This window comes from Manacus candei, unplaced genomic scaffold (genome assembly GCF_025592945.1).
Source record: "Manacus candei isolate 608988 ecotype Guabito, Panama unplaced genomic scaffold, ASM2559294v1 h1tg000013l, whole genome shotgun sequence".
Taxonomy (NCBI): domain Eukaryota; kingdom Metazoa; phylum Chordata; class Aves; order Passeriformes; family Pipridae; genus Manacus; species Manacus candei.
The window spans coordinates 1,080,186-1,152,274 of NW_026138061.1; the positions used below are offsets into that span (position 1 = coordinate 1,080,186).

General features: G+C 40.6%; 1 protein-coding gene across 1 annotated transcript; it reads left to right on the top strand.

Moving 5' to 3' along the window:
* Positions 1–12,384: 12,384 nt before the first annotated feature.
* SLC30A8 (solute carrier family 30 member 8) lies at positions 12,385–33,353 on the top strand. The gene is made up of 8 exons (XM_051778501.1): positions 12,385–12,464; positions 20,662–20,870; positions 24,776–24,922; positions 28,579–28,732; positions 29,197–29,386; positions 29,780–29,885; positions 32,094–32,228; positions 33,208–33,353. The coding sequence occupies exons 1-8, from the start codon at positions 12,385–12,387 to the stop codon at positions 33,351–33,353; spliced, it is 1,167 nt and encodes a 388-aa protein (XP_051634461.1).
* The last annotated feature ends 38,736 nt before the right edge of the window (positions 33,354–72,089 follow it).

Genomic DNA, 72,089 nt, shown 5'->3' on the forward strand with positions numbered 1-72,089 from the left:
AAGCCTCATGTCTGTGGTGTTCTTCAGGATTCCCGCTCTGGGGTCTGGATTCATCCGTATCTCCTCATGTATTTACCACTGTGCTCCCTGCCCAGCCTGGGCACCCTGGGCTCTCTCACTATCCAAAGCAGGGTCTTGAGCTCCTCCAGAGATGCCTGTCTAGGGAGGGGCTGTCTCATACCATTGGTTTCACCAGGGGAAACTCTGAACTTGGACTCTTTCCTGTGTGGGGAATAGATGTCTGATACTCCTGACCTGAAGTTCCAGGCTCTGTAGAGGGATTCCCACTTCATTTTGTAGCAGCATAGACTTTTACTGTTGGAGGTACAGATGTACACCACAAAATAGTGCCACACTGTGCTCCTGCTAGATCCCCACTCCCAATGCAAACTTGAATTTCTTTGACAAGTGGCTGAAAAGTCTTTTTCATCCCAATGACTTTGTGCAATTTCAAATCCCATCTAAAACATTGCAGATGACTTCTACCTCTCAGTTCAGTTACTATCAAAAGTTTCCATTCTTTTGAAATGCTGGCAGCAAACCCAAGATAAATATATTGAAGTTTAAAAATTTATTATTTTAAAATATTTAACATTAACAAGTTTTTAATGATTTTTAAATTGGATCTAAATCAGGGTAGATATTTTCCTTTTGACACTCACTTATAAAAGGTTACTCTATTCATAGGTTCACAAGAAGAGGAATGTGGTTTTTCTTTCAATTTGTCTTGCCTCCAGCCTTGGATCACAAAATGACAGATAGCTGGAAGGCACTGGAGCTTCACTAGGTGAAAAAGCATATTCTCACTATGAATGTAAAAACTGTATAACCAAGCCCCAGAAATCACAAATGCCAGGATCCCTGAGTTACAGGCAATACAGTATAGAGCTAGAGCTGATGCCAGAGAAAGGTAGAGAGGAACTTTGCAGATGATCTCTAAGATGTCTCATGGCTCATAAAAATGATCGACTTCACTGGCATTTTCAATTAATAGATGCACCAACTTTTCCTCTGTACATTTAAGCTGTCAGTATCTACTCCCATAATGACAAGATAGAGGGGATGGGGTTTTTTTCCCCATATTTAAAGTGCTGCTGATTAAAGTTAAAATGGGATCAAGGATATGCTTTTTTTAACTAATGGAGATTTTGGATAATAATGATGAGAAGCTTTCATTTGCAAAAGCCAGTGTGATGCCTTACATGTCTGTATTGGATGTAAATCTTGAGAAATGTCCTTGACTAGGGTTATTAGAACTGGTATGATTGGATATGTGACATTTTTAATGTAGACTCAGAAACAAACTGCTTTATTATTGAAAGGCTAAGATGAATTTATTGAGATGGTCTGAATAATTTTTCTGAAACAGAAATTCCACAGACAGCTGCTGTCTCTCTCTTAATGAGTTTCAGAGGCTGTATAAAGAGGAAACCCAAGTCTTTGTGGAAAGCTCTGAAGAGATTTCTTTCTATCCTGCCTCACAGCCTGTCTCCTGAGAAGCACAACCATCAGCACTGACAATAATAAACACAAAACAGAAGTCTAGATTAAATGCTGTGAATGATCTATGGCTTTGTTTTGCTGGTATGCACCTGAGGCTCAAGACCCTTTTACAAAATGATGGAAACTCATCTCACTAACGAAAGTTACATGGTTACAGTGATTTGAAACAGAAAATGGCTTTATCTGTAACCTTCTGAGGTGGATTTTAAATTTTCCTTAAATTGAGGGTGTTGCAAAGCAGTTTAAATTTAGTAGTAGAATGGCTAAGGCTTAAGTAAAAGGGGAGGCCTAGAAAGCAACACATTACAGTAGTGAGTTAAGCAGCAGCCTTGTTCGTGGGAATAGAATGTACTGAAGAAGTAGAAACAATAATCAAAAGATGTAGTCAAGCATGTACGTAACGATTTGTACCTTAGATGTGGTAAGGGTCTGTTAAACAGTTCTAGGGGGGTAGGACAACTTAAGCAGATTTATGATTAAAGTAGATGATTGTTAATTGTTATAAACTACTGCACCTGGGTTGCTATAGAAACTGTAATTGTTTTAGCCGTGAGAATACATGTGAACTTGTTTGTGTATAAAAGTTGAACTGAGAACGAGGGTCGTCGGAATCCTGACTTGGGGCGTTAGCCCGCAGGTTCCCGGGGCCCCGAATAAAGCACCCATAAACCGGCACTCTGTTGGTTTGTGTCTCTGTTTACGGGCAACAGTTTTGGCGACCCAGATGGGACTCCGGGGGTAGCTGGGCGGCTCACGAGCTGATCTACTCCATGCCGGCAACCAGGTGATTTCTGGGGAGACATCGACCCGTGCCCGACCCGCGCCCGCCGGACAACCCTCTAGGTAAGCCCGAAGGTGCTTTATTCTTTTAGGTTTGTTGGTTGGGAGCCTGCCTATAAGACGGGATAGTGAGTGTCCCGCTGGGTTGGGCTAAAGGTACCTTGGTTGGGAAGCCTAGGCGCTGGTCGTAAGACGCGGCGAAAGCTGCGCAGTACCAGCACTCGCCTCTCAGAGGGAGAATCGGCGAGTTGGTTTTGGTTTTGGTTTTGTTCTGGTTTATATTGTTGTGTTATCGTGCTGGTCGTTAAAAGTATTGTTTTGTGTTGTTGTGTTATTGTGAATTTGATGAATTTAGATTGTGGTGTGTGTGTGAGCAAGTAGCAAGCATGATGTCATTTAAAACCTTTAGAGCACTATCCTGCACAGAAAAAGATATCCCTAGCGATTCTCCGCTTGGTTGCTTGTTAAAACATTGGAAGGAAGGAAATTTTGGACAAGAGTTAAGCAAGAAACAGTTGATTGATTATTGTAATAATGTATGGCCTCAATATGAAACAGGAGGAATGCTGTGGCCCAGAAATGGATCACTGACTCTGGAAATTATAACCCCTTTGATGCGATATTTACGAGAGAATGAGAAGTGGGATGAAATACCATATCTGGATTTGTTTTATTATTTAGAACAAAACACTGAATGGCAAAAGGAATGTGGTATCTTAGTGTTGAAAGAACTGGAACTGGAGGATGATAAATGTAAGAAATGTCAAGAGCGGAGTATAAAGATATTGAAAGGATTGGATGATAAACATGAGCAGAAAATACGGTTTTCAGAACCAGAGGAGGATGTGTCTTTGTTAGTCTCCCCCGGAGTAACTCCAAGTGCGCCCCCGAGAAATAGTCTCCCTTCACGTGCAAGGGCACAATCACACATCATGCCCCCGTTAGAATCATCCTCGGATGAGGAAGAAACAGGGGGGCGGGAATGTGACAGAACTCCTCTAGCAGAACGGACTCGGAGAGGGCGAAGGGAGAGGGAAAGAAGACGGGGAGGGGGGAGGGAGACAGACGTTTCGCTCTCACCCCCTAGATTGATGGCTCCCTTGCGAGAAGCGGTTGGAGCAGGCAGGGGAAAAATCATGATAAAAGTTCCTTTTTCGCCTAATGATTTACTAATTTGGAAACAGTCAGCTGGGACATATAGAGAAAATCCTGAGCGGGTGGCTCGTGTTATAAAAATGGTTATAAAAACACAAGACCCGGACTGGAATGATTTACAGGTATTAATAGATACAATTTTAGATTCAACAGAAAAAGAAATGGTATTAAAGGTGATGGTGGAGAGAGCAAAGGAAAGGATTCGTACCCTGCCTCGGGCAGCGCGGGGGACGGTAAATGATTTTGTACCGCGGGAGGATCCCGATTGGGACGCTAATAACCCCGCAGATTATAAAAAGTTAAAAATTTACCAGGAATTATTGGTAGAGGGAATACGATGTGGCATTCCAAAAACGTTGAATTGGTCTAAGTTATATTCAGTAATGCAAGATAAGACTGAGTCCCCTTCTGCCTTTTTAGAAAGGCTAAAGGAAACAGCTAGGAGGTATACAGATTTAGACGTGGAAGACGAGTCTGGAAAATTACAATTAGCATTGATCTTTATGGGACAATCACAAGAATATATTAGAAAGAAATTTCAAAAACTGGAAGGGAGAGAAACAAGAGATTTAGAGAAATTGTTAGAAGTGGCTTGGAAAGCATATAACAATCGGGAAAAGGAAAGTACTAAGAAACAACAAGCGAGCTTGTTGGCGCTTTTACAAGCTTCAGGAGAGAACAATGGGGCCGGTGGCCATAGAGGAAGAAGTCGTGGTAATAGGGGAAGGGGAGGAATGGGTAGAGGATTTAACAATCAGTCGGGATTTGGAAATCAATACGGGGGAGGACGTGGTAGAATAGGACCAAATCAGTGTGCTCTTTGTAAAGGACAAGGACATTGGAAAAACGAATGCCCATTAAATGCTGGAAATGGAATGAATCCTTGGAATCCTCAAAGCTTTGTGAATCCACAAAACCTTGTTGGTATGGGCACGCCACAGGGTGTCGCCCAAGCATTTATGTTAGGGAGTTGTGGAAGACAGAGTCGGCTAGATTCAGACTTAAAGGTTGTTTTGGAAGTAGAGGGGGAGCCGACGGAATTTAGAATAGATACTGGAGCTAGTTTTTCGGCAATGAATGAATTGATGGGGCCATTAAGTGATTCAACCGTACAAGTAGTGGGAGTTTCAGGACAGATAGAGGAAAGAACATTTCTACGACCTCTAGATATCAAATTTAAGGGAAGAGAATTAGACCATCAGTTTTTGTATATGCCTAACAGTCCTGAATGTTTATTAGGAAGGGATTTGCTTTCAGCCTTGCAAGCTAAAATTATATTTGAAAAAGGGAGAGTCAAGATAGAAATTCCAGAAGAAAATTTAGCAAAAATTTTTGTTGTGAAAGAAGTGGAAAAGGAAGAAATACCCCAAGAGATTGAACAGGCTGTTGTACCCTGGGTGTGGGAGACCGGGGTTCCTGGGAAATCTAAAGCAGCCACCCCAGTTAGAATAGAATTAAAAGAAGGAGCACAACCTGTCAGAGTTAGGCAATACCCAATTAGTTTAGAAGCAAGAAAGGGAATAGCCCCTATGATTTCACAGTTCCTAACTCTAGGAATATTACAAGAATGTGAATCAGAATTTAACACCCCCATATTTCCGATAAAAAAACCAAATGGAAAATATAGATTAGTACAAGATTTGAGAGCAGTAAATCTTATTACAAAAGATATTCACCCGGTTGTAGCAAATCCTTATACCTTGCTAACATCTGTGTCTGAGAAGTTTCAGTGGTTTACTGTGGTTGATTTGAAAGATGCTTTCTTCTGCATACCACTGGCACGAGAAAGTTGGAAAATCTTTGCCTTTGAATGGGAAAGTCCGGAGACAGGACGAAAGAGACAGCTCGCTTGGACTCGATTACCACAAGGATTCAAATGCTCACCCACGATATTTGGTAATCAGTTAGCAAAGGAACTAGAGGAATGGAAGACTACTCAGGTAAAAGAATCTCCTTTTTCATATATAATACTGCAATATGTAGATGACATTTTCTTAGGAGCTACAGAACAGGGACTTTGTCGTCAGTTAACTATTGAACTGTTAAACATGCTGGGCCAAGCAGGCTACCGAGTCTCAAAAGAAAAAGCACAATTAGTAAAACGGAAAGTTATCTATCTGGGATGTGAAATTTCCCAAGGAGTCCGGCGCCTGGGAACAAATAGAATCCAAGCAATATGTGCTATACCTGTGCCTAGAAATAATCAAGAACTGAGATCTTTTCTAGGAATGGTCGGATGGTGCAGGCTGTGGATTCCTAACTTCGGACTGACTGCTCGACCACTGTATGAAGCAGCAAAGGAGTCCAAGCTAACCTGGGGGACAGAGCAAGAAAAAGCATTCCAGGAACTGAAGAAAGCCCTCCAGGAAGCACCTGCCCTGGGACTACCGGACCCAACCAAGGAATTTCAGCTCTATGTTTGTGAGAGACAGCGAATGGCCTTAGGAGTCCTCACTCAGCGTCTAGGATCCTGGAAGAGACCGGTTGGGTACTTCTCCAAACGGCTAGACGCAGTAAGTGGGGGATGGCCGGGGTGTCTCAGAGCTGTGGCAGCGACGGTCATTTTAACACAGGAAGCACGCAAATTGACTCTGGGAAAACACATGATAGTGTATGTGCCTCACATGGTCATAGCAGTTCTAGAGCAAAAAGGGGGGCATTGGCTCTCCTCCAGCCGCATGTTGCAATACCAGGCTTTGTTGAGAGAACAAGATGATGTTGAACTGAAAATTACTAACCATCTCAACCCAGCAGAATTCCTTAGGTCTACACAGGAAGAAGGCACCCTGGAGCATGACTGTGTAGAGACCATTGAACAAGTCTACGCGAGCAGAAGAGACTTGAAGGACGAACCACTGACAGATCCTGACTGGGAGCTGTACACCGACGGATCTAGTTTTGTGGAAAACGGCACCAGGTACGCTGGGTATGCAGTAGTCACTTTACAACAAGTGATAGAAGCGACTGCACTACCCCAGGTACGTCTGCACAAAAAGCCGAAATATGGGCATTGGTGAGAGCTTTAATATTAAGCCAAGGAAGGAGAGTTAACATATGGACTGACTCCAAATATGCTTTTGGGGTAGTTCATGTTCACGGAGCACTCTGGAAGGAGAGAGGACTTCTTACTTCTCAGGGGACAACGATTAAACATCGGGAAGAAATTTTACAATTGCTAGAGGCAATACATAAGCCCTCAGCAGTGGCAATAATGCATGTCAGAGGACACCAGGCTGATCCAGGACGAGAGTTTCAGGGAAATCGATACGCTGACCAAGCAGCCAGGAGGGCTGCGAGAGAGGTATGGACTCAAATGGTTCTTTTACCAACCCGGAATAATCCAGCAATAGCATTCATGGAAGAGAAACCGCATTATTCACCTGAAGATGAGAAATTAGCTGTGATGATGGAAGCAAAGAAAAATATCAGGGGGTGGTATATCACTCCTACGAGACAGGTAATTTTACCAGTCAGAATAATGAAAGCAGTGCTTGAAATGGAACACAACAAGTGCCACTGGGGTGCAGAAGCACTAGTGAAATTCTTGAAAAACGAAATTTTCTCAAACCAGATGTTAACACTAGCTAAAAGGGTGAATGCAATGTGTCCTATGTGTATAAAGAATAATCCAGTAGTCAGGAAGCAAGTACAAATGGGAAAACTACAAGTAGGACAGTTACCAGGAGACTATTGGCAAGTAGATTTTTCTGAGTTGCCTAAGGCCCAAACTTTTAAATATCTGCTAGTGTATGTTTGTACCTTCTCAGGGTGGCCAGAAGCTTTTCCATGTAGGACCAATCAGGCAAAAGAAGTAGTGAAAACCCTTCTGAAGGAAATCATCCCAAGATTTAGAGTTCCCCTAGGGTTGTCCTCTGATCGAGGACCGCACTTTACAGCAGGGATAGTCCAAGATGTGTCAGCTGTATTAGGGATAACATGGAATCTCCATACACCATGGAGACCGCAGTCTAGTGGACAAGTAGAAAGAATGAATCAGACATTAAAAGGTCAATTGAAGAAGATCTGTCAGGAAGCCAAAATCCAGTGGCCCCAAGCAGTACCCCTCGCTCTGCTGAGAGTTAGGATTAAACCAAGGGAAAGAATAGGAGTAAGTCCATACGAAATATTGTATGGCAAGCCCTATCATGCGGCTACTTACCAAGGGGATCCTCATGTAGTGGGTGATCAGGCAGTATTTAACTATGTGTTATCTTTGAATAAGACCCTCACAGCCCTCAGAGGAGCGCTGCAGTGGAATCGGCCTCTGCCCCTGGAGAATCCGGTTCATGACATTTCTCCAGGAGACCAAGTCTACGTGAAAAACTGGTCAGTGGAACCATTAAAGGGAACATGGGACGGTCCTCGCCAGGTGATAATGACCACTTATACGGCGGTGAAAGTCGAGGGAATCGACAATTGGATCCATTACACCCGAGTCAAGAAGGTTCCAGTCTCATGGTCGGTAGAACCTCTCTCACCTACAAAGATGGTATTTCGAGCCAACAATTGAAGATTGTGGTATTCCTGGGGTTGATAAGTTTAGCAGAGACCACCGTGAGAATTGAAACCCCAGATCCTTATTTGTTTGTACCAGAACACACTGATGTAAACTTAACTTGTCTGTTTTCAGATGACCAGGGAGCTGAATTAAGAGATGTCCACGTCAAGTGGAGACGGAGGGATCAAGATCGAATCATAACAGAAGGAGTGACAACAGTTTGGGATGCGACACAACAAAAGGGTTATACCGTCCTGCAGGTACCTGAGGTGTCTAAAACCGTAGAAGGGACATACATGTGTGTAGTTTGGATTCAAAGGAGTTTTGATTATGGGTATGTAGAAATACACATGATAAACACAACTCGGGAAATAATGACTAAGGTACAAGTTATCCCCCCAGGAAAACTCGACATGTGAGAGATCTGCAGATTCCGAATAGAGAAATAGAACAGGAAAATTTAATTGTGGGCCTAATTCGAGATTTTGGGAAAGTACAAAACGTTACTAAAATTACTGCATGTCTCCCTATGCCTCATGCAGCAGGAGACCCAATTCCATGGGGAATAATTCCAGTGCCAGAAATACCCAAAATGTTTAAGAATATTACAAGGAATTGCAAATTTGTAACCATCACATGGAGCGAAACGGTAGATGTATGTTTATTAAGTGACAAAATGATGAAGAAGCAATGTGAACAGATGCCGGGATATTTCCGATGGGTAGTAATTGGGACATGGGTAACAAGTGAAACAATTAATGAATTAAAAGGATACTGTTTAGTTACAAATTCAACACACCCATGCTCTAAAGTTCCGGCTTCAGTAAAACGAGAAAAACAAGAAGAGGTCTGTCAAAATATTACCAGTTCTACAACCATGGAAGAATGGCAAACAATTTGGGGACCCAGCCTGCTAGAGACATATAGTTATATTGGAAAGGTACAGTGGTGCATTCACTGGAAGGGGAAAAAGAATCAAACTTATTCTACAGGAAATAGAGGGAATCATAATTGGAGGACAGAAACACATACAAAAGAGGATTGGAATTGTACCCGAATATATACATGTGATACCCCAGACGATGAAATAGGCTTAATGCCAGTCAAAGCCCTCCTGCAGTTAGGATGTGAGTGTCGAGGATATAACCATACTATTAAAGGACATGTGAGAAACATTGATTGTCACACTACTACAGTTAGAAGTCCCGGAAACCTAGTATGGGTTATGGGACATGGTCAATGGACCACCCACATGCCACTAGACGGTCCGGTTGTACCTGTCACACTAGGGATACCTACTCTTTGTCCACTCTGGAGAAAAGAGAAGTTAACACCAGCAGAGATGCGACCACGGGAGAAAAGAGAAGTTAGTAATGACATTATTGATCTGGAACTAACAGATTGGCATGAGCCATCAGCAGGAGTTAAATTCGGATGGGCACTAGAATCTTTGTTTGCCCCAATTTCAACATATCGAAATAGAGAAATGTTGTTCAAATTGATGAGCCAGACCGAAAGGTTAGCAGCAGTCACTAAGAAAGGATTTAAAGATCTAAATTTACAATTACAAGCCACCTCTAGAATGACCATACAAAACCGCATGGCATTAGACCTGATATTACTCAAAGAACATGGAGTTTGCGGTTACCTGCATGCAAAGGATGAGCATTGTTGTGTACACATCCCAAATGTCACTCAAGAAGTAGAGAAAGATATTAATCAATTAGAACAAATTGACGAGAATGTTCATAAACTGCAGAGAGAAGCGGAACACAATTGGATAGGACAATTATTCAGCTCCCTAGGTCTCCATGTGTCAGGATGGATATCTTCTGTTATCCAGTACGGAATATTGATTGTAATAATTGTTGTCATAGCCATAACTGTTTACAAGTGTCTTTTAGGAATGATTGTAAAAGAAGGTCAACATACGAGACGAATCATGAAAGCTATAACAAGAAAAGAAGTAATCTCACCGCAAAATGGATCACTTCCTATCCATCAAGTAACTGCAACCTGAAGATTGCTGTATTTGAGCATCCTTGCAAGCAAAGCCTGAAGAATGCTCAAAAGGGGGGACTGTTGCAAAGCAGTTTAAATTTAGTAGTAGAATGGCTAAGGCTTAAGTAAAAGGGGAGGCCTAGAAAGCAACACATTACAGTAGTGAGTTAAGCAGCAGCCTTGTTCGTGGGAATAGAATGTACTGAAGAAGTAGAAACAATAATCAAAAGATGTAGTCAAGCATGTACGTAACGATTTGTACCTTAGATGTGGTAAGGGTCTGTTAAACAGTTCTAGGGGGGTAGGACAACTTAAGCAGATTTATGATTAAAGTAGATGATTGTTAATTGTTATAAACTACTGCACCTGGGTTGCTATAGAAACTGTAATTGTTTTAGCCGTGAGAATACATGTGAACTTGTTTGTGTATAAAAGTTGAACTGAGAACGAGGGTCGTCGGAATCCTGACTTGGGGCGTTAGCCCGCAGGTTCCCGGGGCCCCGAATAAAGCACCCATAAACCGGCACTCTGTTGGTTTGTGTCTCTGTTTACGGGCAACAAGGGTACTTAGACCTGATACTTCAGCATAGCACCTTAGAAAGGTTGCTATGTAAATCAGGTCCTAGGCCAGGTTTATTTTTCAGGCATCTCCAGTCTGTGACAGGATGTTGCTGTTTGGTAATTTCTAAAGGAAAGATGAGTTCAGAAGCTCAGAGAGACACTGTAATAACACTAACATTGATGGGAAGAGGAGCCAGCAGAAGCCCTTGTTGAGCATGAATTATAAGCCTTTGTCAGGTTCCAGGGTGCACAGCTGGAAAGGCCATCTTCTTTTTCCTGCTTTACTCCCTCTTGGCAGCAGAATAAAATTTCTACTTAATGGCCTTTCTGAGGTGGTAAGAAGTGTGGTACTTCTGTTTTGTAAGATTTCTGCAAATGCCCTGGGTCCACACTATTCACCCTTCGATGCGAGTTTCTTCTCAAACCAGCCTTGCCAGCATTCCACATTGTCAGGTCCAGCAACTTTAAGTGGCAACAACTTTAAAAAACATTAAAGACCAACCTTCTAATGTTCAGAAGGAGTTAGGAAGTTCCAGACATGAGTCATAAAATCGATCTCTTCCACCAAAGAGACTAATAAGGGTGCATAGGTGAGTATAAGCACCTGGGAAAAGGCTCTCGAGGAAAGAGCATTAGAGAGGCAAAGATGATAGCACATTGTGGAAAAAATCCATGTATTTCTGCTGTGGCTGTTCATAAAAGCACCCGAGATACAGTCAGCTACTTGGCTCACAGGTTCCAGGGAAATGTTCGCACAGCTGATATGCAGGAGGCAACATGTGGATCTCTGATGACATAAACCCACCTTTTGCATTTATATCATGTACAAATGTGCCCCCCGCCCTCATGAATCTCAGACAGAGTATGTGTTCTGTGAACTGGTGGAAAGGAGGGGAGATCCCAGCTCATCATATCCACATTAGGCTACCCATGGTAAAAAAGACTGCAGAATTTAAGCGCGGCCCCCAGCATTTGCTCACTGCCTAGTGCTAATCTCTTCTGTGAAGGCTGTGCACAGGTAGGGATCTCAATGACAGTCTGTTTCTGCCGAGAATATAGTAAAACACAGACAGCACCGGTGCAAAATTTCCCATTAGAGCTGAAGTGAATGTCTGATGTCAGGCTGTGAGAAAGGTGAGGCTGGAGGTCTTCTCCCCTCCAGGGACTGTGGCTGTTGACAGAACTAACAAACTGAATAAAGCAGAAATAACAACCTGCAGTCCTTCCTGCTGAAATAAAGATTTCAATAACCTGTGTTGCAAATGGCAATAGTAAGCAGTCTCTTCTGTTTCAAACCATTAGGAGATAATATGACAGGAGTAGAAATCAGTCTTCAGAGCAACTGCTTACGTTAAAAGGCTTGCACAAAGCTGGAGTGATGGAGGTTTGCTTTCCTCACAAGCCAAGGAAGCAGAAAAGCAAACAGGGGTTTGACTGTTTCCAGGCAAATGGGCTGTTTTAATCACCTTCCTTCTCCCTTTCTGTACGTCCATACGAGCGTGTGTGAGGACTTTGATGTGTGCACGCTGTGCTTGACCCCCAGCCCACGACTGCTAGAGCACGCACCCACCGCGTGACCAAAGAGCATATCCAGCATCAAACATGGAGGGGAAAAAAGAAAAACAAGGAGTGAGGCCTGAAACATCCAATCTGCTGTGCTCAGCAAGTTACTGGTTGTTATGGTAGTGACGCCACCGGGACTAGGAAAGCAGCTTTCTCTCGCAGTGGGATTATTGAGAAGATTATTAAAACATTTTCATTTAAAACTATTTGGCAGAGACTTCTGCATAAGTCAAGAGGACATTTCTGCCCATATCTTCTTCCAACAGAGACAACAGAGTTTAAGGGGGAAAACAAAAACAAGCAAAACCCCATCGACTTTCCTTATGGCTACCAAAAAGGGCCTTGAAAGAGCTTGTCTTGTGAGCGAGAGGGACACCAAGAAGTACTCCTTGGCCCTAGACAGGTAACACAACTCTTTGTTTCCTTCACTGCCATTTCTGTCTCTGAGCAATAAGAGATCACCAATCTGCTGAGGGACTGCAGGAGTTAAAGCCTAGAAAGTTTTACAGTGTATAAAGGGAGTATCTTTTACTACTTTCAAAATGTTTTGTTTGATTTTTTTCCTTCCCAAACTTTCTTATTAAATGTTTGAAGCATTTACTAGACAGCAGTCTGATGTGTCTGCATATGTGATGGATTGAACCAATCTACTGTTGAAGCAAGTGTCTCCTGCTATGTATTTTATAAGCTTAGTAGATTTATTGTAGGATGCAAAACCTCATGGATTATGCTGCAATTTTAGGTTGAATTATAATCATGCTATTGACACCGTGTTTGATTCAAAGCTCCTTCATGCTTGAATGTCTAAATTATCCATTTGGTTTGAAAGAAAGGCGATGCTTTATTCCCTTGGATGGTCTATTGGACTTAGAGCTGAAGTACCTCTCATGTGCCAGAGATCTTGTGAGTAAATGCTTGTTTGAGTGAAGAAAGATCCTCTGAAAATGTAAGATATCCTGTAGCTTGGGTTAAAAAATTAGTATAAATGTCCATCAGAAAATAGTTTTGCAGTTTAACTTATTTTCATTCTTCCTTTTGACTCAGACCAGAAAGTGTTTTTAAAAGAAAATAGCTGCTCAGTTACAGCTTAGCACCTCTTGACATTTCCATTATCTCATTGGTTTTCAGGTTATTTATTGCCTGGCTCTCTTAAAAAGCGTGGGACAGAAACTTGGCGTAAACACTGTCAGTTCCAATGGAAATCTGTCTCTCCATGTTCTTATACTGGGGTCACTGCCATCGTATTTTAGTCATTTGAATGTCTGGGTTATTATTTAAATATTACTATGTGGCTCCATAAATATACATGGCACTGTCCAAAATGACTTTTGTGGTAATATTTATATTTCAGAAAGATCCCATATGATTCTGCAGTTCATTTTAGTTACTGAAGACTCTCGGAGTTTTTTTGAAAGTTTGCAGTTTTGTGATTAGAGCTTCAGTGCTTGAGGTCCTTTGGTCTCTCACCACCTCTGGACACCAAGGACAATTCTGGACAAATCCTGAGACAGGGGCAACTGTTAGGCTGCCTTCTGAGGAAGCCCTTGGTTTCCCTGGATCACTGGTAACAGGGAATATTCCTGGTAAGAAGAGGGGTAGGATGCACACTGGGGGAAAGAATACCTGGCAGCTGATCCTCCCCTCTGAGCTGACTCACCTTCTGGAGGAGTTGATTTGTTTCTGATAATTATTTCTTAATTTAGGGTTGAAGTTAGTTGGGGTGAATTACTGCAGCAATTGCAATTGTTGGGCTGATGGCTGCAGCTACCTCCAACAGCCCCTGAGCTGGAGGGCTGGTCCCAGGAGGGTTCCCCAGTAGCAGTCCTGAGGTGGCTGAGTGATGGAGCTCTCCAAAATGAGGAGGACTTGTCATCCAGCCATGTGGCTTTTGTGCTGCACCTCCATTTGGCTTTTTCTGTCAGATGAAATCTGATTAACTGTACAATCTAATTAGTCTGTCCATTCCCAGAAATAACCAGAAACAGGGACTGAGAGCCAGTCTCCCTCCTTTTGGGAAGAGCTGGCAGCCCAGGGTTAGTCCTGCTCCCCATTACAACCCAGAAGTGCAGGTTGCCAGCCCAGCTACCTGAGGTGCCAGCCCAGTGACCCAGGGTGCCAGCCCACGGGCCAGAGCCAACCCATCAGGGCATGCAGCCCACTGGGCTTGGGCTTACACAGACCAGCTGCCTGCACAGCTTCAGGTGTCTTAAGCTGATCAGTAGCAATAAGCTCATTTAGCCTTTGGTATAAATTAACACATTTTTCCATTTCCCATGTGTAGGCTTAATGAACAGCTCTAATGCTTTCTACAGACTTTATTTTGCATACAGGTTGCATATTTCTTTGCCATCCTCCAGCTTCTTTCTTTTTGACACGTGCCATCATTACGATACACATGGAACAAACTGGTTTTATCTTGACCATGTGAGTAGGAAGCCTGAAAGCAAACCCCTTTCCTTGTACTCAGGGCTGGAGGAGGGTATTTTGCACATGCCAGGCCTTCTGTAGTCACTAGCAGATTTGGGTGCATTGAGGTTTCCCATGCTTAACTTGAAAGGCTTACAAGGGGACGGGCTTTAACTGAGCCCTCTGAAAAACAGATCAGTTGTAAGCTTGAAGAATAATTCACACTGGAAAGGACCTCAAGGAGGTCTCTGGTCCAACCTCCTGCTCAAAGCAGGGTCAGCCAAGCCATTGAACAAGGTTGCTCAGGGCTGTCTCTGGTCAAGTCTTGAAAAAAATCTCTCAGGATGGAGGCTGCACAACCTCTCTGGGCAATCTGCTCCCATACTGAATTAACCTCACAGTCTTTTTTCTTTTTTTCCTCATATTCAGTCTGAACTTGTTTCACTTTATGACCAATGACCTCATTCTTCCTCCATGCACAGCAATAAAGCTCCATCTTCTCAATAGCTTCCTCAAAAATATTGGCAGGCTGCAGCCAGGTGCTTGTGGAGCCACCTTTTCTCTAGACTGGACAAGTCCAGTCCCTGCAGAAGTGCTCCAACCTTTAACCATCCTAGTTACCCTCTACTGAACCTGCACCACTTTATTGATCTTTCACATTAGGGACACCAAAACTGGAAACAACATTGTAGATGTGGTCTCACGAGTCTGTCTGTCCCATGTGCATTACTTTTGATTCATCCACCCCTGTAAAATTTCAGAAGGCTCCTGTTGACCCCTTCCTCCAACCTGCTTATGGCAGCCTTGTCCTCTAATCTATCAGCTGCACCCTCAGGTTGGCATCATCTACCAACGTGACCAGGTGCACTACACCTCCTCCTACAGGTAACAGACAAAGACATTACACAGGATGGGTTTCAGGAGAGGAGACCACTTCCCACCAGCCTCGAGGAAGGGTATGAACCATAATGATAAAAGGGTCTGAAGCTGAGCGCTCAGAACCTCCCGCTTCATGCAACAAGTGTTGTCTGTAAGTCATTCAAAGAGATATTTGTATCATCTCTCTTTAAATTAGGTCTGAACTAGGTGTCTAAGATGGTTTTCCATGGTCTTTTCACAATCAGTTATAGTGGTAAGAGAGATAAGTTTTTCCAATTATTAGCCATTTATTATGCTATTTTTTTATTTATTATCACCTATCTAGTGATCTAGATAACCACTTATCACAGTCTAGATAATAGCTCAACCAAATTCCTGAAGTTTCCAGGAATGAAGACAGGCCAGATGATTTTATTTCTTGCTGGCAATAGATCAGTGTAATATAAAATCAGTGAATATTCAATATCCCACTTCATAAATCTGTGAATTTACCTCTGATTGTGCCAGTTATACTGTGAACTAGATTTTGGCTTGATTCAGCATGATTTTCTGAATTTCTGATTATGTCCTTTATATGTCATTATAGTGGGAATTTGAATACCATCACACAGTGAAACTCAAGGCTTTTAGTCTCAAGGTTTTGAGTTTTATTCTGTCTCTGAGACAAGAGAAAAAATGAGTGGGGAACAATTCTGAAAGCAAAAAAAGATGTGTTAAAACCTTAGGGCTTGTCTTCATGCAAAAGTTTTAAGACAGGGCATTAAGGTGACCCGTAGATATTGCTGCCTATCAGTCTTAGGCTCATGGTTGATTCCTATCTGCCAGGCTCATACCAATAGGCAAAAGTTTGAAGCAAGCCTGGGAGATGATTTCTTCGGGTAAAGAGTGATTTGTATAGCAAGCACGTAGGGAATATTTTCTTCTTTTTTTGCCTTCCTGCAGGCAATGTGAAAACTCTTACGAGATCAAAGAGTCCTCATCAAATAAAGGCTTTCCACCACTCATTATGCTTTACAGAAGTCAATGCTTAGGAAAACTGTAGGTGTTTTTCATGACTTCTGAAGTGTTTTAGCTGAGGGCCCTGTGGTTATATCTCCTTTGTACTGGCTTGCCAGCTTGTCCCAGTAGCACATAGTATTTTAGCAGACTCAGCAAAAACAATCCCATCGCCTTTGCCCTCCTGTTGGTAACATTAGGACCCTGTAGAAAGGACTAATGTCTAAGACTGTGTCTGCCCAGTACTGGCCACATGCCATCTCTATTATGCCCACTTCAATTATGGCCACTTCATCTCAGAAAGAAAATTAGAACGAAGATAGTAAGTGGTATGAAACAGAAATTAAATGGTTAGGGCATCAGCTCAGAAAATTGATAGTTCAGAGGTATAACAATGATACATAAAATCATGAATGATGTGATGAAGGTAAACAGGGAATAGTCATTCATTATTTCTAACAGTACAAGAACTAATTAAAATAGCAGGCAGACAGCTTCAGAGTAACAAAGGATGTATTATTTTTACACAAATCATAATTAAATTGTGGAACTCAACACTTTCAAGTCAGCTGGGTTTGTGGAATAAAGATCTGTAAAGGGCTGTTAGACAGGAGCTCTGGTTCAGCCACCTCCCAGCCTCCAGATTTGTGTAGCTGGGAAGCAGTCCCTCTCTGGACATGTTCATTTTTGGTTCTTTGTCCTTATGTATTTCCTTCATGGTCATGACAGAGTTTGGATACTTGGCTACATACACCTTTGGTTTATCTCCGGGCAACTACTGCTTTACTGTTTTGCAGAAGGAAATTTACTGACAATACATTTATATATATGGGGCCAGGCCCTCAAAATGTGATTAAATAAAATAACCAAGGCGCAAATTCCCAATTACTAGACATCTAAATGTAGGCAAATATATAAATATTTGCATTTATTTTGTACCCACAATAAGGAAAATGAGAAACTGGACAGCCGGGCTATTAACAGGGTCTTAAATGCCTTGGAAATATTGAAAATCAAAATCAGAATTGTGCCAGAATAAGGGAGGTGACTGTGGTTTTGATAAATTTTGCTCTGAAGGCAGTTTCATTATCCTTTCAGGCACCAGAAAATTACTATTTTCCCTTGTGAAGGAGATGATCTCCTGTGGGAAGTACAGTGATTCCAAATTTTGCTCTTTTGACTGGGGAACTCATAATGGTCTAGGAGGATGGCAATTATTCCCATCAGCCTGCAGATCAAGGTACCCAGCAGATCAAGTGAAAACAAACAAAAGGAAGTTGTAATAAAAAGCTGTTGCTAATGATTTGTGTGGAATCTGCACTATGTATTAATATTTTTTACTTTCCCCCTTCTGGGCATGACTCAGTAGGAGCCTTTCTGTGACATTCCCCTGACTATCTTTTTTACAAAGAAAAGAGAATTTGAAATGGAGAAAAGATTATTTTTTTAATCTGTGACTCTGTAATGTGCAGGTGCAGAGATCTGATACTCAAAGGCTACATCTCGCTCTAACACACTCTGAAGGGGTTTCTGGTTTAACAGAGCTGATCTTTGCACCTTAAGCTTTTGATTCACACTTTTATAAAATTACCTCTTAGATTCTTTTAATTAGTGGCAGGCTGCTTTTGGAAGAGAAAAATAATGCACAGGAGCTGGCAGGAGTTTTTGCAATTCATCAGGCCAGATGCTGTTCTGTGAGTTCAGTGAATGCTCACCACCTCTGGCAACTGGGGCACTTTTATTTAGGTGCCCTTTAGACAGAAAAAAGTGACATTTGTGGGTTTATGTTTTCTCTGTTTGCTTTTGCATCTGTCCAACAATATCTGTGGATAGTGCTTTCCTGCCCCTCTGTGATGCCCCAAGGTTTGTTAGCTGATAAAGAGACCTGAAGATTAAAAAAAAAAAAAGGGAGGGGGATCACAGAGCAACCTATTTTGTTAACAGCAAGGAAAGGATTTGGTGGCTCAGAAATATGCAGCTGCAATTTTGCCATCCCTGCCCTGACAGGCTGTTGAGCTGATCGTGACTCATGTAATTAAGATGATTTTAACATTTAATGCCAGCTGATGAAAATTGAGGTAAGGGGAAATTAATTTTACATGCAAACTATAGAAAAGCATTGGAAGTTAACTCCAGAGAGAGATCACGATAAAGAAAATCTTGCCTGCCCTGATCTCCAGGGGAGAGTGAGAGAACTGCAGCATTTTATTCAGCCATCTGGAAGGAATTAATTTGTGGTACCTTCTGTGTCTAATTCATCAGGAAAATACTGTACAAAAGTGACACATGAGGACCCTGATGAATGTAAAACTAAAGGACTGGAGAAGGACTGGCTAGTGGGGACCCCAGCTGCCAGACAGGTAGCCCGTTCCCCAGACAGCCCAGCTCCCATTTATTCATTGTTGTGAGGAAAATAAAGAAAAATGCTGACAAAAGGACTAAGAAAACTCACTGTCTCCAAGCACCAGGCATTAAATCTGACCAGTTGCTCTTTCACACAAGCTCCTCACATACAAGGGGAATCAGTCGCCTTCACTGAGCAAACAGAGACCACATGCTAACCAGGCTGGGAAATGGGCTGACTCAGGGGAATGTTGCATCCTTGGAACATCTCAATAATATTTACAAAACCAAATCCACACTGATTATCTACAGTTGCAGGGCTTGGCTGCCAAGGTGGGTCAGCTTTTCTCCTTTTGCCAGCACCTCTGTGGTGCTGGTGAACACAAAAGGCCAAGGCATCCATAGCTCTGCAGGTGCCTTTGCCTCCCGCCCATTGGTGTGGGGCATCTGGCAGGACTTCAGACCCGCTGAGCAGCTGCAGCCCTCTCAGGCTGCCCATAAAAAGCAGCTGGAAAAAGCTTGTGATTTCAGTACTGTTTTTTTCTTGACATTGACTACTGCAGGTTGGCAGCCACCAGCTGATTTCTTTCCAGCAAGATTTTAGGCATCTTGACACTTCAATGATAAGAAACACTACAGATAGTCACTTGGATCCATCTTACTTCCTGGACCACAGGTTTCCTTCACTTAGCTGAAGAAACAATTCTTCTGTGTCCCAAAGGAAAGTCTGAAGTCAGAATGGGGAAAAGAGGCTGTTATTACTGGGGTAGCTAAGCCCAGTCCCACATCCTGCCTCCAGGCTAATTTCAGACTTGAAATAAAGCAGTGGAGTTTGCTGTGTTCCTGGGTAGGCCCTGCACATCCAGACCTCAAATAGCTGCAGCTCATGGTTATATGGATGTTATGTATGTGCATCTCAGCAGAATTCACCTTCTGATGCCACAGTCCCAATACACGATTATCACATCAGGAGTAGCTCTGGCAACAAATGTTTTATCTGAAGAGATGTAATGGTTTTCAGTCGAGCTTTCTAGGACAGAGTGAGCCTTTGGGTTTTTCTCAGTTGAAAGGTAAAGAGAAGGGAACGTCCTTGCTCACCAAACCACCCTGGTGGCTCCCCTGGGACAGTCTCTGGGTTACTTTAGTGAAAGCCCCAGATGTCATGGCAATCCAGGAGCTCCCACAGTTGTAATGCAATGGCCTAGGACCTCTCTATCCCCACTATGTATTTGCTGTGCAGGAACCCTGACAGGGACAACACTGAAGCTTTTTGGCAGAGTAGATTTGGCTGGGAAATCACCTTGTGATGAAGAAATGCTTGAAGAGCCACTTCTACTGAACTTCTCACTATTCCATGAAAGCGGTGGCACAAAGGGGTCAGCATACTATGAAAAAATTATTGCTTTGATTTTTTAAATACCTTTGAATTTTCTATGCTCAGGTTCTGCAGGAATATTGGTAGTTTTTGTACATATCTGGAAATTTGAGATAAAATAGTTCTGCATGTAAAGAAAGGAGAGAAATATCTTTAGCCATTTATATTTGAGAAAAAGTTTTTATTTTTTTACTGGTCTACCTGACAAAGCTATTGGGAATAAAATCCTGAATTTTTCAGTAGAATTGTCTCCATGATATGCTGAATTTGGTAACTATTCGCATGAGGTACGACTTTTTGAAAATCATATGGTGTGCAAGAAATACACAGCCTAAGAAAGCCACCCTGCATTTCATAAACTGCTAAATGATGTAGGAGAGCCCAAAGAGCTGGGAAACACAACCAGAGCAGTCATTTCATGTGCAGCTCCCTCCCACAGAGACCTGCTTGTGCAAGCAAGCCTCTTCTGTGGCCTGTGCTGCTGTTCCCAACTCTGCTTTTATCCTTTGAAATTAATTACATAGTTTCTGGGTCTGCAGGGCTAGAAGCCCAAATAACCAGGGTTTTTCTTTTTTAACCTCTGTTTCTTTCTATCCTGAAGGATGAGCTGGCTTCAGAAGAATTTAAATGAAGACAGGCAGCAGCAGGAAGCAGAAGTTGCTGAAGCTAATCCAGCATATCACTGTCACGGCTACTCACAGGCCTATGAGAACAGAAAGAGGGAGCAGCATCAAGCCAGGAGGAAGCTCTGTGTAGCATCAGTAATTTGCATCTTCTTCATGATTGCTGAGATAACAGGGGAGTATGTGTGTTCAAAGAGAGCTCAGTCTGGTGCCCAGCACAGCCACATTCATGCCTTCTCTGTACACTGTGCCTGCAGGGACCCACAGTGCACAGAGGTGAACCCACCTGGGATTATATAAACCTCCTTTGTCACCAGTCATTAAAAGAATCATGGGGGAGGGGTGTGTGTGGGGGTGTTAAGTGAAATTATCAAAGTATCTTTATATATTCATTCAAGGATTGCATCTGGGTAGGAATACAAAGATCAGTTAATAGCCTGAACTGTTCTCCCAGGTCTTTAAACTTGACTAGAAGTGACTAGCATGTCTAAGCATCATGTCACAAAAGGTTTCTAATAAACTGGATTTTTTTTTTTTTTAAAGATTAAAGGATTTTACATATTTATCTCGGCCAACAAGACTCAGCATTGATGAAGGTTGCTAGCAGTATAATCTGATAATAAATGCAAGAATCTTCACAAAATCCAGGGAAATCCAGGGCCAGATTTGCCATCTGTTTTTCTACAGTTAAGTCAATGTATTTATATCGAGCACGTTTATCTTTTAAATTGGCCTGCTGGTGTGTCTCTGGATCAATGGAAGATTATTCCCCCACCTAATTAGCTTTCACTTCTGGACCCATCCTACAATATCCAGTATAAGTATTTGGCTTGCTCATACAGCATTAGCTTTCTTTTTGTCCCACTGGTCTGCTCTCTCCATGGATTCTGTGATATTTATGTCCACCTAATAGTTCTTGGCTCTTTAACTTGCCCTTCTCCACAGTGAGGTGAGGTAGGGAAAGGCATGAGGAATCCCACAGACTTTTGCCATATGTGCTCCAGGAAATGTAACAAAAATCAGCCAGGAAGGCCTCTGAAACCCATACTTTCCTAGCTCAGGGACCTCTGGAGCCCCATGAAAATGAAAGAGAAAAGCTTTGTCTTCCCCACAGGTGAGAAGTGGAGGCACTGAAAGAGTTGTTGCATTTCTGCCTTCTCCCCTGGCTGCCAAACCCAGCAGGGACTTCTCAAACTATTCCCTCCCATGCTCTCCATCTGCATGAAGCCCTGTTGTTTGTAGGTCACGTGCATTTCCCCCGTGAAAACCCATGCATATTGCTAATCCCCATGCAGTAATTTCCAGTGCCAGAAGTAATGCATTATTAACAAAACCATATAATCAGTAGGCTTAAGTTTGGTGAATGCAGCAATGCTAGAGGATAATTGGAAGGACAGATGATATGTTAACTAAATGTTTCATTTTGCTTAATGAATCATACAGCTTTTTTGCAGTGACAGCTTAAGTAACAGGCTTGAAGACCATTTTGCTTCAGACCATTAAACTTTGACAAACCAGTTATTAACTGCAGTTACAGACAGCACTCTATGGAGATTTTTGTAATTATGAACCATACATTTAATTTTTTTAATCATTAAGCAAGACTGCCTCTGCCTGATGATTGACCACTGAGTGACTGACAATTTCTACTGCTTGTGGTATACAAAGCTATAAACATCCATTGTAGGGAATAATAAGCCATAAAGGCCCCTTGTTGGGAGTATTGATACAGGGCAGTAAAAGCCTATAACTATTACACAGGCTTTACTCTTGAAAGTAAAGGATATGTTCCCCTTCCTTCTACTCTAAGGGTAAACAGCTTCTGCGGGCATTATTATGTTAAACAGAAGAAACAAAACTACATCCCTCTCAGAGAGGTTGAAACGTTGTGCTTCTTTGAATGCCTAGGTATTTCCATGATATTTTTGCTCAAGCCATCTCTGCTTGCCATTACTGCTGTCCCAGAAGAGCTGAGCCTGATACACTAACTGTCCTTGAAAGACAATCATCTTCCATTCTTCTAAAGCAGACCCATCACAATCTCCATAGATTTGGAGATATCAGTCAAACCAATAGCACCTAATGTAAAGCCCTGATATGAAAGTAGTTTCCAAAGATTTTTAGTGGCTACGGACCAAACGTGGATTTCAAAGTACTTCATTTCCATTTGGGCACTAGAAAGAAAGACAAACCCTGCTTGCATCCTCATGTCAGAACAGAATATAAAGACTTGACCAAGTTGCTAAGATAAGCAGACTGAGATCTCAGAAATTCACCCAAGGCATTAGTTACACCAACAATACATAAAGTAAAAATTTGCAAACATTTTTCAAAGGCAGAAGGCTAGAAGCAAGCTTTTGAGAAGCAAGCTTTTGTCCCACAGAATATGGAAATTCAATGTCTAAAATGCGATGGGGTTTTGCATGCAGCTTGTGTTTTACATATTTGTTTACTGAAAGATAGCTGCTGCCTTGGTTGTTAACATCTGTGCACTGTGAGACAAGCCTTCTTCCTTTTGCTATGCAAAACTGCCTCCCACTTGAGAGTGAAAGTCTAAGACCTGTGTCATGACCAAAAAGTATATGTGTATTTATACCTGTGCATGTCCTGGGAAATATCTGTTCTGCTGAATTTACTGCAAGGAATGAGGTGCCCCCAGATTCTGCAGCCATGCTTACTCCCTTCTGGGAAGTAACTTTCAGGCAGTTGTAAATGGGAGGCAACGGAGAAAAATAATATATGCCTTATATGCGCAAAATACATTCTCCTGTGGTGACAAAACATATGATGTTTGGTATTCTAATCTAAAATCTGCATACAGGAGGAAATTTAACAGTCCATCCTGCTGGCATGAAGACCTTGCATCTATAAGGAAACAAGAGATGTGCCTACATGTCCCTTTGACAGTGGTATCCTGCCAAAGGTTTGAATGAGTCATTTTACCAAGTTTGTCAGGACTCATTGATTCTCTTATGGATTGTGGTTAGGAGAAATGGGTGAGCTGAAATTAATTAAATGACTGAAGAATGGAAATGTATTGCCAAATGCAGAAACTAGATATTTTGGCTCTATTATTTCACATTTCCATTTTTCTACATTTGCACTCTGATGAAAAGATTCTCCTGCTGTAATGAGTTGGCAGGACATGTAATGAGTCCTGCCTGTGATCCTTGTCTTCTCCTACAGCCACCAGCAGTGGGGATAGTTTAGAACAAACTTTTAGTTCATCTGGGTTTGCCCTTCGCTCTGAGACATGGTTAGAAGAATTTGGCAAAACAATGATATTTGGCTTAGTGGGTAAAAGAAATGTGGATTACAATAACCTAAAATGGTTTGAATTTTGTGTTTGGGGTTTTTTCTTTAGAATTCACATAAAACCCAACCCTGGCAAAATAAAATTATATTCAGCCACATTTTTTGAGCTTTAGCAGGAAAATTAAATCATGCATTACAGATGCAAAATGATAGATTAGTCCTGAAAACAGAACATTTTTCTCCATGCCCTCACTAAAATGGTTAGTTGTTTATCACAGGCCTTCTACTGGGACCTTTCCATGTATTCCTGTTTTAGTGTTGCCTGTGACAAATAAACAGTCAGGCATCCAGCCACCCAAACCTCAGGAAGAACATGCATATTTTCCTATAACAAATAGGAAATGAATCCCATAAGCTACATCTCTGAATGTTTGTACATACATAAAAATATCAGTGTTCTGTGAAAAGATAGTGGGACAATACTGGAAAAATGATTCCTAATACAGCTTTTCATGAAGAAATCTAAAATATACTAAAATAGTCACAGTAAAACAGTCCAACAGTAAAATAACCACAGAACTAATGTATCACAACTCTTAATGTTCTTAGGTCTCTCTTTCTCACAAAGAAATTTGGCTTATGTGTTTCTATTAATTCATACCTTTTATTACATGAATGAGGTAGAAAACGAAACGATCTTTGAAGTGGTTTGAGTCTTGTGTATGATGACTGAAAATTGAGTGTTCCATCTTATTCCCAGCAAAGCAGGTCTTGAGTCTGATCTGGTTGACTCAAACTTCTGACCAGAGCGATGATGCGGATGTGTGTTTCACACAGGTGGGCAGATCGCCGGGAGCCTGGCGGTGGTCACGGATGCGGCACACATCCTGGTGGACCTGACGAGTTTCTTGATCAGCCTCTTCTCACTGTGGCTTGCCTCCAAACCTCCTACCAAACAACTAACTTTTGGGTGGCACCGAGCAGGTAGCAAACATCTCACAGTATGGACATGTGGAAAGGGAAAGGTAGATTATCATAACCAGGGGCTGGAAAACGTGCTGATGTCCAACACAGTTCTGCAGGTATTTAGAGACAGCACACTAATGCTCTCAAAGCCCCCAGGACTCAAGACAAACAGCAAGACAGTGAGCTTCAAAGAAGTAAAGAGCATCTCTTATCTACAAGTGTGTCTTTCAGATTACTATTTACTATAGTTTTGGGCTGGTGCTAGCTTTGGCTGAGGTAACAGCAATTTCCCTCATTGAATTGAGTGTGAGGAGGACTAAGCCCTCAATCTGTAATGATAGAAACACAAGTTTCTATCAAAGCAGTGATACCCATAAAAATGAAGGTTTCCTCTATTTATAAAGAAAATTATTAAATTATTTTAAAAAGTCAACATTACATTTGTAGAAAAGTGAGATCCTTTAGCATTTACCCTTTTCTAGATCCTCTCTCTGCAATTCTCTTTATCATTGCTTGTTTTTATCAGATGCAAACACAGGCAGATTTTTAACATACTCTACCCTTAACCAAAATCAATACTTTTACCAATGACACCTAATATCAAAAGCCCGATAATCAAACACAAGTGTTTTTACAAAGACAAGACACCAGCAAAACATTAACCATGAGAAAAAGTTTCTCGGAGTATGAGTCTGTTCAAGATTTAGACACCTAAATACCAATGCTACATATACACGAGCACATATAAATACAGGGTCTGATACAGTCAACAGAAATGTAGACTCCATTCAACTGCATAAACATAGAAGTCTAGTGCTACGTCCCTAGAATGTCTGTCTTATGCATGGGAATGGCAGCTGTCGCACAAGTCCCGCAGGAGACTGCACAGGATACCAAGCACAAGACCAGGGCATCTCAAATGTGATCAGACACTCATAGTTAAGAAACTAGTATGTGTTCCCAGTCAGCCAATGGAGCAATCACCATTAATTTGACATCCATTGTTCATAAAGGTAGCTTAGCTCACACCTGCAGGCAGACATTTCAATTTAATTGTCTCAGTCTGGAAGTGAGTCTCCTGCTGGATGTCTTGGGACTCAGTTTAGTTGCTTGTATGTGGATGATTTGTGCTTTTTGAAATCCAGCTGCCACTCCAGAAGTCTATGAATAAATTATACACCTTGTGTTAAGCCATACATGGAGATGCCAATGTGTCTCAAATGACTTTAGACACCTGTGCACCCGAACCAAGGACTCAGATGATAAATACTGAACATCAAGGATGTTCAGTATGAAGGCCCAGAAGCAGCTTCTGGCTCAGGATGTCTGTAGGCCAAGGTTGTTTGTAGCCACAGAAAGTACCAGGGAAGACATATGCCATGCTCATCCTGTCTTTATGTAGCTCCCTAAGTATATTCTATCAACTCTGCTGGAAACAAACTGGGTGAGAGGGAGGTTCAGTATTACTCAAGCACTGCTGGTATTATAGAGACAACACACAGCTGAATTTTGCAGCCTTAGAGAACTACTACTTACCATCAGTAAATCATTCATTACTTTTTGTGTTTATGCTCTCTTAGCCTGGGGGAAAAAAAGTGAGAGACTTCTCTCTTGCTGATGTAGGCAGGTTCAGCCACCTCATGTAACTTCATCCTCAGTCTGAATTATATTATTTCTTTTTCATTGCAATGCAGAAGTTCAAAATCAATCCTTTCTTGCCTTTTTGTATGCAAAGAGAGCCCTATATCAAATGTTAGAGGCTACTTAATTGCATTCCATGATTGCTATCCTGTTTCTTGCTTATTTTCTCAGCTATATTTCCAGTGTAATATGCAGATGGGTACCTTAATAGAGTAGCCAAGGGCAGTCAGGTGACAAAGTCACTCTTCACTGACTACCAAGGTCTTACATGTGCAGCCCTCCACGATACTGGAAGCTGTTTGTTCACTGCTTCTCTCAGACTGATAGATATTGCCATGAAAAGACTGTATGACACGGTTCAGGTTTAGCAGAGGCCATGTGAATGCCTCCTGCCCTCCAAGCCAGAACCAGTGCAGCTACTTTCAGCAACATAGATTGAAGCACAAAATTGAGTAAGACTGATAGTGTGAGCCAAACCTACTTCCAGGTACAAAAACTCTCTTGCACCTCAGTTTCCCTCTGCTATGATTCACAGATTCCCACACAATCCTACACTATTGTTTGCTGTACTCTGTTAGTGATAGTAGTTCTAAAGAAATTTACCTGAGAACTGAGTGCTGCTAAACTGGTCTGTAAACTTAGCTAAACTTTTGCTAAGATAACACATTGAAAATTAATATGTATTTTCACCTATGTAGGTAAAGATGAATTCTAACATATTCTGTTGTGGAGGATATGCACACATCCACACAGATATGAACACAGGTGTTCATAAAAGCTGTTGGCTGCTTTCATGCCCATGACAGCACAGCCATCAACACCTTCAGTTGAGCCAAATTTGCACTTTCAACCTGTAACCTGCAGAAAAAAAATTGTATGCTTTATTTGAGCTTCTCTCTATTTTTAAGCAACACTAGATTCCCCTGTCAGTGCATTTTCATTTGTTATTTGCCAGTTTTAGAATAAAATGGTTATTTGATAAGTATTTGGAGCCTGGACTGCTGCAAAAGGGGTGACCCTCATAAAAATATATTCAAAATCATAAGCTGTTTTCAGGGATTGTTAGTGGAATTCTGTGCAAATGCTTTCTGGCTATCTACTTCCTTTCACTTTACTATGAGCTTTCATTTTCCCTGGTACTCTCTCAGTTGTGCTCACTTACCCATTCAAGTCACATGGCAATTACTAGTCCCACGTCCTATTAGAAGCATGCTGCACATTCATGTGCACTTCCCTGGACCTCTTCTATGGCAGTGCAATAAAAGGTGGCCTTGGGGACTGGATTTATTTGAGCCCAACTCAGAGCCAATAGAGACAAAATTAAATTTTGCTGCCCCAGGGAAAAAATAACTTCTTTTGTTCTCATCACAGCTGGTGGCACAAAAATGATTTTGTGGCATTGGCAGGACGAGTTCCAGGATAAGTTTTGCTGGCAGGACCTCTTTGGGGGCTGTTACTGCTTTTCTCAACTGTGAAGTGATAAGAAGTGTGCAGAAAGAGGGGAAGGTAATGGACAGGGATTATGTCTGCCAGTGGGTTTGAGTGAACTGTGGCTTTCTCCTTCCCTCTGACTTCTGCTCCTGTGATCAAGATAATCTTGTTGGGGAAGGAGGGCTGGTCTTTGGAGTTTTCACACCACACTATCAGGGCCAGGAAACTACACAAGATTTGCTCTTTTATCCTTCCTTCTCATTATAGTTCTTTTTGCTCCTACCAGAACTGCCCAAATGATCTTTTTCATCTCTCCAATTTCTTTGAATGACACACAAACCAAACACTGAAAAGGAGCCAAAAGTAGGGGCAGGTAGAACAGGGTAAGGCTATCACATGCATAAGGTTGCCCTGGGAAGTCACTGGATTTACTATGACCAGAAAGGGGTTTAGCCCATTCTTTGTATGCATTCTCTGCCAACATACAAGAAGCCAGTCTCCTGGCTATAAAGCTCAACAAGTCTGGAACCATTACCATCAACCTCTTAAAATTTCTTGCATTTCTGTTCTGACTGTTAAAATCAGATTGTTTTAATTCCTAGAAATTCTGGGAGCTTTGATGTCTATGATAATTGTCTGGATGGTGACTGGCGTGTTGATATATTTGGCTAGCATGAGGCTGCTACACCCTGATTACGATATTGATACTACAGTGATGCTCGTTACCTCTGCTTTTGCCGTGCTCGCCAACATCCTGTAAGTTATTTTGTTTTCCTCTCCATATAATATTTGAAACTTGAGCCTGCTGCTGTAATTCAATAAAAAACTATATAGAGACATTGGCCTCAAAAATATTAAGTACTTATGATGTTCATGAGGATATGGAAAGGAGCAGAGAAGAGAGATCGTGCTTCTCATTGAAAGTTGCAGTTGCTCTCCTACTTTCTGTTAGCTACCACACTGAGAAGGCAAAATTCCAGGAAAAGATTAATCTCCATCTCGCTTTTTATTCGATGTCAGAATATTCAAGAACTCTGTAGAAAATGAGGTCTCATTAATTACCCTGTTCACAGACTTTCTTGTTTGTATGTATTTCTACCTAATGTGTCAGATTTTACCGTTCAGCATTCAGAAGTGAGAGGGGTGATGATGCGTGTGACATCACTGCTTTCAGAGATGCAGTATATCCGCTGGTATTTGCAGCTTTACATCTCTTGCAGACTAAGCCTGATTCTGCACCAGACCGGCCACGGGCACAGCCACGGGGCACAAACCAGGGAACACGTGTCAGCCCCTCGAGAAAAGCCAGCTCTGAGCAATGTCAGCCTGCGGGCAGCCTTTGTGCATGCCGTTGGAGACCTATTCCAGAGCATTAGTGTGCTAATTAGCGCACTTATCATCTTCTTTAAGGTTAGTTTTATTAGTTCACTTGCCTTCCTTGCAATTAAGGATAAGTGTTACTTTCACAGCATTGTGACACCGGGTACTCTGTAAATATTTCCTCTGTCTTAATGATACACATTGTAATTTAGTCAAAGAGAACTATACTTGGGAACTGAAATGACTGTTGAGAGTGTAACACTTGCTTCTTAGTGTTCCAAGCGGATACTTCAGTGTCTCTCCACTTTGTCGTTTGTAGCACCTTCATTTTCTGTACTGAGGCTGAGGCTCCCTGACAAAGGAGGCCAGCACTCATTTTGTACTAGATGAATTGAATATATTATTTTTTGATATTAACTAATTAAAAATTCCAATAACAAACAAAAATGAAATTAACAAAGTGATGTGTTCATATTTTTCTAGCCAGAATACAAAATAGCTGACCCAATCTGCACATTTGTGTTTTCCATCTTTGTTTTGGCAACTACCATCACCATTTTAAGGGATATTTTGATTGTGCTAATGGAAGGTAGGACCTGATTCCAGAATCAATAAACTTATATTTTGGGTTTGTTTTCTTCTATCTCTTTCTCCATAATGCTTATATGTGCTGAAAAATTATAATAACACACTTCTACATCAGTTTCCAATATTCTTAAGATTCTGATCATACTTTAAACTACTTTTAATTTTAGTCAAAACTGTAAAAATCAGTGTATTGGTGTTTTGCTAATGAGCTCTGAGTTGCTTTTGTCTGTCGAATGTGTAGCATTGCTTTTTATCACCATTTTGGCATATGAGATGCCTACTCACCTCATTCATTGTGTATTTCCTTTACTTGTGTGAAATAAAAGTCTTTGTGGAAAAAAAAAAGAAAAGAAAAAGACTGTGCCTTGAACTGTTTCTGTTAAATGGATTGAGTGCAAGAGGCAGAAGTTTGAAAGATTTTTAGTTACACCAGTCTAGAAAAGCAAGCTATTGGACCTTCCCAGTCATGTTCAAGTGCACTGGAATAGACAATTCTCGGTACATCAGCAGCAAGAAGAACTAAGCTTAGCAATATTTAATCCTGTCAGCTATGGGCTTGAACATTTGATTTGTAAGGCCAAATGACTTGAGCATTCACAGAGGCATGTTTTTGCCTTCCTCACACTGAATAATATAATGCAACCTCTTTCTCAGCCATGAAAACAGAAGGATTAAAGGGAAAAGTAGCTCTAATGGTGCAGGTTTTTAATGGATACTCAGTATGACTGTCTGCATGGCTATTTACTTCTCTCTTTCACTTTGCATCTACTTTTGTTTCAAGAAATAATGTTTCCAATATTGTTTTACAGTAAAGCTTCATTCTAGCGTTGTTTTGCTTTCAGTGATTGTGAGATAGAGATACATCCATGTAGAAGTGTACCTAGACAAGAGTGCAGCAACTGGCTGTATTCTGGCTGTCAAAAAATCAGAAGATGTCTTCATTACTGAAAAAAAATCAAATTACCAGGAAGGTCTGGCAACCCCTGACACCTATGAGTCTCTTTCTCAGCAGCGACTCCCAGCTTCCATAAGCAGTGCTGACATGCCAAAATCACAGTGCTCTGATCCTGCTTGCAGCAAGACCTTTTACACTGTCCTCCTGGAGAGGGCTCTGAAACCAGGCTCCTCTCTCCTAAATAGCATTCTGCCCAGAATTTTCTGAAGACAAATTGGATGTTGGAGCTGGCGCTGGAGGTGGCTCTTATGCATCCAGCCTTGTCCCAGACCATCAGCTCCACAGCCCCTGTGACTGACTGTGTCAAGTAGGCACTGACTGTCTGTGGTTTTCTGTAAAAGAGCATGAGCATGTCAGCTCATTAAGTCAGTACTCCATATAGCATATCATTCTTGTAATAAATGGATAGGACAAAGCATACAACACTGAGGTCATTGACAATTATAAATAAGTATCAGTTAAGGTATGAAAGACAAAATTAACCAATACTGTGTTCATCATTATTTTACTTCATAACTGGTGGAATTAAAAATATTTTTCAGTTTACTGATCCAAGCAGATCATGATGAGCATCCTAGCTCATAGCTGCTCACATGCATTTGCAAATTCCCAGGCCTCACTCCAGGGATTATGTGTTGTTAAACTTCTTATTCAAATTTGGACTTAAATTAAACTCTGAATTTCATGTTGCAACTCATCCTGTCACAATTGTACTCACTCTGAATGATGGTCACCACCATCATGTATTGTAAGAAGGCTTGTCTAGGAAAACAACCACTGGCTACTCAATAACTAGACCTGGGATCTAATCTCACTTAAGATTCCTGAGTCAAAACATTTTAATCTTTACATTCACCTTTCCTTCCCTGCTAAATAGATGCTTCTCTATTGTGTGAATGTATTGAGGACAAAATACCCAGAGGTGTTCAAGTGATGCCATAGAATCTGCACTCACAAAATATGTTGGTGCAAAACTAGGACATGTTCTGGTTAAATAGCTCATCCTATGTAAACTAAACCCTCAGGGTATCTCCTAAAACATGCATGAGTCTACACCTTCCACGGACAAGTGTATAACAAGGGATAGGATTAAATAGCACAGTGAACTCTGAAATAGATGGGCTTTCAAAGCATTAAATATTTTTATAAAAATTATACATCTTAAGTGAATAAAGGTTCATGATGCATTTTCCTCTATCAATCATCATTTCTATTCCTTAAAATATTCTTTTCCCATCAATTTCTCCTTTTCAGGAACATCAAAAGGATTTGCTTATGATGAAGTGAAAGCAAGAATTTTAGCAGTTGAGAAAGTGGAGTCTATTCACAACCTTCATCTTTGGTCTCTGACAATGAATCAAACTGCTCTGTCTGCTCACGTTGCCGCAGGTCAGTAAATTTCTGTAAGCAGGGAGTAAGTATTCAGCTGCTGCCTAGTAAAGGTCAGTCTTTCCTGATTTGGATGAAACTGACTGTATATCAGTTGCTTGTTAAAAAACTTGGCATGATTTTGTTGGAAAAACAAAACCAACAACAATAACAAGAAAAGCTCTCAAATCCTCCTCTCGGAAAACTTGCCAAAACAACAGGGACCTCTACTTAGTCCAAAATTTGAAAATTACAGAGGCTGTGAAGCAAGGAAGTAAACCACAAGGTATTTTCAGACTGTATTTTTTTCACAAATAGATTCTGGAGTGGATTTGTCAAACTTGAAAACTGTTGATCCCTATAACAAAAACTTACAGGGCAAATCTGCATTGCAGATGCATCTCTAGTCATAAAACAATCTTTAAACATAGTTTGGAATGTAGAGAAAACTCCATGGGAATAGTTAAGATTATAAAATATTTTTTAAACTGTAATTCTTATCCCAGTTGACAAATTGTGCACTACCCAGATCAATTTTCTCATCCATATGTTTGCTTTGTATATATTAAGGTCTATTTAAGAAAAAAAATCCACCTGTGTTTGGCCAAGGACAGGTTCAGTGGTGAAGTTCTCCATGGTGTCCCTACTTCCCAAAAACAGAGGGTCTATCAGCCACCCAAATCACTTGGCACTGCTGCTACTCTTTGACTGGATGAACTAATCTTTATTAAGTATTTCTGCTTTCCTCCAATCTTCTGCCAAACTGAATTTCTATGGTGATTACTCTTAGCTTAGCTCTTGCCAAAAATTGCATATTCCAACCACATTTGAATGAACAATCTTTTGCTGACATGGAGGTTCCTGAAAGAAGGATAAAAAGGACAAGAAACACTTCTCAAACAAACTTCTTGGTACAAGTTTCTGTCAGTAAACATTTACTTTTCTTTAAAGTATTATAAAAATGTATGTATTTTGATTATTTTCTGCTTGCTATCTATAGCAGACACAACGGACAGCCAGAAGATTTTGAGAGATATTACCCAAGCCCTATTTGAGCACTACAGCTTCCACTCCATCACTATTCAGATTGAATCAGGAGAGGATCAGAAACAAGACTGTATCTTCTGTCAAGAGCCCAGGGACTAAAGGGAGCAGTACTCTGTGCCAAATAATGATTACCCCTCTTACAGGTCAATGGAGACTATATTTGCTGGTTTATGTAACTGATTAACAACAAATGGCAATTAACTGACATAACAAGCCCTGCCATTGCAAGCAGTGCATGGTCCTTTCATTGCTGGTATCATCTACCATGAGAGAACATGTATTGGATCCATCCATCAGCCAGATCGCCTGTCCATCAGCAGTTTCTTTCAACTACAAGGGAAATTTCTAAATTATTCTTGACTAAAGCAGCAGATTGGCACTAAAGCAACACTTAAAGAGTGGCTGTTTGTAATTAAAGGTAACAAAAAAACTAATCAACCTTCAAATTACCAACAGACCAATTATCACAAAGCGTAATGAAATGTACTTTTAGTATTAGCAAAGCTCAACAAATTACCACAAGGGATGAAGGGAAAGAAAGTGATGGTGGCATGTGCTTTCCCTGCTTTTTGGCAGACACTCCTCTTCCTGATACATGTAAGTATCAGATGTGTACCATGCTCTGCAGCATGGATCACAAGAGTATTTACTCCATTAACATTTGGCAAATAGGTCTTTGGTTTTTTAGCTAGCCCTCAGACAAACTCTTTTCTGCCAGACATGAGCAGTATTCTCTACTATCAAGACAGCCCATAACTCATATAGCACTGCATCAAGATGAGTTATGATAGAAGATTTGAGGTGGACTTTTGCGTGTCTGTGTCACAAGGTACCACTGAGTCATGACAATAAAACAGATCAGGTGCTCTTAAAAATGAAAAAATAATTATGGCAAGGGAAGAATGGGGCCCATTATGAACATCCTGTCTAGTGTCATAGTTCATGGTACAGCCTGTGGGGTGTTCCCCAGTAACACTACATCCTGAAGTTAAAAAAACTTTTGGCATGTCACACAGCCATTCACTGTAAAGGGAAGAGAAGCATCTCTCCTTCAGGTAGCTAATTTCCACATTTCCTAACAAGATGTGTGTTGTGGGTTAGGAATGGTATTCCCCAATTTTATGTTCCTACCAAAACATTCCAAACCACGTGCTGCTAGCTCACTCCCCCGTTTCCCTTCCCCCTCCCCTGCAGCCAGATGGAGAAGAGAATTGCAGTCACAAAAGGTAAAGATTATGGATAAAGATAAGAACAATTTACTGGAAACAGCAACAGAATAAGAAAATGAACAGTAACAGCAACTATATTAATAACAGAGTGTAAAGAGGTGAACCATTCCCAAGAGAGTGCTCACCACTACACCACGCGTAGACCCCCGACAATACCTCACCGTGCCACCACACTACATGACCTGTACAGAACCCCTTCCCCTGTCCCTGGAAAATGTTTTGTGGTGTTGTTTTGATGTGAGGTAGTATAGAATAACCTCTGTGTCTTAGCCATGCCCCCTCCTGGCTACTGCAAAAATCAACCCTGTCTTGGCCAGAACCAGGGCGAAGTGTCAAATTTCCCTCCTTTTTATGCCTGAACTTTGCCTCCTTTTCATGGCAGAACTTTGAACAAAGAGTCAGGTCTTGCTGTGCCTCTATTTTTGCCCAAGCAACTGAATTAAACTCTCACCTGTTAGCAAAAGCAAGGGTTGCACTTCAAAATGTATGCTCCAGTGCTTAAAAAAACAACTTCAATTCTGCCCCTGGCCATAATAATGCAGTTTTGTTTTCTCTGTGGAGCTGACCTAATGTTTTGCCACTCCACAATCCTCTCTCCAAGAGCTGTAGGGCTCACCTTACTAACAGGTTTGTTAGAACAAAATAAATTATGTCATACCAAGTGGTACTGAGTTTCTAGACTGACAGGTGGAAGGACCATTGTGTTATTAAGGTATAAGTAGGCCTTGCTTTTTAGGGAATTAAGTTTTATTTACAATAGGTTCACGTTAATTTTCTATTTTATCATCCCAAGGAGATTAGAATTTATTATTGGGACTTTTGGCTACATGTAACACATAACTATGTGATGATGGATTGACGTATTAAGCTGGCATTTGTTACCTGGTAGGGGGAACAAGAAATTATTCTGCTTTGTGGAAGATCTTAGTCAGGTAAACCTCCCACTGAAATCAGATGAGATATTAACGCAAAACACCCGCTAAGAATTTCATGAGTATCTCATTATTTACCAGCTTGAAAGAACTGAGACCACAGCAGTGGTATTCAGCACAAGGATAAAGACAATTATTGCCCTTCACAGCCGAAACTCCAGAAGATAAGGCACAGATAAATCAAAGCACAGTAAGAAATTCTAAATGGAGAAGTTAACTTGTATTTTGGCTGGTTTCTCTTCTGGTATAATTTAGCATAGCTATCTCCTACCAAAGGCAACCCAGCTGTACTTGTTAGGTAACCTGAGTATTCTTTTCATTAGTTAGGGAGAACAAGTTAATAGTGTGGCCTTTATATGAAAAAAACCTATCTTTCCAAATGTTTGGAATAAAATGAGGACACAGACCTGAATATAATAGTGACTTCTGCAGCACAGTTTTATGGTCAAGGACAACATAAAAGATAATGAGTGGGTGACAGAAATGCCCATATAGGACACAGATTCAGTTCTGAGATTTGGGTCAGGGTAGAGAAAAAGACAAGAATTTTAAGAGCAATAGTGGATCTTGGAGAAAATTTAAAGAGAAAAGTTATATGGTCCACAAAGAAAGTTATGCTGAGTAGTAGAGCTGTGAAAAAGCTGGATGGAAGCAACACAAGAGCGACTGGAAAAAAGAAGATGCAGCAGTCAGCAAGAGGACTGCTGAGGCTATCATGCAAATTAATTGAAAGGATGGGAAAGTGTTTCATTATGTTTTGGAAAAAGGAGCAGTGAAATATAGAGATACAAGGAAAGAAGGATATAATCCAAAATAATGATACTTTATAAAAAAAAGTGAGGGAAAGTTATAAAAAAGGTTTAAGAAAGGACTGAGGGAGCAGCTTCCATCCACAGTAATGTAACCTGGGTATGGAGTAGTAAAGATCAGGGCAGGAGTGGGGAGGTAGAGGAGAAGTCTGGGTTTGTTAGCAGCAGTAGATGTATTTCAAGCAAAAGAATTTAACCACTTATCTTTAGCAAAAGCTAGAGACCTAAGGGAATTTTACCTAAACATGATAGATTGAAGATGAATTTAGAGCAAATATTTACCTGTAGTTATGAATATTGCTATAAGGAGCTGAATCTTTAATGCTCCAGCTATGTATATGAATGTAAAATGTATGTTTGTTCTTCATTCCTGTCTAGTTTGATCCTCAGGGATATTATCTTGGTACAAGGTTGTTTTCAGAATACTGTCTGACTGGCTGAGAAGGATTTCTGCAGAAACGCTACTGCAATGTACAGAGGCTGAGAAGTCAAGAGACGATTTCTAGACTTGTCTGCTTTTATTAACTTTTCGTCCTTTTGATTGTCTGAAAAATAACTACAAGAAAACTGACCAAAAATTGCTATCTCTAAATCATTCACTACTGTGAAATGGAAAAGGGTTTGTCATGTAAGTGGTCAGTTTTCAAAGCCTGACTGTTTTTTGATGGAGTTCAGTTCATATGGGCAAGTACATGGCTTTACTGGGTAGTCCCTACTGAAATTTTATGAACATAAGTACATTCATTTTCCTCTAAATTTTAAAGTAGTCATTTTGCATCTTGTAAATTATATATTTGTCTGGTCCCCTAAAAGCACTCTCTCTTTTTCACTTTCCACAAGGATAAGGAGTTTGTAGAAAGTCAAGACTTTTTGGAGTAGAAATCACGAAATGAGCAAATGCAGAACTTTCCTCTTTCAGCACTGACAAAGAGCCTAAGTGCCAATAGTGTGCTGAGATGACCATCAAACAATGACGGAAGTATTTATAATTACTTGAACTGGGAACAGTTAAGGTACAACAAATCTGTCATTAACACCAATGAAATAATCTCTTACTGTAACTAAAGCCATAGGTATAATTCTGTATTCTCCTCTCTGAGATGTGATTATGAGAACTGCATATGAAATTGAGGATTATATTGCCTACTCAGTGTGAGAAATCACAACAGTAATTCATCATCTCTGGAGGAAAGCAAACAGATATCCCTGACCATGGCAGCAAATAGTGGCCTAAGCAACAAGGACTGTGTAGGTCTGCAATATGGTTATTTTCAATGTCAAGAGGTTGTATCAGTTTTTGCTCTCAACACTTTTTCTTCTGTTGGAAAAGCTAGTATGCCCCAACACACCTTCCCCAGTGCCTTCCCCCCAGCCATAGCAGACGTGCTCTCTTTTTTTTCATCCCCTTTGAGTATTGTTCCCTTCTTCTTTGCTCTTCTATTTTTCCCCACTTGGCTTGTTTCATCAATGCTCTATTACCTGCCTATTCAAATTTCAGTGCCAGCATATACTTACATGTCCTTACATATCCTTTCTGTTTATAGCCCTTCCCATTTCTCTTCATCCTGTGTGTTAGATAAAAGCTCCTCAGAAAAAAACTGCCTTTTGCTCCATGTTTGTTGAAAATATGGCATAATGAACTATCTTTTTTCATAACAGGGACTTAATAAAACCAAAGAGAAAAAGCCATTCCAGCCATCACATATTGGTAGACATCAAGCACTCATATGTACTTACTTTGTACTAAAGTCATTTAGAACTTTCATCACCAAAAAATTATCTGAACTATCTCCAGCTTATGATACTCTTTCATGTTCTCAAGCTTTCTGATAATCTCTTTCAGCTCAGAAAAATAAAATCCTTTCTCACCTGAGTACATACAGTTTAAACAAGAAAGGAATTAAAGACATCCTATTGCTTAACTGCCTCCTTCAACTTCTCTCTGCTTGGACTTCGTGTAAGACAGTCAGTGTCTAGGAAGAGTGCACTGCAGCAAAGGAAGCTTTGGATAGCAGCCTGGTGGGAACAGTGTCTGGAATGGGAGCACAACAGAGGGGTTATTACATGGTTACTGGAGAACATTCAGAATTTTCCATCCCAGGTGTTATGTTGATGAGAGACATGTCTGCTTTTCACTACAGTCTCAGGGTTTGACTTTTGATTTTTGAAAAAAGGATTAAAAGAAATGAGTGAACAGAAGGTAGAAGGGTTGTATTGTGAAACATTCCTGGTGGCAACAGAGACATTTTACCCCATAGCTTGCACTCTAACAGCAGGGCTCTGTAGCTTTACCTTCCAAACTGCACTGCCACATGTTCTTCCAGGCTGTGCTGTCTCTCCTTACCACACACCATAGAAACTGCCATGGCATGCAATGAAAGGTGTCCTGCTGGGACACATGCCATATGACTCCTTGCATGGTACAGCTACGAGCTTCTCAGCTACGGGCACCCCTCCTGAATTGCAAGGGCAGAACCACCATCCAGGCTTTGGTGATCACTGACTTCTTTTTTCCTACTGTGTAGTTATATTCTGTACTAATTTTCTTCTTGGAGACTGAAGCTGACTCGAACAGTTTATGTACCTTCTGTCTAAATAAGAAAGAGCAGGAATTCATGAATCATGGTACAACCTGCTAATCCACAGAGGCATAAGGCACTCTGGGCTAGCTCCTGGTCTAGTCAGTAATTCTGACATCAAAATGCTTGGAACTGGTGTGCTTCTGAGCAGCAACATGCAACCTGGATCTTTAACTTTTGGCTCCTGCCCTGCTTTCTCATGTGCTGACAGGCAGGTGTTATCAGTACTTTGAAGGACATGCTGTGCTTTGAAGGGTGTGGTACACTTTGAAGGATGTGGTGCACTTTGAAGGAGTAGCAGAAAATGCTGATGAGCTTATGAGGCTGTCGCATCCAGCTCTCCTCTGCCACAGAGACAGTTTTTGCAAAAGCAGATCCTTTGTAGGATGGAAGAAAAAATAATAAGGGCATAAAATGGGAAATCCTGTGGGCTAAAATGTTATCATGGTGCCAAACACCTAGGAAACGGCTGGGAATGAGCTACAGAGCTGTACTCTGCCTGCAAAGGGGTGCATTCCCCCTCAATATGCATAAGCAGCAGCAACAATTCCACAGGAGTGCTGACAGGAGAAGAGTGTGAATGTGAAATGAAATTTAACAACTCCCTCTGCCCTTTAAACTGCACTTACAGAATTAAATGCAGAATCAGGGATCATAAAAAAACATTCTCTTAAAAAGAATAGTTTTTACTTTCTCTGAGTACTTTCTTCACTGTGAGTGTTTTTAAGAATTGACCAGGCACACTCATTTCTACAGTGTATTAGCAGAAAATAGCTGGTCATCCATTAGTCCCCTGCTTAGTTTCAATTGCAAAGATATGACTGAAAGCTGGTATTAACTGTGACAGAGAGGCTTAAAAACCATATAGGCTTTAATATTGTATAAAAGATGTAAGTCGATAAGGCTTTTTAATAGTAGTTTAATGTCATTAATTTGTATTCTCCTAGCATGTAGAGTTTGTAGCAGGCACAGCTCAGGTTTTCGTGGACAGAGATGGGCTCAGCCTCTAGGAGGCTCTGCTCTACCAGGGCCGGACAGACCAGGGACAGGAGAGGGAATATGATGAGGAGTATCAGAGAGATTTTTGTGAGGTCGTATCTGAGGTCTGTGGTGAAGGCTGTTGCACAAACCAGCTTTCTCTGAGAGTGCTTTAATGCCCTGCCAGGAACAGGCACAGCCATATACCTGTCAGCACTCACCTGTACAGACCAGGTTGCATTAGACAGCTACTCTAATATTATGGGAAAGAAGAAAGTGAGAGAGGACTCATCGTTAACCAAAAAAAGGGATACCAAACAAGACACAAGGAGAAAAAAAAAAAAAAACCAAACCAAAAAACCAAAATCTTCTTTTAAAGGTGCTGCTGGAATTGTATATTGGAACACATCACCTTATATATCTTTAAACTTTTTGTTTATTTTTTCACAATGTATCCACTCAAGCAGGCTGACTTCAAGGACAACCAAAGGTGTGCCTTTTTGCCTTCAGTGAGACTGCAGACTTATGAGATTTGTAATTTGTTCTCCATGAGCCCTGTGTTGCATCTCCTGCATAATGTTCAAGCAAGGGAATGAGCCTTTATAGTGACAACACAGTCAAGGAGAGAGACAGCAATGCACAAAGTACTTGTCTTCCTACAAAAAAAACATAGAAAACATTTTATATTTATCATGGATATGTTCCATGTTTTCTCTACCAAAAAAGCTTTGAAGACCTATCCAGCCAGGCACATAACTGAGAGCCTGGGCTGCAAGCATGAGTCACTTTTTTTACTAGAGAAATGAAGTTTTCTTTTCATGATCCACTAAATGGTGAGAGGAGACACCCTGTCATGGAACAATAAATTCAAGCTTAAATCCTGAGGCTGGAAAAAAAGATTTTATCTTTCCTTGTGTAATTCTTCAGGCAACTTTTAAATTTCCCCAGAGTATTTTAAGCCTCAGCTAACACAGTGTTATTCCATACAGTAGTTGCCTGTAGAATACTGTATTTTGTTTCATCTTTTCACTTCTGTAAATCCAGTTCTTCCATAAAAAGGAAATGCCTATTAATCAGGCCTGAGTTATTATAGTGGAGGTGATGTCCTACCTTGGTGTAAAAACGTACATGAAAAAAAAAAACATGCATGGAAAGGAAATATTACCACCTTTTTAGTGCAAGGACATGGAGTAAATTAGTCCTGGCTTTCCAGGCACTTTCTGTGCAAACCTTAACACATGGACATATCTCACTTCTCTAGCATCACTGCATCTCTGAGGAGTTCATCTGTAGCTGGTCATTAGTGGAGGGTGCTCAGAGTGTCTTAAGTATGAACTTTGAATACCCAGGGATGTTGTGTTCCCCTGTTGGTAGGTTATACATTTGGGAAGTCCCAGGGCTGAGACAGCTTTCATTCTTCCTTGTCACACACTCCTCTTGTGGTGACCCAGCTTGGACACCATTTGTGCATCCGCCATGGGAACAAGATTTTGTTGTCTTGGAAAGCCACTACCAGGACCTGGTAAGGATTTACTCTCAAGCAGCTGCCACTTACATCAAACCCCAGGGATCAATACGTTCTGCATAACAACTGCACCAGATCTCATTTACAGCTTTCTCTTCACCAAAACACTGACCTGGGTTAAGTGAGTAACGAAACATTGAAAAAACCCATTTTTTTAAAAAAATCAGTGGAATTATTAACTACTAAAAACCAGCAAAGCACTAGGAAGCTTATTTGATTATTTTTCAATGTATGTAACAAAACATTATTGAGAGGAAAAAATATAATCAATACTGAGTAGCATTATAGCTAGCTGTGCAGCAATTTAATGTTAGAAATGGATTAAGGTGACAAGAAAAGCCAATGCAGTCTTAAATTAAAGGTGAGGAAAGTCAATGAAAAGTCAAAACTGGTAAAGAGTCTGTCAAGTAATAGAGGCTAAAGCTCTGGTAAGCACAAAGTGCCTCAGTAACCTTACCTTATCGCTGTAGCTCTATGTTTTACATGTTTGTTCAAAAGAGTAACTGGGTATGTTTGTTCTCAGTTTGAACCATTAAACCATTTGAATTCATTGGGCTATTTCAAAGAGGATTTGCAAAAGGTGAAAAGTCTGGGGTTTTATCTTCTTTGCTTAGGGAATAAAAAGGTGGAATTTTCCCTCAGTGTTTTATTTAACTTTAGCAAAGCCCTTTCCCCTGGAAGAATCTACCAACCAAACTCACTGGAGAATAAACAGGATTATAATGCTACTAGTACCAAGAAGGAAGCTTTGGTTAAATAAGGGAGAGATATTTTTTACGTGCAGTTTTAACTTAAATTGTGCTTTGCTTTGTTATATTAAAACAAATGATAAGGGAAAAAAAATCTACTGCATTCCAGCAACCTCTCTGCCTTTAATTCTATGAGGTTTAAAAATGCTCTGATAAACTGAGAAAGCCCAACCTAATATTGCTCCTATTTCTTAAACAAACAAAAAAAAAACTTCTGTGTCTCTGAATTCTGTCATACTACCCAAAAACTTGGGTATTCAACAACCCTGGCATGCTGTCAAAAGGCTCTTAAGTCCTTGAGTTCTCATACTCTTACTGGAATATCAGGCTGACCAGAAGGAACAGAAAATGTCATGACCCATGTGTTATCATTTACATGCTAACGTCTTGAATAGCTGTTGAGATGCCAACATTTCTTAAGCTTTGACCAGTTCAGAGCAGGAACTAGCTCTGGGGTTTGTTAGTAATGTGGAGAAAACATGCTGATGAGGTTGCTTTATTTTTGATGATGCTGAAGCTTACAGTTATGTGTCAAGATACCTCTTATTGTTCAGCCAGACACAACCTGGAAAATATATTTTGCCTGTCTTGCAATTGCCAGTATTTAAGATGCTCGAGCAGAGCTTTCTCTGTCTTTTAGCATCTCCCAGGTGTGTGTAACAGCACTTGAAAGAACTTCCGTCTCTCATACCCACTTATGCTGTTGTTTTAGTGCAGGCTTTGCTCCCTTGATGCTTAACACTTAGGCCACTTGGTAGAAGAGCTGTAGTAGTCACCAATTATTTATTCCCTACTGAAAAAAACCCGTGTTTAACAAAGCTGCTTTACCTAGGCACAATCTGTAGCACAAAGCTGTGTGAATTTGCCCTCAATCCAGGACCAATAGGTGATATTTCAAAACACAGTGCTTTCTGATATGAAATGACAGTGAATCCACACAGAAGTATGTATCGTGTTTCCCTCTCTGCACATGACCAAACTTTCTGACAAGTAGACGAGATTGAAATCTCTGCCATCAAAAAATACAGATAATGAGACAATGCAGTTAGCATATTGGGTACAAATTTTGGGGCCGCCAGTGTTCAAGTCCAGTTTACAAACAATTCCTTGCACCACAAGAGCAGAAGATAAAAAGAGTTATAGCAGATCTAACAGTAGTCATGTCAACTTTGCTGACAACTCTGACTGGTGTTGAAAGTGCAAAGGCTTTTTGGTTGAAAGGCTTTCATTCCAACAGCCAAAGAGCACAATGCAGTCTAGTTCCCACAGAAACCTGGAGAATAAAATTTGCAGGGAGAAGACTTTAAGACTCAGTTTGCTTGCTAAATGTTTTTCCATCGCTCTTGATCATTAACAAGAGCACACCAGGAAATGCTTATGACTACCATGAGGTCATAAGCACTGATTTATTTACGCACTTTTCTTGTAGTGGAATATGTAAAAGAGGTTTGAAGTTCATGTCAGTGGTCATGCTGCTCTCTAACAGAGAAATGTATACTGCTATTTAGAGGTAAATACCTGCAGAAAGTCACTTAAGTGGCAATAGCCAGCAGACTGGAATAATTGATTCTGATTATGTGAAAGGGTCTATTTAAAATGACTACCTAAACCTACTTCTTTCTACAGTGGAATCAAATCCAGACTTTCCTCTAAGTTTAGTCAGTTCATCATCAGACTTGTGGGGAATTTGGTCTTAGGAGACCACCCCAGATGACTTGGTTTTATATCTGAAAACAACATGAAATATGGCGTAGCAGCCTTAATTACACTGCTCTCCTTTATAGACCTGACATTTGGATGGGCAGTGTGTTTCACCCACTCATACATGCCCCATTCACAGCTGACCCTAGTGGCCTCTCCATGCTTAGGGCACCTTTGGTCTGAGGATGGCTGTGGGTAATAAATCTTATGGCAAACACATGACATTAAGCTTGTCCTTCCTGGCTTATATTTCCTGACTGCTCCAAAGGCAGACAGAGGAGACAGGGGCTTGAGAGCATTTTCAGTGAGCTTCAGACTTCCTGTTACTGCACAGTCTCTCGCACCAGCCTATGTTTTTTGCCATGTCCAGACTAGACACCAGAGCTTGGGACAGTTCTGGGAAAGTTTCAGTGTATCTCTGTGGCATTGGTATCACTGACAGTAAGTTATGACATTAATGAGGGAATTTGTCTTACTCTCTCTAGTCTTCCAAAAAGTGCACATGAAATCTTCTTGTAAGAGAATCCAGAAGATTTGGCTTTGAGAAAAGTAAATAGCACTAGGAAAGCTGATTACTGAAGTATTTAGTAATTTTAGTTGTTTAAGGGAAGAAATGGAGAGAAAGGACATGCCATTTTTAATGTGATGTTGCTTCACCAAACACAGGTTTGGAGAGATTTTATAGTTCATGGATTTTTGAAGAGTCATACCTATACTTCTGCTAATATAGGTCACATTAAACCTTGCCTCCATAATCAAACTAGAACTGAATGAGCTTTCAGTCCACAAATCCATCACATACACATTCTGTTCTAATCTTACTCACACACCATGGGAATTTTTTTCTCTAGCTAAATCCCTACCACAACATTACACAGATAACTTGACAGGTTATGTAACAAGCACAATTGGGGCTAGTGAATGCGTATGGGGAGTGTGGAGAAAAGGAATAAAATAAGAAGTAGGTTCATATAGGAGAGAAAAGAGTACTGTGAATTATTCTGCTTTATAAATGTTTCCTTGAGCATGACAGTATGGAATGAGATGAAGCACCAAGATTAACCTGAGAAACAGAGTAGTGTTTAATTCTTAAAGGAAAATCCAGGAAAATGCTCTCAGGCCTTATCTACTCCCATCTACCTCACTTGACATATTTCTGTCAGACTTCAGAAGTAGGCTTGCTCTTAGCAGTGTTTTTATATCTTTTATTTTATCACACTTGCACTAAATGGCCTTAATCACTTTCTCTGCTCCTCCTAAGGGTCTGAACCAGCAGCTGCACCTGAAATATGCAGTATTTTACAAGACCTCCAAAAAACTTTGTCCTTCGACCTGAATAATAACTTTTAAGGGGCTAAATAAACAGAAGTTTTGTACTCCAAATGCTGAATTTAGCTATCACCAGTGGTGCTGCCATTCAGCCCCTTCCTTCTGCCTGAGTGTGGTCTGGGTACTGCTCAGGACTATAAGGATCCAAGTAGGTCATGCTGGTACCCACTGTAGCAGAAGCTAGGAGCAAGGCTTACTACTTCCCCCTCCGATTTCCACTCTTCTGACACTTCAGAAAGACAATATTTCAATGTGTGGAAACCACAAGCTTTTGAACCACCAGTGAAAACAGTCACATCTTCTTGATGTGACTCATAAATTCGCAGGACAATCTAACTTGGAGGGGACTTGTGGAGGTCACCTAGTCCAACAGACAGCTCCATGCAGACTGAATTAGGGTAGGCTGCTCAACTCTAGTTGAGTTTTAGATCTCTCTAAGGATGTATATTCCACATCTCTTGAGGCAACTTTTTGCAATATTTGATTGCTGTAATGCTAGAAGTTTTCCTTATATCAAAGAGGAATTTCCCAAATTTTATATTGCATCTGCTGCCCTCTGATCCTATCAAGAAGAGTCTCTCTGATTTCTCTGCACCGTCCCATTAGGCAGTTCAAGATAGCAGTAAGATCTCTCCGAGGTATTTCTTCTACAGGTTGAAAAAATCCAGTTCTCCATCTCTTTTTCTAGTCATATGCTTGAGCCCCTGACCATCTTGGTGGCCTGTCCATTGACTTGCTTCAGTCTGTAAATGTCTTTCTTGTATTTGGGAGTCTGAAATCATGATCACAAAGTAGACTTTGACCAAAGAAATCAGTTGTGAAAGAATAATGAAATCTCAGCAGGAACTCTGGGATCCTGTATCAGAATTTTCTTTAGTCTAATATCAGGACATGGCTATCCTAGCACTAAGATCTTAAGAGGTTAAGATGAGTATTTGTCATTCTGGAGTACAGCTTTTAAGAAGCACCAACCTTACCCACTAATTCTTCTTGGAAGCTGAAATTAGGGCCTTAATATAAAGTTTAGTATGAAGATGAATGTAACCCACATCAATTCACTGAAGTTGTTTCTCTAATCCTCTTATGTGCATCAGCCCTTCTCCCTCAGGGGACACAACACACACGAAGTGCTTCCTTATCTTTATTCCAAGCTTAACTGAAGCAAACTCTTCACAGATGAGGGCAGAGTCTTCTCCAGTCACAAATTTACTGAAAGGACTAGAGGGGACCTGATGCAGCATGCTTGCTCTGCCTGTTTTTGTAAGGCAAAGGCTGATTTTGAAGGGTACTTGTTCAGAAGATGCTGTTTTGACTTTTCTCACTAATACCATTAGCAGTTTCATCAACATGCAGCTTACCTGCAAGTAGCAAGGTCACCATTTCCCTCCATATTACAGCTTCAGAATCACAGAATCAGTTGCTAAAGACTTTTAAGATCCTTAGGTCCAACTGTTAACCTGGCACTGCCAAGTCCACTAAACCACGTCTCTAAATGCTACAACTACATGTCTTTTAAATACCTCCAGGGATGGTGACTCAAAACCACTGGGCAGCCCATTCCAGTGCTTGATAATCCTTTCCATGAAGAAATTTCTCTTAATATCCAATCTAAACCTCCCCTGCTGCAACTTGAGGCCATTTCCTCTTGTCCCATCATTTATTACTTGGGAGAAGAGATTGACCTCCACCTCCTTTCAGGTAGTTGTAGAGTATGAGAAGGTCCTCCCCGAGCATCCTTTTCTCCAGATTAAACACTCCCAGCTCCCTCAGCTGCTCTTTATAATACTTGTGCTCCAGATCCTTCCCCAACTCCATTGCCCCTCTCTCCAGTCTCTCAATGTCTCTCATGTAGTGAGGGGCTCAGAACTGAACACAGGATTCAAGGTGCAGCCTGACCAGTGACTAGTACAGCGAGACAATCAGTGTCCTGGTCCTGCTGGCCATACTGTTTCTGATACAAGCCAGGATGCTGTTGGCCTTCTTGGGCACCTGGGCACACTGCTGGCTTGTATTCATCCACTGTTGACCAGCACCCACGGGTCCTTTTCTGCCTGGCACCTTTTCAGCCACTGCCCCAAGTCTGGAGCGTTGCACGGGGTTGTTGTGGCTTAAGTGCAGGACCTGATGCATTACCCCTTGTTAAAGCTCATACAAATAGCCTTGTTCCACCAATCCAGACTGTCCAGATCCCTTTGTAGACCTTTCCCACCCTCTGGCAGATCAACACTCCCACCAAATTTGGTGTTGGCTACAAACTTACTTGAGGGGGGGGCATTTGGTCCTCTCATCCAGATAGTTGATAAAGATGTTGAACAGAACTGGCCCAAATCCTGAACCCTGGGGAACACCCTTGGTGACCAGCTGCCAGCTGGATTTAATTCCGTTCACCACCACGCTCTGGGCCCTGCCATCCAGCCAGTTGTTCACCCAGGAAACTGTTCACTAGTCCAAACAATTTTCCAGGAGAATGCTGTGGGAAATGGTGCCACAGGCTTTATAAAGTCCAATTGGACAATATCCACAGCCTTTTCCTCATCCACCAGGCAAGTCACCTTGTCATAGAAAGAGATCAGGTTGGACAAACAGGACCTGCCTTTCCTAAACCTATGCTGGCTGAGCCTGCTCCCCTGGTTGTCCTGCATGTGGTATGTGATGGCACTCAAGACAAACAGCTTCATCACCTTCCCCAGCACCGAGGTCAGGCTGGCTGTAGTTCCCTGGATCCTCCTTCTGGCCCTTCTTGTAGATGGGTGTCACATTTTCTAACTTACAGTCGGCTGGGACCTCCCCAGTTAGTCAGGACCAATGATAAATGATGGAGAGAGGCTTGCTGAGTTATTCCACCAGCTTCCTCAGTACCCTTGGGTGAATCCCATCCAGCCCCATGGATTTGTGTGTATAAGTAGTATCACAGGTCACTGGCCATTTCATCTTGGATTATGGGGGCTTCATTTCACTATCTTCCAGCTCAGGGGGCTGGGTACCTGGAGAACAACTGGTCTTACTGTAAAAGACTGAAGCAAAGAAGGCATTAAATAATGCCTTTAAATAACAACCTTTTCCTCATCCTTTGTCACTATGCTTCCCCCCACATCCAATAAAGAGTGGAGAATCTACTTAGCCCTCCTTTTATTGCTTCTGAAACACAAAAGGACGTAGGGATTGCATCTCTGAGAGTCTCGGCACAGGTTGGAGCTGACCAAACATCTAGTTTGCCCTTGGTAAACTGTACTTGTTAGTTCATATTTGGTTTCACAACCATTTCTTTTACACTACATTCTGTAAATCTGAACAGTTTCAACAAGTGCTTTGTCCCTGTCAATGTAAATAGTCCTCTCTGCAGAAATACTCTCCTTTTTAATTTTAAGGGTGCTTCTAAAGACTTCCCCTGAGCCACTCTAGACCACAGAATTGCCTCAGGACAGCTCTAAGCTCTCTGTTTCCCTTTATGAATCCAGCAAAATGGGATTTTGATTCTAATTAAAAAACTTAAACTGCCAATAACAAACAATTACCAATCATGGCTCCTGTTTCAAGATGAAATATGTTTGAATGGTGCTCATTTCTTGCCCAATATATCTTTTTTTAGTCTCTGTTTTCATTTTAGATAGTTTGTTTCTCCAATAGAAAAGATGGTTTCATCTGAGATAATACAGACAGAACTGGTTCCAGTTTTTCTTTTTTTATAGTTCGCCAGCTATATTCAGTAATTCCAGTGCTGCTCTCTGCACTGATCCAATGTCTATTGGGAATTTTCTGTGCACTTGTATTCAAAGGCAGGCTGATGGATTCAATATGACTTTTGCTATTTTGGTTTGGTTTTGTTTTTTTTTTTTCCTGGCATTAAGAGAAGCGCAACTTCAGTTCAGAGTGTACAGATTTTAATTGCTAGCACCTCAGGTAACATGAGGGCTGACTCAATGGGTAACCGAGGCAGTTTGGCTTTTGTGATGGACAGGAGACAGCAACTACATTGTTAACAGTATCAGAGCAGCATGTTTCCTGCTGCCTTCATTGCTTTCTGGGATTTTAAATGCAAAATATTTACCAGAGTATCATTTGCTTTATCTCTGCATCTAACTATCACTGATATGCAATGGCATATGGCAAATCTAGGGTTTTTCTGGGGCTTGTATCATGTAGTTATCATGTGGTGGGTGTTTGTGACCTGGTGCCATGGAGAAATATTGCTGATTTTACCCAAATATCTTTTGGAACATGTCCATTGGGGAAGGAAAAGAGAAGCAATCTGCAGGAGCCATTTATCAAGTATGAAGAAAGAAAAGGAGAGAAGGGCACAGGTATGACTTCCTAGGTCTCTTCCATGCCCTGTGATGTAGTGATACTAAACAACTCCTGTTCCAGATGCATAAGATCATGAAGATGACTTGGTATAAAGGGAACACAGATGAGCCCACACCAGCTGTAAATGGCAAGGAACTACATCAGAGCACCAAATGCATCCTAGTGATTATATATAGCATGCCAAAATTATACAAAGGCTTTTTGATAATCCTTTCAACAGCAACCTTTTGGGCTTCTGGAGTGTTTGCCTTTAGAAGAAGAAGATTCAGTTTTCATTGTTTACAAAAGATAACTGTGATACGTGTTTGCTGATGACCCGGGCTAACTGCTGTGCAGGTAAGCAGATACTCATGCCCCCTGGCATGCTGTAGACCAGGCTGAATTATGTAAATCATCAGCAATGTAGAAATTACATTGAAGAAAAAACAAAGAATTCCTTATCCAGGGTCTTCTTTGCCTTCCAACTGTGCCCTGTTACACTGATAAAACGAAGTCCTTCTGGTGCTACGTGGCAATGCCGGGTAGCCAGAAAGACTTCAGCTTCTGAAATGAGTTAGAATCTGACTTAATGTTTGGGAAAGAAGAGACTGCACAACAAAGGCAGGGTGAACAAAGGTGTTCAAGTCTGTCAGGGTACAGACTGACCATTTTGGGAACAGTCTCAGGCCAATCACTATCTACGACTGTGTCTAAAAATTAAAAGAGCAAGAAATTCACTTTGAAATAAACTGTGGGCAAAATATAATTTGGTCAACTCCATTTTAGCTCAAGGCAGAGGTAGGACCCTGAGCTGAATAACAGTGGGAATGCCACATGAACACTGGCATATTCATTCTCATCTTTAAGTTATTATCCCTACTTTAGCATACAGAGAAGTGAGAGGCAGAGAATAAGTGATTTGCCCAAGGTCACAGTTAAAATCTATAGCATGGATAGGAACTAAATTCTGATCTATTGAAATCAAGTTCTGCAAAACGACCCTTTCTTCATTTTATGGATAGGTAGTTAGAGGACTTAGCAATGTGAAAGTAGTTTAATAACCCTAGCAAACATGCCACAAATCCATAGCTGTTGTATATAAATACCTCTCAGATATCACTGCACATCCCAATCTGTCCTCCATTCCTTTTGCTAGCTCAGCAAGGTGTCACATAAAATTAGACTCAGAAGTTAACACATTAAGCATTTATTGATCTCAATAAGTTACAGTCAAATATGTCCTGTCTCTTAATGAAGAAAAGTAAAAGGTCATCTAAATGCTCATACAGTAACTGTGATGTGATACAAAATATTAGTTATTTATTAGAACAGAATAAGTATTAAAGTCTTTAACTCTTACAATACCAAATAACAAGGGTCAAGATACAAGATTATCCTATTTGTCTGATCTACTTGCAAGGTATCCCAAATAACTAGTACATGCCTTGTTATCACTATAAAAATCCTCATCTAAAGTCACTTACTTGTAATAAGTGACAGATGTAACCTAGCAATATCAAACAGACAGTAGTCACTGCTTTGTCTTTTCCATGGCCAGAGTATCAAACAGGAGATTAAATTCGCTTTATAAAGCCACTGAGGAGGCCTTTTTTTTTTTTAACGGAAAACCATTCTTCACTTTGGTTCCTCAGGAAATCTACCCTTCCCTTTCTGCACATATTAGCAGAGAAGAAAAGTCTCAAACTCTGCAGGTTAAATTTTTACTTTCTTCAAGGTGATGGCAAAATATCAATTTAAGGCTGTAGTTTCACTGCTGGCACTTAGCAAGAAACAGGAGAAAAACACCCATAATGAAGATCTCTGCCTTACAAGTCCCAGTCTCTGACGTCTGCATTTGGATGGCCATCTACTGAAATACATGTTTTCGCCAGCTGCTTTGCGTGACTGAGAGCAAGAAGCATCTCTTGCTAGAGACAAAGGAAATTCCAATTAGTCCTTAGATGTCCTTGCTTTGATCTAGCAAAAACTTTGGAGCTAGGAGTGGTATGGTACTTACTGACTTGCAAAGCCTTGAAGAGAGAAAGCCTGGGGGTAAGGCAGGACAGTTTCTATTCAGCCCCAGAGGTTTAATGAGAAAGCAGATTAATTTTTCTTTTACAAATGCTCATCTTAGTTCAGAGGAGACATGGCCTAAAGGGCATCCTGACAACATTCAGTTTTATATTTCTACCTCAGAAAGTTTGATGAATATGTTTGAGCACCTCAGGAAACCTCTTGGTGAGGGTCTGGATGAGAATGAGATAACACAAGGGTAAGTGAGAATTTGGGGAAGCACAAAAACACATGAAAAAAACAAAGTCAGTCATTCTCCTAGCACTGAGAATTCAGTTTTTGATCCACAGGTTTCAGTGAATATTAGGGATCTGGTTGTCTTTTGGAGAGCCCATTCCCTCCTGGCAAGTCCAAAATGGATTCTTGCTTGGAGGCCCTCACCACATACCACAAAGTTTCCCTAAGAAGGGCATCTCAGGGACATCAGCAGTGAAGGTGTCTTGGTGTCCTTTAAGCTTTCTTTTGGCACCCCTTGCCTTGCCTGTTTGTTAGCATTTGCCATAACACCATCAAACTCAGTGGCTCTCTTTGGATGCCCCAAGCAAACCCTTCTGGATTTCCATTTACCTCAGCCCTACAGAAAGCAGGTGAGTGATGAGCACTTTGTCATTCCTGCTGACAGAAGAGATGTCAGAACAAATAAAAGATATCTTCACAGCAACTGTGTCATTTAAACTTTAATAAACCCTTTGTCTCAGCCCTGCCCTTTGACTGACCCCATCCACAGCAGCCAGGCACAGGGGAGCTCAGTCAGTTATCGGCACAGCACGTGGCCAGACCTTGGTGCCTCGCCAGGCTCTGCCAAGCAGGGCCACTGCTCAATGAAACTCCTGCTGCAGCACACCACCAGGACTCTGCAAGGGCCGCAGTCATGCTGACAAGCACACAAAAAGAATAAAGCAATGAAAGGTAAAAATAAGAGAATAAGAGATTAATAGATTAATGTGAAGTGAGTTGAAATACCTTCCTTCACATCAGTGCACCACTGCATTTCACTTCAGCAAAACTGGTTTGGGCTCAGACCACTACCACCAAAAATAGGTCTTGGCTCTTATCTGGGAAATAATGGGAACAGAAAAAAGTATTATTCTGTCAGGGCAGCCTTCAGCCCCAGATGCCAAGAAATGTCTTTATTGTTGGATTACTAGATATCAAATTAAGTCTGAACTCTTAAGTCTGTGGTAGAATTTTGTTAAACAAAACATCTCCCTCTGTAAGATATCTTCTATAGACACAGAGAAACTTTCAGATTGCAAAAATTCCTCAGCAAAAGACACCTGGCAAGAAAAAATTGCTGATAAAGGAGAATATTCTTCTTCAAACTACTCTAAAAATCCTGTGAGCAGAAGAAAAGAAATACAGCCATTTGGGAAGAGGGAGAGAGCCATAGGGAAATGAGAACATGGGTCTGACAGAAGTCTTGATTGCTCCCAGTCCTATTTGCTTTGAAATCGCACTTTTTGTTATTTCTGCAAAGCCAAAGTCAGGTTACTGCCACTTTTTAGCATACCTGGTGCTGACAACTGTCAGCATCTCATTGATTCTTGTAAATAGTCTATAGTTTATCTCTGGAAATTTACTTCTGGAAATAGGTGGCTCAGTGCCAATCTCAGCCCCTCTTTGTAAAAGTAATAAAGGCAGCCACAAGGTCCAACCCTAATGGTCATAAAAAATTTGAGAATGTAACACAAATGCCTCCTTACTAGAGGAATCAGGTAGTAATATAACAAATCTAACCTTTCATTCAATCTTGTGAGTTTCAAGCCAGTCTCAATATTTGTAGCTTGAGCATGACCTTGGAGATAGGCAATAATAGAATCTCCTTGTCTTCTTTGACAATAGGCGTTGCCCTTCTGTCCTTTTCGTTCTTCTGAGGGCAATTTGTCTTCCAAGCTGTCAGCGTATCCTTGGCCCATGAGGCATTTAATGCAAAAATTATATTAAAAAGAATCAGGTCATTGCATAGGAGATGCCCATTTTCCTTCTTCTGAATTGATTTCTTCTCTCTTCTTGTAGTTTCCTTCTTCTGGCAGTCATGCAGCTCTGCTTACACACAAAGCCAGATCTGCATGAGTGGCTGGTTCTGCTGCAGTGGGAGAGGTTTTCCTCATCTCATTACTTCCGTCCCTGCTCCCACCCTTTGCACCTGTGCAGATCCCCGCTCTACAGCTGTGTAAGACTTTCCTTTTGGGAGCTTTTTCATGCCTCTAAAAGAAGCATTGAAACTATTTTGGGATTCTTCCTCATAAGACATCAGAGGATTTAACCAAAATTGGACACACCAGCTTCAGCTTGGGGCTGGAGAGACTGACATTTGTGTTTCCTGCCAACTGACATCTGTGCTGCTGGATTTATTTTTTTTGTCAATTTCATGTGTTTGAATGACACGTATTTACCAAAACTGGAATTTACCTGACCAAGTAATGGCAGAATTAGTCACAAACTTTCTGAGAGGAACTGATAAATTCCTGACGTGCACAGATGCCATGGGCACAGGCGGACCGCTTATTGGCAGGTCAGGAATTGATTGTCTTAAGGAAATGAGTCTGCTCGTTTTTCCACTAATGAAGTGCAGTTTTCCCTTTATTTTCTGGTGCACTTTCTGGTGCACTTTCTGCCATGGAGATATTAAATGTAATATTCCTTTCTGATAGTTGCACCAAATTGTATTCATTAGCACTTTGTATAATTCAGCGTCTTTCAACATTTGGATTGAATTTCCTTTCCAAAATACTTTCCCTCCAGTTCTGGAGACTTCTTCATCTTTGTGTTGTGTCAAATACTGTCTTCAAGATTGTACAGAAGCTGCTCATCAGTTCCTTTAACACTTTCTGTTACTTGGAGGACTTGGCCTTTTCATTTGCAGGTGTACTTGGAAAACTATAAACTGAGCAGGTATTTGCTTTACTCATGATGATGCTGTTCATTAACTGTAACTATAAGGGGAGTGACTATCTCCTGATTTCTTATAATTTTTGATAACAGAAAGCAGAGCCTTATCCCAACATAACTTTTATTTTTATCATCTCTGAGCAGATGTTCAAGCTTCCTCGCTTTTACACGCATCAGCTGACTGCTCTGGAGTAAGAAAAATGGTAAATCTCTTTGTTGTTGTGTGTGCATCATGCTGACTGCATCAGGAAAACCCCTGCTACAGTGAGAAATATGCAAATCCTTTGTGGTAACACCATTCCCCTAACATCAAAACAGGAATGTTTTGTTGTCTGAGCAATCTTGGACTACATCGATGAGAAATTCAACAAATACACAGCAGGGGAAGATGCTCTTGAAACACATCTTTTGCAAGATTCTATGTTCTAGGAAGTTTTATTCCCATGCTGTGGGACTGACTAATTAGGTAACTTAATAGTATAAGCCTCTGAGTACAAAAAAAAGCTGTTCAAGATCAGACTTTCAAAAGCACAAATATACACTAGGGAGTAGGAAAAAAAGAACATATTTTATACCAAAATATAACTTTTAAAAATTATCCGTGGTTTGTTTTTGTTGCTTGAGTTGCATGGGGGTTTTTTTGTTTATTTTTAAACAAAAGAATGTAATGAAAGACATAAATGTATTAATTGATTGTGAGTGAATACAATGGAAACCCTCTGATCCTACTTGCATGTCCCAAGCTGTACAGACATGGTAGAGAGACAGTGCTCATAGTGTTCCCTCGCTGAGGAATTCCCAGCAACCCAAGGGCACAAAGCCATTTCCAAAGCTAAACCGTGCCAGGGGACATAGTATGGTTACTTCTGTGTCAGGTCCACTCACACCTCATGACTTGCTTTATCCTGCTTTGTGTATATAACTCAATAGTTTTATACATATAGGTGTTGGTGTATGTGTGGGGGTTACTTATACGGGAAAAGATGAAAGCAAACGTGCTGTTCAAACATGCTATTTAAAACTGCTTTGATGCAAACTAAGGAAAATTGAGGAGAGTTAGCATTCACAGCACCATTTGAATGGTATTTACTGAGAAATCAGACCTAATATAGACAGCGTCACGCATTCCTGCTAACTGTGGTCAACCAGAGCAAATAAAATCTTGTTCACTATTTGCTAAAGGTATCTCTTGATGAAAGATTGTGTTACAGTAGCAACATAAGCATAGGAGAAAAATCAGAATGAACAGAAAGACAAACAAAAATGGACAATAATAAAACAAAACAAAAAAGTAACAGGAAAGATCAGAGGTTTTTTCATCTGCATGCTTATCCTCACTGAGGAATAGCCTATTCCCTTGGCACTTGAGCTGCTGGAAATCCCTACAGCAGTGGGAAGGTTATTCCACACACAGGATGTCAAACTGACAGTGTGGTCTTGATGCAGGGGCTCTGGCAATCATCAAGGCAACGGTGATGGATGGACTGTTGGCTACAGACGACAGCAAGAAAATAACAAGAAGATACGGCTGAAAGCAGCAATTGATGTTTATAATGACAGAAACTGCAGAAGTAAAGATACCTCATTCCCATATATCATGAATGAACAGGAATGAGGCTGGTAATTCCATGGGATATGTTAATATTGAGTGCTTATGCGGTGTCTTAAACCTACACATATGAACTTTGTGTAAATATATGCCAGCATAAATCAGATGAACTTTGGATTTCTGGATTAAAGGTTTTTGAGTGTGGATTTCATTTCCTGACAGAAAAACAGGCTTTGAGGGAAAACAGATGTTTTCCATGAACACTTCTGTTGCACTAGAAAGCTACTTTTTAAAATGAGAGACATCAGAAAGAATCTTCTCAGGGCTCTTGCGAAAGGACATCAGGGGAAAAGATTATCTTACAGATAAATTTTTTGTAGTGCACAAGGAACTTCTTGATGAAAATATACACATTTGCATAGAGGAGAGATGCAATAGAAGCAAAGTGAACTGACATACATGTTCAATTGGGGTTTTTTTCCAAGATTTCCAACAATTACACAGGTATTAATGCTTATAACACCAGAATGAGAACATCCCTGGAGATATTGTATCTGCATTATAACTCTGGATCTTTATTAGAATCATGTTACAATATTTTCAAAACTTTGTGTGAAGAGGAAGGTGAAGCCAGACAAATTTTCCTTACACCAGCACATTATATTTTTCCTCCACTGCATTGCAGTATGACCACTACTTTGGTTGGCAGAATGACATTTCATTACCAAGACATATGGGAATTGATTTAACAAATGGCTAAAGAATTAAAGTATCCAATTGGTAGTAATAGCTGAGCACTATTTCCCACTGACTGAAATTCTTTTCTAAGTACTGTAAGTATGAACTGAACATAAATCCATGAAGACCACCTGCCCAAACTCATCATGTGAAGGAGTTTCTGACCTACTCTTTTTGATTATTAACTTGGGATTCAGACTTTTTGTTCTACCTCTAAATAGAAAATGGCATTTTTTTTTCATGCTGCAACATTTCTGCTGTAACTTCAGAAGCAGCACAGGTCTCTGACAACCAGATTTCAGGAACTCCCACTTTTCTGTATACTTTTCTGGTGTACAACTTTGAGCAGGAGGGCTCCATCTCAGAGAACTCTTTTAAAAGGAGCTGGCAGACCAGCATTTCAGGTAATTTGAAGGGCAGGGAAGGGAAAATTATTTCCCTAGTTAAAAGTCAATTTTTTATCTCTTTTAAAATGTATCTGGAGGGCTGGGAAAAGAAAGGTAATGTTGAAAAAGGAAATAGGTCTTTTTTAGGAATAGGAAGACAGGAATTGGACAAATATATTAACAGGGGAAAAGTAATTTTCTGCACGTCTGCCATGAATTTGCATAATGCTATCTTAACTACTGTTCAAATCAAAGCCAGTTCAAGTAAACAGAAAAGTCCCTGATTGAACTAATTACAAATTTCAGAGATGAGAAAGGTTAAGCAGCAAGCATTAGCAGGTTTATTTGAAAGCATATTGTAGTGTACACCATAGTGTGGTGAAAAATATTCTATTCATGCACAGTTGTGTTATCATAATTGCCAAAATGGTTCAGCATCATTTTAGTTATTAAGGCACTAATGAACCTTTAAACGCATGCTGAGTCCCAATGATGTTACCGATTTACTTGCAGGTTAAGAAGTGAAAACCTTTTCTATGTTTGCTTTTCCCAGAGTAGAAATGTTAAGATTTTAAGGAGGAATTGATATAATTTAACTTTATCTAAAACTAAGACATGTAGTCTAAGCTAATCACTTCAGTGCTGTATAAAATCAATGGAAACAGATAGAAATTCCAGAGGTATTTCATAAGTAAATGAAACTCCAAGAACAGGGAGAAGCAAACAAACTACCTAGTCCTCTACTGTGTCTCCAGAAGTGGTCAGCAGAAGGTGCCAAGTGGAAAGTACAAGAATAGCTCCCCAAAAAACTCCCAGGGAAGTGGGGATCCTGAGGCCAGCAGCAGCATCTCATTCCTCCCCTCTGATGACAGCAGCGCATGTGACAGGACATGGCTCAGCCTCCTCCAGTGCCTTTCTCTCTCCACTAGCCATGGGATGAGCACAGCTGCCTAAAAGCCTCATTTGTAAACGATGCAGACAGTTGTGATGATGTTTGCCCAAGCCTGGCAGCTTCCTAGCAGGCAGTGCCCACAAGGCTGAGAAGCTGCTTTTACAGAATCAGGGGCAGTTACTCATTCTGCTAAGGCAACACAACCTCACCACAAGCCCTTCTGCATGGCCTGCAGGGTGGGTGCCATGCCTACCATCCATCCTGTATCCGAAGCGAGAAACCATCCCAGAAGGCCATTAATCCCTGAGCTCAGCACAGCAGGCACTCGAACTGGTTAATGCCCAGCTAGCACAAGAAGTCATTCAGCAGAGCTCTGCTGCAGCTGCAGATCCTCTCCCCAGTATGAATCATCATATTATTTAGAAATTCCTGACCAAAAATACATATCTTTTATTTTAGCATGATCAGAGTGCTATTTTTCTCTTGTACCTCTTGTACAAATGAATCTTGGTCTGCAGAAACAGTATCTATCATGTTGTATATCCATATGCATGCAAAAAAATCTTACCAGATGTCTGGGAATCAATTGGAAGGTGCTAGATTCCACTAGATCTATCCAGACACCTGAATTTTCTTGTGGATGTCAGTCTTCCATTCACAGATGGCTGTTGTGAACTGACTTTACATATGACTTTATAGTTAATTCTGCTTTATTCTGACAGAAAGCCAAAGTCTTTTAGCAAATCATTCAGGGTAAATAACAAGCAAACCTGTTGTTTTGTTATTATAGATAAAAATATCCCTCCTTCAAATTGCAGTTATTTTTAAAGGTATTTCCTAATATGGCTGTCTGCTGCATGAATCATGACCTGATCCTGGTATCTTGGCAACTGCATTAGTTATTTTATATCTGGCAGCTCACATAGCTTGAAGAGACTGAACAGATCTTGTATATATCCAGACTCATTTTCTAGTGCTATTCTAATTACCACACATGTGGAGTCTATTGCTCCTATCACTGAACCTAGCAATTGCAAGGACTTTATATATTCCTTGTCTCTGATGTTCTGAGTTTTGGAGGAAAACTACCAGGAAATAAGGATTTATTCTGTTAAGAAACACATCCAACTGTTTGAGGCACTGGGAGATGAGGATGACTAAGTACAGTAATGTCCCCAATTTCTGATTTAGGAGGAGTGGAAGTTTAAAAAGCGCAAATGAACAAAAGGAATTAAAAAGAAAAAAACAGATTTTTTTTTTTCCCCCAGTCCCAGCAAAGCATCACCTCTGTCTCCAAATCACTCTCAAAACACTTTTCAAGCTGTCAGTGGGAGAAAGAATTATTTGTCAAATATAGATCTGAAAAATCTCAGATCTACTTGCTTCTCTGTTAAATAATGAAGGCAGTAGAACGCAGATTAGCAACCTGCAGCTAAGATTTAGTCTGGAAGGGAAAGAAGCAGGAAAAAAAACTAAGAAAAGCTTGAAATTTTAGGAAACATGCAAGGTTAAACCTCCTATTAACTCACATGTGCAAATGGCAGTTCTGCAATTAGCATTTAATCAAATCTGAGGAAGGGATTCAAAGGTATTGACTTTATGATCTTCTCTACTAATTAGCTCATTCTATCTATGAAATAGGAATATTTTCTTATTAAAATCAAAGTTATATCTACTAACATTGGATCTGATCTAATGTTAGAGAAAATCTAATTATTACCTAAATAATAACTACATAATCTCCTGCAAGAAAGTTGGAAGGAAGATAAAATAGTGTTATATCCACTCTTGAGATAATATGACTGAAGCAGACACTGAGGAGATAAAAAAAGAACAACTAACTAGATACAATACATCTGGACACAGTGAAGTAAATGTCTTCCCCCTTCTCTGACACTAAATGCTGAGATATGTTGTATTTTTTCAAAGGACTGAGTCCACACTGGCTATGTCTATACTGCTAAATTAAATTGTGCCAAAGGTCCTGGGAATGATAACTCTTTCATTTACAGTGGTAAACTCTTAGAACAAATCTCTGCCATGATTTTGCCATGGCCAAGCAGTCATTCCCATGGGCAGTCTGCACATGGCTAATCTGCTTTGGGACTGATGGGTGCAGGTAATGGCATAGCAGTTGGCCTCAGTAGAAGAGAATATTCCTGGACATATTTAATTTACCTGTATGGTCACAAACTCCTCAGGGAAACATTACATTCTCTAGAAATAATATAAACTGTAAATCTGGTTGATAGCATCCACTTTCTGGTACAGAAAGGACCAAATTATACCAGATCCCAATTAAAAATCTTGTTAAAAGTGGATGCCAATTTTTTTAATAAATGCTTTTCTTTGTAATGCTGTGGTTTACATGGATTATTGCATTTGCAGCACAGAAACTGCTGTCAAAAGAGTTAGTGGCTTTTTTTCCCCATCCAGAATCCTTGCTAGACTTTGAGTCAGACAGTAAAGATGGTATTTTTCTGTTGCCAAATAAAATCCATTCTAAGTCTAGACCTGAATTTATTTTGTGACATTGAGAAAATTTATTAATTTTCCCTTTATCTCTGCTTCTGGAAATGTATCTCTTCTTAAATTAAAGTGTCTAAAATTTGCTAGTGCCATTTGATTTATTCCATGGGAAGGAGAAGCGGCACCCTGATACATTTTGAGATTTGACCACCACTGCAAGTGTTCAGTCCATAAAAAACCTACAGAGAACGTGTAGGGAAAAGTAATAGGAATGTTGCAACTGGTGTGAACAGGGAATAAATAGAAATATCTGACCATGTTTTAAAGACACCTAGAGATCAGCAGCTCATCATAATCCTAGCATGTAGAAAAGTGCAGCTTCACAAGTCACCCAGGTGGCAAAGAACAGTGAGTAAATACTGACAACTCACAGAGGTGGGATGGGGTGGAGACCCAAAGGACCGTCAGGCCTGAAGGAGTACAGAAAGGCACATGCAGAAATCAGCACATGGTTCCCAAAATAGGAGACAAGGTGAGGACTCAAGAGATGGTGTCCTGTCCTCCACTAGGAACCCTGGACAGACCACCTGAACTCAGGCATCTTTGGTGCTGGACAGACCACCAGTATATGTAACTCCTGATGCTTGTCTGTGGAAGCATGAGAACACCTGAGTGAAGTCAGCACTGGTTTGAAGTCAATCACATCCCAGTCCCATTGTCAGGGGGCAGCAACAGCAGGGCAGCTACATAAGCAGAGATGAGCTGGGAGCTGAGGGTGATCACATACAGGCAGGAAAAGACTAAAGTGACCATGCTATGGACAGTGGAATATGTATATTTTCTTATACATGCATTATGATAAGGCTCAGAGTGGGCCTTGTTGCTCTCTACAACTACTTGGAAATAAGCCACATGAATAGGACCACGAAGATGATCAGAGGGATTCAGCACCTCTCCTGCAAAGCCAGCCTGAGAGAACTGGGGTTATTCAGCCTGAAGAAAAGAAGGTTTCAGGGAGACCTCATTGTAGCCTTACAGTATCTCAAGGGAGCTTACAAAAAGAAGGGAGAAGTACTTTTTATATGGGCAGATAGAGTCAGGACAAGGTGCAATGGTTTTAAACTGATAGAGAGCAGGTTTATATTAGATGTTAGGTAGAAATTCTTCACTGTGAGGGTGGTTAAGCACTGGAACAAGTTGCCCAGAGGATGGTGAGCCCAGTGGATGCCCCAACCCTGGAGTGTGTCCCCGATGTGGGGGACATTCAAAGTGATAGCACTGTTCTTCCCAAGTCACTGTTACATGTGATGAAGCCCTGCTTTCCTGGAGATGGCTGAACACCTGCCTGCCCATGGGAAGCAGTGAATTAATTCCTTGCTTTGCTTTTGCTTTACCCATTGAGACAAAGACAATTGTCTTTGTCTCAACCCATGAGTTTTCTCACTTTTACCCTTTTGATTATCTCCCCCATCCCACTGTGAGGGGTGTGAGCAACTGGCTGCATGGCTTAAACCAAGACACTCAGACAAAGACCATCAGTTCTAAGATGAAAACTTATTATTAGCAATGCCAACAACAACAAAAAAAATCCCATAAAATAAATAAGATGGAGATCAAAGAGCAAACTGTTATTACGGGGGGGGAAAAAGAAGTAAAATACATCCTATTTTTATTCAATTCTGTTATCTACTTTAGAACTTGTATTTCCAACTCAACAAATGTAGAAAATAAATTCAGCAATATACAGGGAAATGAATATAGAAAAAAAAATTTAATCAGAACTACAATAAAAAAAGAGCAGGGAACTGGAGGCTTTAGAAATGAGTCAATAAAAAAATCATATACTGAAGTGTGTGAACACATGCTTAGATCCATTAAAAGGCTGAGTGTGGATGGTGAGTATGCCCATTGCAAACAAGCATGGATAAACAATATGCAAAGCAAAATAGGTTAAATCAACAAAAGACTTCTTAGCAAACCGAACTGTGAGCTATTGTAAAAGGCTTCAGTATAGCAATAACTCATTAAAAATCCTATCCAGAAAGACGAAGAGAGAGAAAAAAAGTACTATCGGAAAGAAATACTGGTATCAATATACAAGTCTTTATCAAATATTAATGCAACATTTGATACATGAAGAACTGTTAATATTAAAGCATAGTATTGAAATTACTAACATTTTTGCTTCTGATTTATATTAGTGTCATGGTTTGAGAGCCCCAAAAATTTAGTTCCCTATCTTCAAACCCCCTCCCACATCTCAACTCAATGTGAGAAGGTTTTTTTCCAGACAACCACATGAGACTTAAATGGGGGAAAGGGAATATATTACAATGACTGTACAAATAAGTATTCTAATACATCATATACATAATCTTAGCTATCTCTACCATGACATAAGTATTTACAATGGATCAAATCTCTTCTCTCCTCCAAATAAAAGTCCAGGAGGGAAGAAGGAAAGATCCTTTCCAGTCTCAGAGCAGCAGTTTCTCTAGGGCAGCAGTCATCTATCCTCTTCTCATGCAGCAGCTGATAGCTGGATTTCTGCTAGCACATACAAGAGGGAAATCCAAGCCCCCTCGGCCACTCGTCTTTCAAGCGGGGGTCTTCTTCCATAGGCTGTGTTCACCAGGACAAGGGTCACTTCACTACGTCATATCACGAAGCTCCAGGGTCTCTGTGACGGTCCTTATCTTTAGGGGATTCAAACCCCTTTGCAGAGCTCCTGTGCTCTGCCTCAAGCAGCAGGGGGGCCAAGGTCACTCCTCTCTGCATTCTTCCTCTGAGCTTTTTAGCTCCTTTCTGCAGCGCTGTAGCACTCCAAGGCTCTTTCAAGTAAGAGTCCATCATCCTCTTTTCTCAGAGGTCTCAGAGGGGTTTGGGGAGTTTATTTCCAGTTCTTACCCCAACTTCCTCTCTCTCTGCTCTCTCAGACAGCTCGGTGTCTTCCTTGCTCATCTGCATGATGTTTCTGCTGCTTCTCCGGTTCGGTTCTTATCTGTTGGCTTTTAGCCACAGCCTCTGTTCACTGCCGTCTCTGCCGCTGCTTTTCAGTATCTCTTGCTGCAGCTCACAGTGGAGAAACATCCCCCAGCTCATAGCTACAGATACATAGTCCAGCTTAACACTGTTCCAAGTCTCTGTAGTCCCCCTGCCTGGGGCTGGGGGGCCCCAGAGGCCCCAAGGGGCTCCAAGCCCCTTTCCTCGTGGCCTCAGAACATGGCTACTTCTCTACAACCAAACTACAACAACCTTCACTTCCATTTGCTTGTGGCATGTTTACATTTTGCAGAAGCACTCATTGGATAAAACTTCAAAACTTCCAGGGTCACCACCCCCTGGGGTTTACCATTTTATAACTGCAGGGGGAAAACTGTTTCCCACCACCACAAATAGGAAAATAATTTTTTCTTCTTTTTCCTTTCCCTAGAATTAATTTACAAATCAGATACCACATCAGTCATTCTCTTGTCCAAATTATTTGTACAATTCTTATTTAAAATTGATGCTTTGGGTTAGGGTCATAACAAGAACTATTCCTTACCTAAGGTTTCAATGAGGTTGCAAGACAATTCATTCTGAACTTGAACTCAGTAGAGTTCATTTCAATTTATTACTCATTTTAAGTGAACTAATCTAAATTAAAATCTCCTTGAATCAATACCTCATTTTTATCATAGAGTATTCTGACTATATCACACAAATCATTCAACTGCTCCTGTATCCAGCAAAGCTAAAATGGCTTTGTGGTGAAGATGGGCTTTTTTCCACCAAATGGACTTATACACAAATACCACATCCCCAAACTGTATATTTCTTACAGCATCAGCTCTTTTTATGCTCATCAGCCAGCATACTCTTACCATTTATCTTTGCATCATTACAGGATTATTCAAGTAAAATAGCGCTAAAATACTAACAAGGTGCAAGAATTTATACTTGGCATCAAAAATAATTAAACTTTTACCCTTTCAACTTCCCATTTTAGTTAGCAAAATGAATAGCCAGTTTGTGTCGTTTGTAACCAGCATCATTGTATACATTTTGTGACTGATCCTAATGCTTTTGTTGTGGAGATGAAGTGAAAGAAAATTCTGAACAGATTTTGTTCTAATATTGCATGTTTGTTTGAAGGTAATGACAGTTCAAAAGTGAAGTGTGTTTGTTCTTGTGACAAAGGCCATAAAAACTTTTAGGAGACTTAGTTTTGTCTTGTTCTTTTCATTATTCTTTTATGTTCTGCTTGTATTACATAGTCTACAGTCAATTCATAAAATACAATAAAAAAATCCCATTTTACACATGCACAAATTGGCATGGCTGCATAAAATAGGTGCTGCAGATACTTTATGTCTAGAATCCCAAATATCCTTACATATTTCTTTCATGGTTTTTCCTTTTTATTTCTTAGCCTTACCAGCTTTGCTTATGGTTTTTCAAGTGCAAGAAATATGAAAAAATATTTTAAAATACCCTCATTAAGCAAAATGCTTCAGAATGTACCTATCTTTTGTCATAAGAATAGGTGCCTTGAAGCCCTTTGGACTTATATGCTAAATTAGCTTATTGGTTTGTGTCTCGTTGCTATGGAGAACAGAATGCTCTGCCCACCAGCAGCACTCTTCGGCACACGCATAATCTAAACCAAGGGTAGTTCTACTCTAAACCCTAAAACCAAACACATTTGGAGAGCCCAGAGGAACCAGTGACTGATGCTACAGCTACACTACTGAAACTTTGTTCCCATGTCCAGGCATTGCCTTAGTGAGAACTTGATGCCCTGGGGAAAAGACAACCACATCCTTGCTCCCATCTCCTACACCCCAGGAGGTGTTTTCTGACTGATTAGAGGGCAAGAGACTCAGCTCACACCAGAAGGCAAAACTGGTCCCAGAACTGTGTTAGTCATGCTACTGTCAGACAATTTGTAGGTGTGAGAACCAAAAGGAGACTGTGACACATGGCATCAGAGACAGGAGATTACAGAGGGATTCACATGGATTCGCTACCAAATGCATGAGATAAGGGGCTCACCATATATAAGAACATCCAAGGTCTCATTTTCTAAAATCTCTGTGCATAGCCCTGGGTCAGTGATCCTTGCAGAGTTACTGCTATGTGGTTGTGTTTGTGCCTTTAGATCTCAGAAAACAATGCACTGTAAATAGATGCATGATTGTATGGTCATATTTTAAAAAAAATCACTTCAAAATAAATCAAAATAAATCATCTAAAGATTTAATAATGTACCATTCATGTTCATGAAAGTGTCTTCACTCAGAAAAGCTATTGCACTATTTATCCCTTAAAGTACCATGTACAAAGATCGATTGCCTCAGTTTTGAGTTCTTCTTTTTAAGCAGAGAAATGGACTGTATAAAGGTAAACCATGCCATGGTGTTGGAGCGTATACAAGTCTTTAACTAAGTTCTGTGGTTCAGTGGTTCTCTTTCTTTCTCAAGAGCACATGGGTATGCTAGAAAAGAGAGACTACTCACAGCTTCATGGAGCTTGTTTTGAAAGAAAACATCAATCTCTTGAGCTGACAGGTTTTATAGGAACAAATCTGGACCTTCTAACACCTTCCAGCTCTGTAACTGTTCTTCCATACTGTCAGCCTCGTCTACCTCCTCTAGCAGAGAAAGTCTACAGGAGCCCAAAATAGAAACATTCCCACCAGGTTTCTAAACTGCAGTTCCTCTGTGTAATTGCCGTTGCCCCTAACAACTCTTAAAAATTTGACAAGTGACAACACTTAGACACCAATCAGGCTATATTTAAAATTTGAGAGGACAAGACTCATGAAATATATGATAAACACACTGCACTGGTCCATGGCTACAAATCAGAAGCAAGACTGTAGGTCTATTCCATCTCCAACTGCTGTTATGCTATAACTATGGGATTAAAATAAAACAAAATTAGCACATTTCTGACACAGACCATTTTTGACAGACACTAGAATGAACCACACCATGGAATCCACTCTGCTTGTCTCTGCCTTGGCATTAAACTCAAGAGATCAAATTACTTCAGACATAATACCATCAATATAGGAATAATGAACAGGGTTGTATGAAGAGACTCCATAGTTCTGATAATTATGCTTGTTTTCTCAGCTTGTGCTTGAAATTCCTAATGCTGAAATCCCTACTTCCTAAATGTTTCAGTAAAAACACAGAAAAGATAAAAATAAGATCCCAAAAGTTCTGGTGAGATAAGGAAAGGTGAAGAGATACCACCACACTGTTCATTAAAAATGATATTTGCCTTGCTGGAAGTAAGTGGAGGGGGCTGGATGAATATCAGACCTTTAGCAGATAAATCTATTTGAAATGGGCTTGGCTGAAGAATAGGAAATATAGCATATCATGCAAATTGTCACCAAGAACAGAATTCATGGGCATACAGGTATCTATTTTATACTATAAGATAAAAATGCTGGTTTAGGCGGACATCAGATTCAGTCTCCTACAGAGGATTTACTCTTCTGAGGAAGAAGTCTGACCTAGATTTCTTTCCACATAAATAAAGTTGCATAAAATAGAATTATACCTGTTGAGAAACACAGCAGAAGTGTAATCTTTCCTAACATATAAACCTTTGAGTGCAGCATTACGACTAAATCCTCTGAATGGCAGATGATGGAATGAACTGCAGTTTCTTTCTGTGACATGACACCTTTTTTCATAAGTCCTTCTCAAAACCTCTTGGATGATCTGATAGGAAAAAGTAATGTATACCAAAGCAATGCATTAAGGAAAGATCCTCACCTGCATGAGGAATCAGCAAACAGGCTAGGAAGGATCTTGATTAAGTTCAGAGGGCAGCTTTCAAAGGGATGACACTGTATGTTACTGGAAAGATAAGTTTAAAAGTCTTTCTGGTCCTGTTTGTTTGAATGAAGTCCCTCTTCGAGAACAGAAAAGTATGAAGATCTGTCCATCTCTGTGGAAAACACCTTCACTCTCCTTCCAAAATGCAGTATCAAAAGCTGTCACACAGTGGGAAGAAAAGTGCTTTACAAAGTAAGAAACTGTTTCTCCCTCATCTGGCCTGAGGTAAAAAGAAATGTCAATATACATGTAACTGCTAGCTGAACCTTGAAAGGCTGGGAGCTCTGGTTTGGCAGCAGAATTACTCTAGTTCAAAGAGGCAAATATGTTGTGGTCTTATTGCTTTAGGCAGACCTATTTATCAATGTTAGTGATAGGATCACACAGAGAAACTGGGCAGGCATTCAAGAATCAGAAAGGCATTAACCATATCATCTTGTGTGAAGTAGTGGCTTCCGAGGAGCAGTAGATAGGGATCAGTTGTCCTCCCCTAAATCTTCTGAGACCCTCCTTGTTCCCAAATGACCACTAAATATATGTCTTTGCCAGCTCTGGTCATAAAGAGTATTAATTACTCTTTTTGAATCACCAGAGGGAACAGTAGATGTTACTGTTGGAGCTTTATTTTTATTTTACTGATGTTCGAGTAAAATTCTGAAATAAAACACTTGATGTTTCTGCCCAGTCTGGGAACAAAACCAGAGAGAAATGAAAAATCTGAGATCTGAGCCAACCTTGGGTATGAGACTTCATCTATATCGAGGATGGAGCAAGGTCATCATATGCATGCAAGGGTGGGGAATGAAGCTAAACCTTGAACTTATATTTGGGATGCCGAAGTTAAAAAGTGTTTCCATAAGAGCTTTCAGTTCTCTTCTTAAAAAGAAAAAGGATTTAGGGTGTAAACATCCAGAAATTTCAGGCAAGTCTGAAACTGCAACTACCCTTTGAAAATTTGAAATTTACACCTCCTGCATCAGAGTGGCACCAGAAAGTCAAGCCACCTGCCAGTTTCTCCATTCCTGCCAGGGGCTCAAGCTTGTGCCACCTCTTTTCCTTCGCCAAGGGTAGCCCACCCAGGCCAGCAGATTTGTCCTACACAGGACAAAGCCATACTGACAGTTCAGATGTGTGGTTTGTGGTTGTTCTTCCTTCCAGTCATATGTAATATGTAAACCCAGCTTCAGTGGATTTCAGTCCTAGATCAAGAACCAACAAACAGCCTGAAATTTTGTTTTATACCAAATGTTAAAGCAGAGAGTTTAAGATTTTCTGTCGCTGCTCTTGCTATTTCACCATTGTTGATGCCTATTACAATGCTATTTTAGTACGGTTGTAGGCAAGGCATGTATTTTAACTGTTGGCAGTCTAAAGTTTTATACTCTCTTCCTTCACCAATCATTCAGTACACATCAAAAATCAGCATCTCAAGTAATTGCAGTTAGACTTGATTTCTTACACTAAGTGTCATGAGTAAAGGACAACATTTCCATTTATTTGATAATCACTCACTGCTTTGTTATTCACCATTTACCCTACAGATTATGTGGGCCTGTAGCAATTTATACCAACATGCTCTTCTGTGTTTATGTAAGTGAAATTGCTTTGGGAGTGAGATGAAGATTTGCAATGGCTGAAATGCTTAAGGAATTGAAAATTATAGAGGAGGTATAAAAATACACTGTTTGTCCTTGAGATGGAGACAAGATGTCCAAGTGACTGACTCAATGTGTGTCTTTTCTATCTCTCACCTTCCTAAAGTAAGATTTAAGTGGGATTGACATCAATATAAATCTGACTGTTTCTCAAGTCTTATGGGATTTAGAGGATGTGTATAGAGTGTGAACAGTGATACTCGGGTGATTCTGTCTGTGACTCTGCATAGAAGATGCCCTATTTTCAGCCAAGAGGCTGTAGATGTGGAATTATTCTCCTGAGATAAGAATGGGAATGGAGCAAATGTCTAGACCAAGTGACCCAAGCAAGGGCTTCTTCCTGTCGTGCTTTATATGAACACCTGATATCAAGGTATTATCTGAGAAGGATAGTCCAAGGCATTGGAGTGCCTTCTCCCTGGACCTTTAGGGGCCTCATGCATGAACTGAGCCCCTCATCACATTACACTGATAGCTGCAAGTGCAGAAATGTCTTGAAGAAGTCTTTGGGGTCCAGAAGAGAACTATCAATGACATATCAGAACCCTCATGGTGTGTGGTTGCAGAGTCAGCAGTTAGGTGGGAATTTTGTGTCTGGTTGTTTTGCAGCTGAAATGTCTGTTGCAGTTTCCTCATAACAAATCTTCTTCCACACCAACAGTTTCTCCTTTTTTATGGGAAGGACTCAGGAAATGGTTGTACCCATAATTCTCCACCTTTTATTATTTCCCAGGTTGCCACCCAAACTAATGATGGAAAAGGCAGCTATAATTTATGATATCCCGAAGGCCCATCTGTGGGAAGCTAATTGTTTTTCCTCAACCACTTTCATATTTATTTTCTTTTTCATCTGCATTTGAACCAGAGGCCATGACAATGATGGCAACCACCCACACTGACAGCACATGCTCGTATTTTTCTTGGCAACAATTATTTGCCCAGCTTGTCAAGTTGCTGATGACACTGAAAGAGCATCTGTTTCACACTGTCTGCATCACTTAATGCAGAAAGACACAGTTCTCTGGCCCATTTTATTGATTCTTGTGATGTTTCCCGCTATTAAAGTTTTCTGTTCTTGGCATCTTTTATTTTTCTTGGCTTTGGCTTGCTAACTGTATCCTTGCTCACTTTGTTAGCTTACTTGCTGCTGCTAAGTAACAATTTCATACCAATCTCCAAATCCTTCTATTGTTCTTTGTGCTGCCTTGGAGCTCTGCAATCTATACATACTCCCCAGAGCAACAGTTTACTTGATCTGCAATAAGTCTTTGATAAAACACAGAAACGTTTGGAAAACAGTGTAAGGCTACTGTGCAATAGGTAAAAGAGTAACAAAGTAGATAGCAAGCCAGCTGTCACCTGGTGTTGCTCTGCTCAAGGTGTGATTGTCAGGAACATCACAGTAATGACCACCTCGTGTTCCAGAGATCCCCAAAGTCCTCTTCTCCCAGAGGCTGTTCAGTTCAGATGATAGTGCTGTATGACATGGCACCCACCTTACTTCTAAACCCTTTGGGATCCACGTTTTAATCCCCTTTCTATCTCACTCAAAGGACAGTTTCAGAGAGGTGTATGCAATTGGGCTCCATGGTGGGCCACATCAGTGGTGGCCCCTTGGTTCTGTTTTTTTTCCCAATGAGTTTACCTTCTTGGAGGAGAGACACTGTTTCAAATCCTTCCCCAGACAAAAGGGGAAGAAAAATCTTTTCCTTTCTAAACTCAGCACTGCCATTGCAGAAGGGCATTGTTCCTTCCCCTGGTGAAACTATTTCCTGCTGGACTAAGTACATTCATGCAGAAAATATGAGTGAATGAATCCAGTTATCAAGGTACTCGCTGTGAAGATGGTAAGGAAGTATTCTAGGATTTGGTGTGTAATATAAGAAAAACAGCAAACAGACTTCAATGCATTTCCTAGAGCATTTCACCGAAAAAAATGGTCATCTTACTAAATTTGATATATTTCACCTTCTGGACCAGAAGTCTTAAATTTTGGCCACCTACAACACCCTTTGGAGTACCTGCAATGCTTGTAGTTCCTGGATTTGGAATCCTTAATCATGCTATATGATGCAACCTCTAAGATAGAAACACATTTCCTGAATTCCTGCTGGATCCATTGCATGACTGGACAGTTCCACCAGGTTAACAACTTTGCTGGTACTAGCACAGAGTTGTTTGCACATATACATATATAAAGACACTGTAGATGAAATTCTGTCTTTAGACACAAACTGAGTCACCTCAGACATGTAGATGTCAAGCATGACTAGAATACATTGGTTCTACCTCTACTTTTTAAATTATGATCTTCTTGTTTAACTGCCCTATTGTACACATTTGCCCCCTTACATTTCCTACCTGTCAAGTTGTCTTTTAAACCATAATTTGAAACATTTGTCTTTGGTGTTTTAAATTAATCTATTTCCCTCCCAGTGGGACCATATGCCTTAGATTGCCTTAAGACAAATGCATTTTTATTCTTTGGAGAATTTTTAGCAGATTGACAATTGTTATTTTTTTTTTAGAAATATTAAAGAACAGACAACTGAAGTTTATAAATAAATGGAATTCTTGGTGAACTGCATTGTTCTTAGGGAGCTGTGTTGTATAACTACTTGACCTCAGTACTGGTTTATGTCAATCCTTTGTAAGGTTCAGTGTGGCAGTCAATACGTACCTAGGGCATTTGATATTCAAATTTAATTTACCACACTGCAAATCACACACACGTGTGATTCTTGGTAAATTAAGGAAACTTTGATTGATTGAAAATAATTGAAATGTCCTTGGACTTGCTAAAAAGAGATTAGCCCTATTAAATATCAGTCAGAAGTGAGCTATGCCACAATATAATTTGGTAGATTTTTGTGACTGAAACTTAAAAATCTCCTGAGAAAATTCCACCATGAGGAGTGAATCTATTCTAACCCCCTTAGGACACGTCTATGCAGGAAGGAGCAAACGGAACCATACTCCCTCTGGAACACTGTGAAATGGCCAGATATAATCTAACACAGGTCCAAAAGCAGCATTACTGTGGCACTGTGCCCAAGCTAATAAGTCCTGCTGACAAGACTAGGACCAGATACAGAAGCAGGCTGATGCTGTGCCAGCACTTTCCTCTCATGTCACCACTCACAACTATCTTCTTTCCAGGGTATTTCCTCTTCACTCCCATATTTTGGTAAGCATGGGTGCCTGGGGCTGCACATGGCTCAAAACAC

What these genes read in the sequence shown, in the direction of transcription:
- SLC30A8 (XM_051778501.1), top strand. Translation starts at nt 12,385, where the DNA reads ATGGCTACCAAAAAGGGCCTTGAAAGAGCTTGTCTTGTGAGCGAGAGG. An exon ending in TTTTGGGTGGCACCGAGCAG is followed by an intron (nt 24,923 to 28,578) that starts GTAGCAAACATC and finishes TTTAATTCCTAG; the next exon opens with AAATTCTGGGAGCTTTGATG. An exon ending in CACTTATCATCTTCTTTAAG is followed by an intron (nt 29,387 to 29,779) that starts GTTAGTTTTATT and finishes ATATTTTTCTAG; the next exon opens with CCAGAATACAAAATAGCTGA.